Source organism: Otolemur garnettii, unplaced genomic scaffold, assembly GCF_000181295.1.
Source record: "Otolemur garnettii isolate 467f Iridium unplaced genomic scaffold, OtoGar3 scaffold00038, whole genome shotgun sequence".
Classification (NCBI taxonomy): domain Eukaryota; kingdom Metazoa; phylum Chordata; class Mammalia; order Primates; family Galagidae; genus Otolemur; species Otolemur garnettii.
The window spans coordinates 13,341,864-13,410,923 of NW_003852433.1; the positions used below are offsets into that span (position 1 = coordinate 13,341,864).

Sequence of the window (69,060 nt, forward strand, 5' to 3'; positions counted from 1 at the left end):
CCCGCCACCTTAGGTGTACGTGGCTGGCGCCTTAGCCGGTTGAGCTATAGGCGCCGAGCCAAGAGTTATCTTTTCATGTGTCGGCAGATCAGTCAATCTGTACCTCAACTGGAACAATATGAATTCAATTGCTTCATCTCCTAAACTCCCTACATACTGATTTACATTTTCCCAGCAAGGAAAGCAAGACATTTTCATTTGTTTTACAAATGTTATTAATTTCACTCCCAGAAGGTATTTCCCTTGTTGTCCTAATTACCATGATAGCAATAACAGTTTCCGAGCATTCTGAACCCTAACGTTTGCCAAGGATTTTTATCCCAGGTCCCTGAGAGATAGAGCAGGAAGCCTGGGCCCCACTTCATAGGTCCTGAGCATTGGACAGGTTGTCTGGTTGGCTCTGCTCATGATATCAGGAATAGAAGAGTGTGAAGTCAGTTATTTTCCCTCAAACCCATAGCTTACTTTTCTGCCAACTCACCTGTCCTGCTTGATCATGAAATTCTAATCAATAAATCCAGCCAAGGCTATATATCTCGGGCCTTTTGACCAGTGAGAGTAGTGACTATATCCTAAGAGAACATTTCAGAAATGAGTCCACAACCAAGTTCCCTGCTTCCCAGGCTGAACCTCCTTTGCCTGCAAACATTCCTGAGAGTCCCTGGTTTCTCTCAGTCAAGGGAAACATCCATCTTAAGGGGAATCAGCCAGAAAAACCCGTTTGCCAGCAAAATTTTACCATTTTCACAAAGACACAGAAAGAAAGGGGCTGTATGATTTGAATGGCTATCAGCCTAAAAAGCAAGGAATACAATGGGATCTTCTTCACCTTACCACCATGGCACCTACACCTCAGACCCTCAGACTCCATGGCTCAGATCTGCACCTGGCCACCAAGGTGGCCGGGGCAGCAGGTGTATGATGTCTGGTAACATGAGAAATAACGCGGACACAGCAGGACTACAGATTTGCAAGACTGGGCTGAAAACTCAAGCTGCTTCTCTTTTGTCAGCCTTTTTGAATGAAAGGAGAAGATTTACTGCTGGCATCAGCAGACAGCCTTTTTACAGCCATCACAAATGGATTTGAGACAGCAGGGTAGTAGGCTGAACTGACCAGAGAGGGATCATAGAAAGTTTGGTTTTTAAGACTCATCCAACATCATGGGCACAGTAAAGTGGCCCTCTTTGCCAGAGAAGTGGAAGAAGGATTCAGTTGGAAGCTTTGGAAGCCAACGCCATTAAATGTACAGCTAAACTGCTGAGGGTTTCAAGATGTAAATGTTTTCAGTATCACTTGCAGCCTGACAGTTTCAGTCCATTTAGCAAGATCTGCTTGCAGTGTAGGCAAAAGTCCTGAGGTCCAGTTGATGGTGTATCACATTTATTATTGATAAAGGTGGGGGGGAGATGGCTTATCTCTAGGTAACACCTGGCCCGACACTGTTACCATCTGTGTAGCAGATAGTTGGATTTACCCAGAGGTGCTGTGTACTCACATTTCCCCACCAGATCTGAGTCTCTCTTTTTTAATAAAGATGATTCCTTAAGTGTGGAATTAAAGAACGTGAGCTATTAAAAGCCATCCCATGGAAATACATTCAGAATAAGAAGAAAACCTTAAAGAAACACATTCCCTGGCATAAAGAATACACTTCAAAAAACAAAAAAAAAACGTGATGCATTTTCTCTCATAGCTCCCCTAAGGGTTCACCCCTGTCCTACATCACTCTGGAAGCCGGGACAAATGCAAGCTGAGCTGATCCGGGTGGCACAGAGGAGAAGGGGCCTCTGCCTAGTGGGAACCCACCATCCAGCCACACTGTCTTCCTCCTCCTGTTGTTGTTGTATGCCCGTGTGTTTTCCTTCTCATCTATAAACAAGTGATTAATGCCTTGCAAAGAGGTACAGACACGCCTCCCCCGCAGCAAGAAAGCCCCTGCCAGATTCCCCAGCCTTAATTCTGCTGTTAACACTCCTCAGGCAGAGGGGAGAAAGTAAATCCTCTCCTTCACCAAGCAGACCTGCGGGCAATGTGGTTTGTTTAAAGTCTTTTGGCTGAGTGATGGACCTGCCTCCTGTTTGCTCTGAGGGAGTGAGTACTTTAAAAGTAAAAATGAAGGGAAAAAAATCTGCACAGTTCCCTGAAGCAGTTTCCGGTTTGTAAATATCACTGAATTGGATACCCCCAGATGCGCAGAGTCTTTGGCAGGAGAATCTTCCTTTAACTTTTTCAAAATCGGTGGGGATTAGAGGAATGAACCCTCTCCACTCATAGTTTCACAGGCCCCTTTTTCATTTGATTTGCAAGGGAAGTCCTGACCGGGTCTCTAGATTTAAGGAACCCCTAATGACAGGCCAATGGGTACAGAGAGAACTTCTATGTATATTATTTCTAAATGGCATCTATCCTTTCTAATTTCCATCGCAGTGCAGTTTAGTGGATGTAATATGTTAAATCAACGCAAGAGGCACATAATTGAGAATTGCAAAAACACGGAGATGTGGAACAGTGTCCATTCAAACCTTAGTTTTGAATGATGTGATGTCCTCTCAAGAAATCTGGGAGGATTCCACCTAGTAAATGCAGAAGAAATGAAAGTAGTAAAATATCTCCATTTTCAAATCCCTTACTGAACTAATGGATCCATCCAAAAAACGACCACTAATGGCTGGCTGCTAACAAACTAAAGGAAAAAAAAGCAACATTGTGAGGCTCCTGGTAGAGGCATTCTTTAAAGTCGGTAAAGTGGGCTTGCCCAAAGAAATAACAATGCGCCTCATAAGCGTCTCTTTGAATTAATTAATTAACTTAGAACTATTATGAGTACATAGTAGTTGTAAGACCTCTTTCTTATTTGCTAGTTTACAGCAAACACAGGGGCCAGGCAAACAACAAATGACAGGGCAGAGAGACAAATGACAAAGAGCTAGAATAATTCCACTATTTCAATTTTAAATTTTTTCAAAGGAAAAAAGAGAGAAAGGGCTCGGCGCCTGTGGCTCAAGTGGCTAAGGCGCCAGCCACATACACCTAAGGTGGCAGGTTTGAATCCAGCCTGGGCTGGCCAAACAACAATGATGGCTGCAACCGAAAAAAAATAGCCAGGCGTTGTGGTGGGCGCCTGTGGTCCCAGCTACTTGGGAGGCGGAGGCAGGAGACTCGCTTGAGCCCAGGATTTGGAGGTTGCTGTGAGCTATGCCACGGCACTCTACCCGGGGGGACAGCTTGAGGCTCTGTCTCAAAAAAAAAAAAAAAAAGAAAGAAAGAAAAAAGAGAGAAAGCTATATGCAAGAGATACATAATCAAAGACAATGTAGACACCTTCCTTGTCTGTGTCCAGACTGAAGCAAACCAACTGCAATAAAGTCATAATAGTAATAAACGAAGACCATCAGGGAACACTGAATATTACCTTGATAGTTCATAAGATCATGCAATCGTTGTGTTTTGGAGGACCTTTAATTGCACTATGGTGGTTGTGTTATTCATTTTTAAAGTTACTCTCATCTTTTGGAGATATACACTGAAATATTTACAGATAGAATGAAATGGTATCTGGATTTGCATTAAAACAATCCACTGTGGGTATAAATGAAAGAAAATGAGCCATGAGTTGTTAATTATTGATGCTAGTGGTGGGTTATGGGAATTCATTCCACCAGTTTCTCTACTTTTTTATAGTGGGAATGTTGTATTTAAAAAAAAAAAAAGTTTGAACTTGGCCTGTAATCCTAGCACTCTGGGAGGCTGAGGTTGGAGTTCACAAGTTCAAGACCAGCCTGAGAAAGAGTAAGACCTTGTCTCTACTAAAAATAGAAAAACTAGCTGAGTGTCATGGTGGGCACCTGTAGTCCCAAGTACTCGAGAGGTTGAGGCAAAAGGGTCTCTTGAGCCCAAGAGTTTGAGGTCTGTGAGGTATTGTGCCACAACACTCTACCCAGGACAACAGTGTGAGACTCTGTTTCCAAAAAATGTTTGGAGCCCACTAGCATTAATCCCCCCAAATCAGCAGACACTTCACCCTTTATATGAGCAGACTGGCTGGAGAAAAACCAAAAAGTCTAATATTTAGCAGGCACTGGCTCTGCGCCAAGCATTGGAATAAGTTATCTTTTCAGTTTAGCAATAATGGTAGGTAGATTTTTTTCATAGATAAGGAAACAAAGGCCCAGAGGGTTAAAGTGACCCACCATATAGTGCCAACACAGGAAAAGTTCAAGGTAGGGTGGGATGAGCCCTAAACTAAGACACTTAGTCATTATGATTTATTTTTTTCTTTGTGACTTTGGACAATTAGTTTTCCTCTCTGAGCCTCGGTTTCCCCAGCTGTATGGCCAAGCTGAAGGGCCGGCTTCGCCCTTTGCTCTCCCTCTCTGCTCCTCCACCACCTTTTCTTTTCTTCCTTTCTTTGCTTTTCCAAGAAAAGTGTCAGAAAAGGTGTGGAAGAAAGAAAAATTAAACCTGGGGTTCAAATTCTAGTTTTGTCTCATGTTATTTGAGTGACCTTGGGCAAGTCACCCCACCAAACTTCCCCAGCGATAGAATAGGAAAGAAAAGAATAACGGCCTGTTAGCTCTGCTGGGATGATTAAGACAATGGATAGAGCGGGCCGACTCAGAGTCCAGAATACAGCAGCTGTTCAGGTGCAGGTGGGTGGCTTGCATGACCCTCTTGTGTTCCCCATCCCTCAACTCCATCATTGCCTTGGCTCAGCTCCACCCCCTCAGTGCTTAGCTGAAAGACCACCTTCTCAGCAAGACCTTTACTGATCACCCTTTAAAATTAAAGCCCACCATCCTCCATGCCGTAATTCCCTTTTTTGCTTTATTTTTCCTGCTCCTTATCATAATCACAAGTATATTTTACCTGTTTCTTTTGCTTATCATCATTCTCTCCTCCAGTATAATGTTTCCAGGGGGGCAGTAATTTTTGATGTGTTTGGTTCACTGCTCCCTCCTGAACCCCAGACCCACATTAGGCCCTCGGTAAACATCTGTTGAATGGATGAATGAGTTCACGAATTAAGATCAGATCTTTGGCTAAAGCAAGCAAAGAACATGGTGTAGGTCTTGCTTAGAGTGGCTGATCCAGAAATCCCTTTGTTCTTTTGTTTCTGGGACCCCATAATCCAAGGAGATCATCCTTGTTCAACATTAAGCAACGTTAAGATTTACCTCTGGACATTCTGACAGTTTCCAGCCTTCTCATTTCTGGCTATCCTTTACATCAGCCTGCAAATGCCTGTCCCAGTGGCTCAGAGTTCTTTAAGCTGCGTTATACCAAAGAGAAATGAGTGCTCGTACTCTTGTCCTGGGGTCATTTGCAACTTCCCTTCCCTGAGCAGAGAGTTGTTTCACTAAGCGTTCTGTTTAAAGGTGAAAAATGCTTCAGCTCCTGGCTTGATCTTTGTGAAGGGATTACTCATGCTAAGGTAGGACTTGTCTACAGATCCTTCAGGGAGGAAGAGCTGCCAAGGTGTTTAGAGGGTGGTGTTGGGAGAGGAGGGAAGGAAGGGATCCTTTATCTAGGTGGGAAAAACAGACGTTTTAGCGCAGTGGTTCTCAACCTTCCTAATGCCACATCCCTTTAATACAGTTCCTATGGGTCATGACCCACAGGTTGAGAATCACTGTTTTAGAGGATCCCGAACTGCTCAGAACTTTGTCCTAGAGGCAGCATGTGGGTGTGGTGTTGGTGGGCACTTTTAGGAGAAATTTCCTTCTCCAGGCCCTGTCTCTGAGCCAGCAGCAGCCCAACCAGACCTTGTTCTCCCTACTTGGCCCACTGGAAAATATTCCTTGAAATATTTAGAGAGTGATTTTCCTATTCCAAAAACCCATCTCTCTGCCCGAACTCACCAAACCAGCAGTTTACACCAACTTTCAAAACTGTGCTTCCCCCCCCCCCCATGAGAATGTTCCTCATCTCTACAGGGACAAAAAGACCAATCAGTCCCTTTATGATTCTGATGTTCTTTCTTTTCTTTTCTTTTTTTTGAGACAGAGCCTCAAGCTATCCCCCTTGGTAGAGTGCTATGGACTCACAGTTCACAGCAACCTCCAACTCCTGGGCTCAAACGATTCTCCTGCCTCAGCCTCCCAAGTAGCTGGGACCACAGGTCCCAACACCCGGCTATTTTTTGGTTGCAGCCATCATTGTTGTTTCGTGGGCCTGGGCTGGATTTGAACCCACTACCTTTAGGTGTATGTGGCTGGTGCCTTAGCCACTTGAGCCACAGGCACCAAGCCAGATTCTGATGTTCTTATGAGGGTGTGTGAGTCCATGGAGAGAATCCATGGATCTGCAAACTTGGATGGGGGTAAAAAAGAGATCACACCTTGGTTGTCACTGAACTTGCAGAGAAATTAGTATTTCCTTCCCTATGAGCAGAGACCACAAACCACAGAGGGGTTAGCAGTGACTGAAACTCAGGTGTCAGTAGACATCACAGGTGTTTGTATGTTACATTATTTGTATGACTGACATCCTAAAACAGTGTTTTGTTCATCTCAACTTCAAAAGTAAAACATTAGGACCGCCGCTGGGTTTTGTTTAAAGTAATGCATTCAATGAGAGCATATGTGCTACGCTATGCTCAGAGGCAGGTTTCTTTATCATGTCGATAGTGCTTTTATTTAAAATTGTAATCCTGTGCCTTTTAAAATGATGACTTTGAGGCAGTATCCATAGGCATCACCAAACTGCCAACTGCCTTTCTGTGGTACAGAAAAGTGGTGAGGCCCTCTCTGGGTCGGGGAGAGACTGCGGCCCAAGACTTCAGCCAGGATTCTGAGACTGAGAGCAGCAGGTCCTCAAAACTGAAATTTGAACTCTGGATCCATAGTGGTATTAAATATTGTAGGAACACACATTGCCTTGTGCTCCCTCAAAATGTCAGAGGGGTATGAGTAAGAAAGACAAACCTAGAGGACAAACATGATCCCCCTTTCAATTCTTTCTCCAGCCCAGACTCAGTATGATGCCAGCCTGCGTTTAATGCCTTTCTAAAAGTCGCTCACCTGAGTAGCTGGGACTACAGGTGCCCGCTGCAAGGCCTGGCATTTTTTAGAGATGGGGTCTCGTTCTGGCTCAGGCTGGCCTGGAAACTGTGAGCTCAGGCAATCCAGCTGCCTCAGTGTACCAGAGTGCTAGGATTATAGGCATGAGCCATCTCTTACCTCAACCTCCCCAGTAGCTGGGGCTACCAGCACCCACCATGACACCCAGCTAGTTTTCCTATTTTTAGTAGAGACGGGGTCTTGCTCTTGCTCAAGCAATCCACCCTCCGCGGCCTCCCAGAGTACCAGGATTCCAGGTGGGAGCCATGGAGCCCGCCTGGCCTGGTGCTTATTGTTTTGATATCTTCCTTCTCCTTCTGAGAAGCCAGATGAGTTCCATGTACAGCACCTACATCAGTTTTCGTTTCCAGTAAATTAGGTGTTTTGAAAAAGTGAGCCAATTATTAAAGTATATTTTAAGGACATAAAATGTCAACATAGTCTAAATGACAGTGCCTCCCACCCACAGCCCATTTTACCATAAGGGGATGAAGGCCAGACACTTGCCCAGTGAGTTAATTCCTCTCACTATGGCTTTTCTGGCAGCCAGTGTGGCCTCTAATCTGCTCCCTCTCAGCCCTTCTAGACCTTTGCAGGGCCTGAGGTAAAAAGTCAGGGACTCAAAGTTCCCAGCGTGGGTGTCAAACATCTCTTCTGAGTGCCCTGGCTCCAGGGTCCCCAGTCCTGAAGGACCCAGCTGAGTGGGGCTTTCATCAGCCTCTGCAAGGTGGCAACACGTTTCAGGGCAGGGTGCCTGCCGCCTACAGGCCCCTGCTTTGGCAGACCAGGCAGAGTGCTGGGAGGAGAAGCAAGATTCCAGACGCATCTGGATGTTATCAGTCACTCAACTGTCTGGCCAGTGGGGTGGAGTGGGGCCAGTGGCAGGGGGCAGAAACTGGCTGGAGGGCAGAGTAAGGAATCCCATACGGGATTCAGAGGCCAGACCCAGCTCCTGGGGGGAGCAGAGAGTAGGCAGTGGTGATCAGCTGGCTGCAAACTCTGCACCCTGCCCAGTCCTCCATGGGTGGCTCCAAAAGGCAATGATGACATTTGTCAGAGGAAATGGGGAGGGAGCACTGGTGGGCAGAGAGGGAGAGAAGCAGCCAGACTACCCCCCTGGACAGCCCCTGAGGACTGCAGCAGGGAAGGCGGGGGTGGGCAAAGCCACTTGCCCTCTGGTCCACTTGAAGATTCCTGCTTCAAAACTAACCCTGATGGCTTCCAGACAAGTCGGCACCAAGGGTCATTTCTGGAGGCTGTAAGTGTTGCCGATAGTGGCTGTAGGGACAGGTGTAAATCTGTCCATGAATTCCTCCCTGCACCCCCTCCCAGCTTTCTGCACCTGAAGCAGGTTCCATTTATTACTGCAGCCTGTGCGGGGCACACACACACACAGATGTGCATGCTCAAAGTTAACATTTGAAGTGCCCTGTGGGCATTTCTTCTTTTCTTCATTTTTTTTTTGTTGTTGTTGTTTTTAGTGCTCCTTTAAAGCAAACTCTATCAGCTATTTGTTAAAGCAAAGCAAACATCCTGGAGGGAGGGAGGAAGGGAGGGAGGGAGGGAGGAAGGAAGGGAGGGAGGAAGGAAGGAAAGAAGGAAGGAAGGAAGGAAAGAAAAGAAGGAAGGGAGGGAAGAAGGAAGGAAGGGAGGAAGAGAGGGAGGGAGGGAGAGAAGGAAGGAGAAAAGAAATCCTTTTATTTGTAGTCATTAAAATGTCCCTTTTCAAATACCTTTCTTGGCAGACTGGGAGATAAGGGCGGAGGCAGAGTAAGAGGGGAGAGGAGCTGGGTTTATTTGAACTAGTTGGAGAGATGAGCTGGGTGAGGGGACTTCAGCTTAACCAGGTTTCCCTCTGACCTGTTCATTTTCCACCAGACCCCTCTTGAACAAAGTCCAGTTTTCCCAGCAGGGGGGCTGCACCTCCAGATCCCTACTCCTTTTCTCTCTATAACAGGAACACCTAGGAAATTTGCACCCCCTCTTCCTCTGGCTGAACACACTCTGGGAATTTGGGGGACCCTGGGGGACTTCTAACTAGGCCCTGCCTTCCAGACCCTCCAAATGGGTTTGAGCTGTGGCGAGAGGATTCTATGCAAAGCCAATAGCAAAGAGAGAAATGTAGTGTCCTTTCCCCCAAATCTCAGGCACACACTCTTCCCCGCCCTCTACCCCAGGAGGCCATGGGGGAGGGCCTGGAAACCTCTAATGAATGATAATGTATCTCTTGCAAATTGCTGATATCTGGCGTTTTATATGGGTTTGAAAACCATATTCCCCCAGGATTGGAGGTTTTTCAGGAACTGGTTGGTTTGAGGAGCTCATGATTTAATGGAGAGACTTATTCGGTGCTACACAATCTTATAGTATGGTAAATTGTACTTCAGGAGGGTGGGGGCTCACTGAATATCCGTTATTCGTCCCTGAATGGATTTCCGGGCCAATTCTATCCCTGCATTCTCTGCCTCAGTTGCTTACCCTTTCCTCTTTCTCTCATGTCTAGTGCATCTCACCATCTCTCTCTTCTCTTCTCCCCTTCTCTCTCTTTCTCTCCTCTCCCCTTCTTTCCACTCTCTCTCCTTCTTCCTCCCCCTGCCCCTCTCTCTCCACGTCTCTCTCTTTCCCTCTCTCTCCCTCTCCCCACCCCCATCCTTCTCCATCTCTGTTCCCTTCCATGCCTCTCCAGTCTCTCTGGCTCTGGGCTCTTTCCGTCTCTCACTGCCTGCCTCTATCCCTCCTTTGTGCTCTTCTTCCTCCCTTCTCCCCAGGTGCTCACTCCTCTCACTCTTCCTCCTCCACTCCACTGTCATCAACTTTTCCCATCTTTCTCATCTCTCTCCTTCCTGTCACCTTCTTTACCCTTTTCCAAGAGGAAGTGTGGCCAGAGCTTTTGCCCCTGTGGGTCTGCCTATTCTCCAGAGCACTGGGCAGGGGCAGCCACAGTCTGGTCCTGACCATGGGGGTGGCAGCTATATGTAGCTGCCCTGAGAGCTAGAACTCTCCAGGAACAAGCCCTCCCCTCTGGGCCTGGTCATTGACAGCCCCCTCCTTATGTCACTGGGGGCAAGAGGGTCTTCAGGGCTACCCCAAGCACCAACTAATGTTCCTTTATTCTGCACACATTCTTTTTCTTCATCTTAGGAGATAGAGAAGACCTGGGGCAGAGTAGGGAAAGTGGGAAAGACTTGGATTGGATTCACACTCAGGACACGTAGTCTCTGAGCCTGGACATTAAGAGCAGGTGCAAGGGGAGGGGAGACCTTTGTTGCCAAGACTTCTTGTAGCTTTGAGATGCTGGGATTAGGAAAGGGGCCCACAGAGGCTGAGCCTTGAGCAGAAGTCTTAAGGAAGGATCTCACCTTAGTATCAACTTGGGACCCTTACTATCAACTTGGGACTCAGTATCAACAGGACTTCAGGCTGAGATGGAAACAGAACTGGGTGAGAGAATAATAAAAATAATAATAGAGGGCTTAATATATGACTCGACATAGGCAATCTTCTGAAAGTGTGTTTGTGCATTGTGTAATATTACATATAGAAACTCTCTGTGCTTCACTTTCTGTATACAGTAGAACCTCTATAATTGATCACCTCTCTACATTTACCACCTCCTTAAGTTGACCTAATTTAAAAAAAATTTTTTTTAGAGACAGAGTTTCACTTTATCACCCTCGGTAGAGTGCCGTGGCATCATAGCTCACAGCGATCTCCAACTCCTGGGCTTAGGCGATTCTTTTGCCTCAGCCTCCTGAGTAGCTGGGACTACAGGCACCGGCCACAACACCTGGCTAAAGTTGACGTAATTTTTATAGACTGCACATGCACCACATGTACGTATCAGTACAGTAGGCCTAGTTCCTTATGTTCAGCACCTCCATATGTTGACCAGTTTGCTATAGTCCCTTAGGTGGTCAACTTACAGATGTTTCACTGTATATGAACATATATGTGTGCACATACACACACACACATATACATAGGAAGCACAGAGAGTTCAGTGGGTCCAAACCAAACAGCTAATGATTAATGAATACTTACTATGTGCCACAGGTGGGACTGAGAGGTGTACATACATGAGGTCCTCTCAATGACCTTCTGGGGGAGGGCCTAGTAGCTCCATTTTTCAAAGGAAGCAACTGAGGCTTGGTGAGGTCAATGGACTCAGATAAAGGTCCAGGCTCTAACATGCCATCTCCTAAGTTGCAAAGGTTCAGGAGGCAGTGTGCCAACACTTTGCTGGAATCCATGGAGCAGGACAGCAAATGGTACCAATGCCAGCAGCTATCACAATGGGCCAGGCAGGAACACAAGGAACCAGCCCTGCCCACACCTAGGTGTGCACCTGCTGGCAAGGACCTGGCATGTCCTCACCTACATATGCAGCCAGGAACACCTGCTGCCAACTGAGTTCCCCACTTAGGAGACTCTGGGGTCATGGAAGTATGTAGGCTCCATTTCCACTGTGGAAAGTAAGACATTCTCAGGGATTCATCTCCTCTTCTCTTCTGCCCAAGCAGGTAAAAAGTCTCAGGAGGGGGTGAACTGGCAAGTGACTCTACAAATCATATCCATCAACTACGGTCCTGCTACTAACCACATCCATCTGCTGTCCCTCCTTCCCAGCCACTTCTTACATCGTGTGTCTGATCAGAAAGGAGCAGGAAACTGAGGCCCAAAGCAGTTGACTTTAATCACGTCTGGGAAGCTCGCCAGACAGGCTCTTCCATGCGCCCAGTAGGGATGTGGCCAGCGGCAACCACAGTTCCAAGCATCCTGTGAACCATGAGAAGCAAAGCCAAGCATGGCGCGCAGGCACTTCAGGGAGCGAATCCGAAATCAGTCAAGCCATCAAAAGAAGGGGGAAAAAATCCTGCTGTTATGAGCTGCTCTTTGGAGCTCAGGCATCCTCCAAAATCATCCACTGGAAGCTCTTCTTGGACCATGAGGGTGAGGCTTGGGGAAAGGCTGTGGGTTTGGAGGCAGGGAGGGCATGGAATCTGGTCTTCCTGCAGCAGCTCGAGTCCTGTGGACCGCAGATAGATGTCCAAAGATGTCTACACAGCTCCAAATCCCGAGATGTGGGGCCAACTATGTGGATAAGGGGAAGAAAGAGGGGAGGAAGGATACTGACTTCAGCCTTTGAGTCTGAATTCCTTGTGCTTTCAGCGAAAAAGAAACAGAAAGGAGGGGAGTGAGAGGGAATAAAACCAAAGCAGAGACAGAAGGACGAGAGAAAAATAAGAGACCCAGAGAAATTCTGGCCTTAGCACCATGCTGAAGGAGACCAGGCTATTCCAGCGACCTCTTCCTGTCTATAAACACTGGGTGGCAGGCCAGCGGGGCACATAATCTCCTAAGGTCCTCTCGGGCCAAGGGGCTGGCACCAGATCCTTGGGTAGAGAAGGGAACCTCCATCTTGGCTCCCCTTTGCTGTGTGACTCCAGAAAAATGGTCCAGGTTCTCTGATCCCTGAGTTCCAAACCTGAAGGAAAGGAAGAACAGCCAGCATGTGGAGCAAAAAAGACCTTGAAATAAGTGGATTTATGACTTTCACCTTTCCTCCCCTTTCCCCAACAAGAGCTACTTTTGATGGAAAACACCCAGATTTTCGCTGCTTTGGCTGACACGGAGTGACTGAAGGAGGTGCTTAAGGAGAAACGTAAGGATGGGAACACAGTAAGTGCCCAATAATTGCTCATGTGTTGCAGTTCTGCCTTAACTCTAAGTCTTCATGATGTGAGGTCATCAAGCCCTTTCAAAGTCCTGCATTGTCTCAGGGGGTTCTCCTAACTTCCTTCCAGGGACCCAAGGTGAAGGGTCAAATCCACCAACACACAGCAAGCCTCTGGGCTCCAATGCCAGGGCTCGTGTTCATTCTGTCTAAGTCAAGGATACCCGATATCCCCAGCATGATCTTTAAACTACTCAGCCCAGATGCGGCCGAGCTGGTACTTTAGGGAGAGTGCGGGCGTGTAGGAACCCAACAAAGTCCAGGGGTGGCAATGGTGGTGATGATGGAAGGAAGAAAAGAAGAGGAGATACGAAGAGAGGGAAAGAGAAAGAGGGAGAGAAGAAGGAAGGGTAAGGGAGAGAGGGAAGGAGGGAGGAACTGAGGGCGGTAAAGTTACAGCCCGCGAGAGCGCGCGCACGCTGGCCGCTCCCCAGGCGCCGGACAGCCGAGGCGTCCAAGCTGAGTTCCCCGCCGTGCCCCACCCGGCCTAAGGGGAGAGCCCCATCGACCAATTTGCCTTGCACAAAACCGCGCCCCAGGAGCCTTTGCCAGGCCACTGGGGCTTGATTCATTTCTTGACTAATTAACTGGAAGCTACAGCGCCCCTTCTTTCAGGGCCCAATTAATTCACCGCGGGCAGTGGGACGGAGGCTCTACAGTCCAGGCGCCGCCTGGAGCCCCTTTGTGAAGGTCCATATTGATTCACACACACACACACACACACACCCCACACAGAGAGAGAGAGAGAGAGAGAGAGGCACACACGCATACACTTTCCTCTTCTGTCTACCAAAGGGGGGGGGGTCATGAAATATCTGGATTTCCAGAATTTAAGGTTTTGTCAGACTCTCCCACCCACCACCCACCCATCCAACAATCGCATTTGCTTTGGGAAGGAAGAGACGCAAGAACCAGGACAGATTCCAGATCTGTGTTGGAAAAGGTTAAATGGAATTTATCCTCTTTCTAGGGCAAAGAAGTAAGAAAACTGAGGGCTACTGTATCCCTACCATGTGTATACACTCCACTAGCACTGCCTAGTTGTTCAAAACCAGACGAGGAGTTAGGCAAGTCCCAGCTGAATTCCAGCTCCCAAGAGCCTGGCTGCGCACAGGTATCTCCCTCACAGGTATCTCTTTGTCTCTATTTCCTCTTGTGGAAAACGGAGATCGCTCCGAAAGCGACTGTCTCCCCAGGTGTTGTAGATAAACTTGTGGGTGCAAAGCCTCTGAGAACAACATTATCATCCCATATTTTATAAATGTTCATTTCGCAGTGGGTCAGGAGAGTGGACCTGCTTGCCCACTGCGCAATGCTCCAGATGTAGGATTCCACGGTGAGAAGTTAAAAAAAAATACGAAATCTACCAGAGAACTTCAAAGACTTCACAAACTGCTGGTAAAGGCTACACGTGTGGGATGGGAGTGGAGGACCCATGGGCTCACCTGGGTGGGGCTGGATGCTTCTTCCCACTCATGCGCCCTTCACTTTCCCTTTCCAGTTCTGTAATGACAGCCAGGAGGGAGAAACCCTAAATCCGAAACCTTTTGGGTGCAACCCAGCTCGCAGGAACCGGGGAGATTTCTCCGTTTCCCCAGCCGCCGTCCAGGTCCACATCGATTGTATTGACCTCATGGTAGGCCACCTTGTCTCCTTCATCGATCAACCAAACGAAGTCTAGGACAGAAATATAAACCAAAGGAAATCATAGACGTCTTTGCAAAGCTGGTGGGAAGTGGTCCAGATGCTGAAGGAGGACACTGGGGTGACCCAAGACGGTTCCACCCCCTACTCGGTGCGTTCAGAAAACGAGCTTCTCTCTGAACTGCCCCTTATTCGATTATTGGTTAATTTCTTAGTTCTGTTCAATTTTTAAAACAAAAACAAAAAATTTGAAACAAAAATTAGTCAATCTACAAACATTTGATGAACACACTGCATGTGTCAGAGACGGCGCTGTGCATTGGGGGTAATAATGGTGGGGAGGGGTCTTCACAGAAACCAAAAGCCCTGGAGGGGGAGAGGTATAGACACCTCTTTGCTATTACTTTTAAACAATGACACCTTGGGGGATTCTTTCTAATTCACTATCCCAAAGTTTCCTGTTTGTAAGGAGCAGCCACACTGCCTACTTTGTAGGCAAGGTGTGCCTGTGGATTGGAAGAATCCGATCCGACCGGAGGGTCTAGAGGTGAGCTTGGAGTTGGTGAAAGCAGATCTGGGAAAGTCCTTTGCGGGACTGTGACCAGGCGAAGACTCCCCTACCCCACCTATGCCTGACGCCGGTGGTCACATATATCACATTTATGTTTCCAGAGCTCCCAGTGGCTACCTCCTCCCAGGAGCTAAAACCACCCAGCACCACTTCCCTATGGTGTACAGAAGAGCTGAGGCCCATTGAGTTTGGCCTCTCTGTCCTCAGATTTTGTAAGCCTCCCTTGCCCCACTATTCCTGGGCCTTGCTTTACCTAATCTTCAAAATGGGAATAATCTATTTTTACAGCAGTAAACAAAACTCAGGACACTAAGCATCAAGTCAGCTGGAGAGGACCCATTTCTGGTTCACTCCCATGTCTTCAGTACCTGGCAGAATGCCTGGCACCTACAAGCCTCTCAGTGAATATTTGCAGAATGACCCAAGTGGATGTTTCTACCTATTACACCAAATTTCTCTTCTCCCCACCATTTAAGAAGAGATTTGCTTTTAAGTGTCTTGTTTTCACATGTCAGAATCCATTTGAGGAAGCAGCGAATCAGTTTGATACTTTTTTTTCAATTCACTTGGAAAGTGGTCATTTTTTTAAATTCAGGAATAGTGTTCCTGTAGGCTTATTCTCATTCTTTCTTCCATGATTTTTCATTCTTGTATTGGACAATTATTTATTGAGCACCTAACAGTTACCAAGCACTGTAATCAGAGTTGAAGGTAATGAGGAACCTCACCCAGCGTTTGCAAAATAGGACACCCAATTTTTGACACTCCTATCAAGCCCTTGTAGCCTATTAACTTCCTTTGGTTATGGTTGAGAGTCTCCCCGACCCCAGCTCTTTTAAGTAACTTCTGACAAGATCCCTAACGAAGTGTGCCTGGTTGGATGAGTTTATTCTTTGTCATATTGTAGCCCAGAGTTCCTAGAACAGCCAGTCTTTTTTTTTTTTAACTGAACAATCTATAATATTTATTAGGAAGATAATAAGTACTCCTTATTCAAGAGGCTTTGAGAATTACCAAAGTATTTCAAGAAATACATAGAAAGGTATGCAGTAACAATGAGGGCTACCACTATGTTATCATTTAATCAGGTCCCATGAGACATATTACTGGTGAGTCCTGCTTTGCTTTTGAGTCTCAAAGAAAGTTATTTGCTGAAGTCACAGAGTGTTCAATCTTTCTAATGCTTTCTACTCAAATGTGGAAGTTCTTAGGGACGGTGTCCTGGGCACTGTGGGATCGTCTAGTGTTTTATGCCAGAACCACCAGTCTCAATCACTGTGACTGAGACATTTTAAAATAATCACCAAAGTCCCTCTGCTAATGAGCAGTGCTTAGTCCCCAAGAAGCCCTAGATGCCCATGAGGTTGGAGCGCATCCCAGCTCTGTGGTCCCCAATTCCAGGTACAATTCAGATTGGTCCCTGAGTAAGGGCAGTCACTCCAGTTTCCACCAAGCAACTCGATTGGCAGTACTGGAATAGCCTTTGCCAAAAGGGGATCCTTGAAACCTTGTATCCTTTGTATACCTCCACACTTGTCTGGCTGTCCTACACACACACACACACACACACACACACACACACTCTTCTTTCTCTGTAAATGGCGCTAGTGCTGTGCAGGAGAAACCTCAGAAATGAGGCGCTAGTTTGCGCTAAGAACCTTCTTTCCCCACTGCCCGACATTTGTCAGACTCTAGGTGGTCCTTTCCTGCCCGGGGCTCCAGAAACGTCTTTGGCCTCCTCATGAATCCGGAACTGCCACCATGGAGGCTCAAGACTGAGGCTTCACCCCAACACTGCATGTGGACCGAGACTGGCTCACTCCTGGTGGGGCACGGAGGATTGCCTGCCAACCACATCTCTTCTGAGCGCCATCCAGCGGCAAGGCCGCCAGGGCACCTTTCACAAACCGTCCTGGCAAGCTTCTTCCGAAGCCTGGCGCGGAGCTTTTTAAATGGGAAGCGGTCCCTTCCTCCACCCACCCCACCTCCGAAATTAGGGCACCTCCATCTCCCCGCTTCCTCCTCTACTCCCTGCGCTGCTTAAGACTGATTCAGGTTCACTTAGCGTTCAAGTCCTCTCTTTTATTTATGCACAACATGTGTACTAGACAAAAGTTTTAGAAGCGGGGGGGGGGGGGGGGGGCAGTGTTTTCGCCACCACTGCCTGGAAACTTTCCTGGGGCGGCTGGCGGTGGGGGGGTGGGAGTGTGTTCATCCCTGGCTGGGTGACACTTGCAGCTCCCTGCGCTGCGGACATGTTAAGTCCTGCCTTCCTAATTCTACAACTACGACCTTATCCTGGCTGGAGTCAGGCGCCATGACTCCCCGCCCTTGCCTGCAACGCAGGCTGTTAAACTTCCTCCCCGAGGCCCCGTGGGTATCAGTCCCCTGGTAACGGGTCTCCAGAGCAGCAACTTAGCGTGCACTGTGCACCGAATCCTAAATGCAAAGGGAGAGAAATGCCACTCTTCATGCACACGGAATGTTATCGCTAATTTTTTGGAAAAGTGCCTGTGTACACACATATTACATCTATTATTGAGTGGGTTAGAGGGAGACTAAAAACACCGAACAACAGTTGGGGGGGTTGGCATATTCTCCAATTCCGTGGTAATTTGTAACAGACAGACCGTATTGCTTCAAGAAAAAAAAAAGAGTAACTGTGTAGCTGCAAAACAAATTTAATTCTGTCTATATTGATAAAATAGTAGTCTGTCCATGAAGTGGCATTGCAATGCATTTTAAAATCTGAGTTTGAATTTTATATTCTGGACTACTTAGAATGTCTATACGTGCACACTTGTACCCACAAAGAACATTTTTAAAAACACATATACGTAATCTCTTACATGTAAATAATTGAATGGAAGATAGGTTTAATGTTGGACCTATACCTGTCTCAGTAAACTCTAAACATTAGGAAAATCTAAATTGAAGCTCTAGAAACATTGGTAGCTCTGATATCCCTAGCAAGCCAGGCCCACCTCTTCTTTGGATTTGGTGTGTGGCAATCTTCTGATGTTTCAAAGAGAATTTCCTTTGCATTTTACTTCTCCCTTATGGAGTCTCCCTCCCTAACTCAAAAACTTTCTAATTCAATTCAAATATCCCTATTATATAGAAATCTACTCTATTCCCCTGAAAAAGAAAAAAAAATCACACACAGCAGTCAAAAGGCCTTTCACTGACGGCAACAATTCTGGGATTCTAGACGCAAAACGAAATAGAGAAGCCTGCCCCGTTTACTCATGACATTAATACACAGACATAAAAGTGAATGCTATACCATATTTTAACCTGTCTAATAGAAAAATCTTAACTCTGCGCCGTTCTTCCTTCTCCCCGCTTTTCTCAAAAGAACTACAGTCGTAGGAAAGGGGGGGGCGGGAAATGAACTCGCTTAAGAAAGAGGGGGAACCCAAGGCATTATTTACACCTGCAAACTTGGATGGTTGTATTCGGCCCCAATTGGCTTAATTGTAAATCTTTTCCGCATGGCCCCAACTCCTGGACTGAGCGTCTGGGTTTAATAATGCGCCTCAGCACCCCAGCAAGGGCCGGGCTGAAAAGAGAGAATCCCCAGCCCTACCCCCACCTAGCTCAGAGGTAATTAGAGCATCCCCCACCCCCATGCTTGAGGTACCAGAAGACCAGACTCCAGACATGTGGGGAACTCATATTTTACCGTCTGAAGACAAGAGGAGCCATTTCAAAAGCAAATGTACCCTCCAAGTCAGAAGTGGGAGGCTGCTTCCCCTCTCTTCCCGACTCCTGGCCTTGCAGGGGGCAAGTGGGAGAGAGGGGCATCTACTCTAGAAGCCAGAGACAGACTCCAACTCCCTCGGCTGGCAGCCGTGGGGTTGACCTGTTTATAGAACTTGCTGCAAAGAAAACATGTAAAAACACACCCCAAAGGTGAAAGAGGAGAACGCGTCCTCCACCCCACCCTCTCCGTTTCGCAAAAGATTCTCTCCCGCTCAGCTTGGGTCTCTTCTGAGTCCTGGTTTTTCTCCCAGGAGGCTGTCCTTGCATTTGTTTTTTACCACTTTGAGAGAGAGAAAGAGTCCGATACTGCTCTTTCATTTTTGGTACTCCCTCTCCCGCCCCCAGGTATTTACCATCCATCTCCCCTCCCCCACCTGTCCTTTTCAAGGGGAGGGAGGGGGAGGTGGAACCAGAGCTGCAGCAAAAGACAGAACATTGCAGGGCAGGGTTTGGGTGGAGGGGGGGATAGGTGAGAGGCTTCTAACTGAATCCCAGAGATCTTGATCTCAGTTCCCAAAAAGAAAAAGACCTGTGCTTGGCGGCCTGAATCCGCCGAACTCTCTCCGTTCCCATCGCCGAGCCCGCGGAGCCCCGCCCCAGTGGCTGGAGAGGGTAGGCAGGTAACCAGTGCTACCTGCTCGCGGTTCGCTGGTTCCGGGCATGTTGAGACCTTATCGCAACCAAGGGCTGGGGAAGGCCAAGCGGTCCAAGAGCCTTTTGCTCTCTCAGAGGCCACTACGGCGTTTGGGGCAATATCTGAGCCCTGTCCCCATCCCTGCTACCCTCGGATGTGAGTGTAATCCGAGGCAGTGAGCTGCTTCTCCGGTTCCGCTTGGCGAGGCCCGGATCCGCACAGACGCACTTCCAGCTTCTGCATTTGGGACCTGGGTAAGGGGGGAACTGTAGGTGAAGCCCCCTGGGGTGGAACCTACAGGGACGCTCGGGGCTGTCGCTCATTCCCGACTTATTCCTGGAGACCGAGGTCTCTCTTTCCCAAGAAAAAGGAGAGAAAGGCATTGTTGGGGAAGCAGAGGACAGCTTCCCAGTCCGGGAAGGCCAGTCCTTGCTGCCCGCAGAAGGATTTTTAGTATTTGGCTCAGAGATGAAATCAATCAAGGCCTGGTCTCTAGCAAAAGCAACTCTTAGGGAAAGTGCTCTCACAATTCCAAACATTTTCTCCTTCTATGTATGTGTCACTGCCTCCCTCATTCTCTTTCCTGTAAAAGATAAATAAAAATATTTTAAAGAGGAAGAAAAGAGAAACTCCTCCTATCCTCATTATTCAACCCCCAAGCTAAAGACTTTTGGGGACTTCTAGGGTCTCTCAGGCCACGACCTTCACCTAAGCCTTTACTCTGATTGGGAGAAAGAGAACCATCTGGCCAGTTGGCACTGATTACTCGCTGGATATTCTACCAGACTTATGACATTTTAAAACATGCAGGATTTGTTATGTATTATTTGGAGTCAGGGACGATTGCTTTGTAAGAGACACATCAGACTCAAATCAAGTCACCTTGTTGAGGCCTCAGTTGGGGGAGGAGGCTATCCAGATGTCGGTAATTAAGACTAACACTGAGGTGCAGCTACACTGCTCCCCAGTGATCTTGGTGGCCACGGTACTGGGTCACGGAGCATAGAAGGCGCTTAATTCAAGCTGTGAGAATCCAGTTTGGCTGAGAGACAGCTGTTTTCCTCAGTGATAGGACAGGCTGGGAATCAGAATCCAGGACCTATATCTCCACTTTGGCAGGTCCCTATCTGCTAGGCACCCCCAGAGAAGCAATATTACCACCGTTATGTCCTAGAACCTCAAAAGAATACCCGTATGGAAGATCAGATTTTCCATAGGGGTAGGCAAGGCAGGAGGGACGTTACCAGTTTTCAATGCTACAGTAAAACCTGGAACCCTTTAAGTGTTCACACTCCTCAAGTTCCCGTGCCTACCTTTAATCCCTCCCTGAAGTCTCATTGCCCCCGGGATAGCTACATCTGGGTGAGGAGGGGGGCTCATTGGATCTGACAAGATCAAGGAGAATTTTATCACCTTCCCTCTCTCCTCATCCTCACCAGATTTGGGAGACATGGAAACATTACCTTTGGGGACACAGGCAGGCTGGACAGCTGGCCAGGAGTGGAGGTGACACTACCAGAAGGAAATGGAAAAAAGAAAAAGAAAAAAACAACAACATGTGCAGGACTCTGTGCCCTTTTATTTTCATCCTGGTTGGAAATAGTTGAAGCACCAAGCACCAGCGAAGTTTCTGCTCTCATCCTCTTTAATTGAAACCCAGTATGGGAAATAGTAATGGATACTGTGTTCAAATTGAGAAAACGTGTCTGTGGCTCTGAGGGGACAGTTAGTTCAGCCGATCTTTCTTTGGCCTGTCAACCTTCCTGACGGTAGCAGTCATTTAATTTGCCATGCTCTCACTTGTAGATCTCTCTGTGTCCTCTGCCTCATCTGCTCCCATAGGGTGCCTCGCCACTGCCCCTCACAACCCTGGCACCTAACAGTGACACCGGTAACAAAGGAAAGAATCAAACAGAAGCAAGCCACAGAGGTAAATTTCCTGTCCAAATATCACCTTCAGTCTGCACATGGGGATTGAAGAGAGTGTGTTCTTATATTTTTTCCTCCACTCTCTTCCTCTGTCCCTTAGGCACCCACTCCACCAGCAAAATCCCTGGCACAAAACCACTGAGGTTTTGTGGAAAAAGGGGTGCTAAAGGAAGAATGATGTTGGGTGGTAAGAAGTGCCCCAGGGCAAAAGTCAGCTCTGGCCTGTGTCTCCATCACGATTCTGGATCAGATGAGAGGAAAAATTCTCAGTCCCTTCCTTGTGAATTCCCTTCTACTGGGCTAAGTAATGTCCATTGCATTATCTTTCTTTTTTTTTTTTTTAAGTAATTGGGTAAAACATGCATACATACAAAGAAAGCATTGAAGATGTAGATTGGCTTGAAATTAGGAAACCACTATTAGTTCCTTTTCCTGAGAGAGAGGAAGAAAACCTTCACAGATGTATAAAAAGCACCCTCCCCAGACCCACACACTTCCTTTATTCTTACCTCCCTCATTTCCCTTCCCATTTATCTAAATCACTAGCTATGTACAAATTTGCCATTTTGCAGGCTGATCAGCTTTGATGCAAGGTAGGTGCTAATAAGAATAGTACAGAGGGTGAAATCTGTTCATTTCACTTCTTCCAAAGCTGTCTTTACATGAACAGGAGGTATAATGGGCATGGATTAAGTGTGCAACGAATGATGCTCTAGAAACAACATAAACCAACTGGCGCCAAACGGAGCCTCTGTACTAAAAATACCGCTCCCCCAAGCTAGACAACTTTCACAATCCTCTCTCACACATGCTACAGACACTCGCACTGAATTGCCCTGATCAATAATTTAGAGGGATGTCAGAGGACAGGGAAATATGCCTTACAGAGAGCCTCTGTGTTGCTAGGGCAAGAAAGAAGCTGGGAGCTGGGGTTTGGAACTCAATGTGCAGCCCCCTTTCTGCCTTCAGAAAGTCAGGGAGAGACAGAGAGAGAAAAGATGCTCAGAATCTGAGTGCCTGAGGAACAGGGACTGGGATCAACCTTAGTGAGAGGGGTGGTTTGAGAAATGCCAACTGGAAAAGGTGAAACTTCCAGCCTAGACAAATGATCCCAACCCTTTTCCATCTCCCAAGACATTTTATCTTTCTCATCCAGGAAGTGAGGGCAAAGTGTTTGCTCCAGCCTCAGGAAGAGGGATCTCCAGCCTGTCATGGCTCCAGGATGATGAAGGGCAAGAGGGAAAATACAGGGGCACTGAGCCAGAAAGGAGAAAATTCAGAGAGAACCAAGATAACCAGAGAAAATAGAGCGAAAGAAAGGATAGAGAAGATGGGAAAGGCAGAGGAAAGAAAAGAGAGCTACGTGAGAAGTTAAAGCCTGGGGGGACAAAGACAGTCAAGGAGAAATAGACCCCAAGAACAAGATAGATGCAAGGGAAAGAAGAGAAGGTCACGGACAAGGAAAAACACTAAGAAAGCTCTCAGATCTACATTCAAAGACTCCTGAATGAAGATGAACTAGAGAAGGGCAGACGAAAGAAAAAGGAGAGAGAAAGAGAAAGAAAGAAACAAAGAGAAACAAAAAGTAGATGCCCTGCCCAGTCTGGTCCAACCCAGAGCCTTGTTGTCTGCCCTGAAGGGAGAAAAGGTGGGGACGCTAACCCTCTCTCTCAAGGGACTAACCTGCAGCCTGCGGGCAAGAGAGGAGCTCAGCAAAGGGGGTGGGGTGGGGTGAGCAGCGAGTTCCAGGCTCCAAGAAGAACAGGTGGCCTCCACCGGGTTGAGCGCTGCATGACGGAGAGCCAGGGTTAGAGGTGGCACAGGAGGGCTAGCATGTGTGCACGCACAGGCACCAGGGGTGGGAGGTGCTAAGGTGATATTCCGCAGGACCCTTGAACAGTAAACCTGGCACTCGGAGGGAGCTGCTTCCCTGGGATCCTCGATAAGAAAATCATTTTCCCACTTGGGAGAACTGAGCCCCAAAGAGGATGGGAACCCTACAGCAACGGACACCTGGTCTGTTTCAAAGTGTGTTGATACCAAAAGAGGCGGAGATCTGAGGATCCAGTGCACCAGGGCATAGGGTAGGAACCGGGAGCCATTTCTACACTGCCAGGTGTCCAGAAAGACCCTCCCCAGTAAAAGTTTATATACTGACCAACTCCCGTAGAAAACTTCTTAATTAGGCCTCAGACCCCAGGAGAAACCCGGGTGCCTTACATTAACAGAGTTTCCAATTTAGCGACACCTCGGACAGGACTGAAAAAAGCTCCGCGGCAAATCGGGGTGAAAGTTTAAGAGGGAATAAGCGTGTAATAGACCCTCACCAGACCTCACACACGCTGAAAGGAATATTTACAGCGAACTTGCCAAAGTAAACGACCCCGCCTCTCCACCATCCTTTCCCCCTCCTTCTTCCTTTTTTGTAAACTTCAGATAAACACTATTCAATCACAAAAGGGTCGGTTTGTCTCCGTTGTAGTTTGAGGCAGGCAGTAACAGAGGAAAACACGGGACAACACTGAGGCGTCCAGGCCTTTCTTGTGAAAGGCTAGGGAAAGCTTCTCTGCTGCATAGGTGGCCTGAGCTGATGGCTGATTTGTTTGTCTCCCCGCCCCCCCCCAGCTTTATTCTCTGGGTCCTCTGCTCCCCACCCCTCCTGAAGGTTAAAGAAATCACACTCATACACATTACTCTATCCCCTTAAGAGCTGCAGACACATTACACCATGGATAGGATTTTAGAAATTAACTTCTATGCGTATTTTAATTCTAGGTCTACAGATAAGTGAAAAACTTCTTTTGCAACTCGGAGATGCTAGAAGATCCGTGGGTCCTTTCTGACCTGGAATTTGTCTTCCTCCCTTCTCCCACCCTTAAGGTATTCTTTCCCTGGACTCCGATGAGGGCCAGGTTTATTCAACGTCTCCCCTGCGTCTTTTATTGAGCCTGAGACCGAAGGAGAGAAGATCCACGGGTTTGCCAAGAGAAAAAAAAAAAAAAAAAGACTGCGGAGAGCTGGCGGCTGGAGCCCGAAGCTGGGCCCGGGGCCGGGGCCTGGGGCTAGCTAGCCGGGTGGGTCCTCCCGGAGGCCAGGGCCCGCACTAGTCTTCCGAACAAGCTGGCCAATGTTTAACCCGAACGCAGTGGCCACCAGGCTGCTTTTGTTTGTTCGCAAATTAATCACCCAGCGCACGGCCGGCGCCAGAGTGGGTTTATCACCCACCGGGAGGGGGGCGCGGCGGGCACGCAGAGACAAAGAGGAGTTCGCACCTTCCAGCTTTTGATCCCAGAATTACCGCGGCCTCCCTGCATAATACGAGCCTCCTGGGGCCGAGTCTGGGAGGTCAGTCATAATTGGCGGAAGTTTGCAGACCATTAGCAAGACGTGGACATTTTCGATTCAGAACCCCGCAAACTTTCCTCTCCCCCTCTCCTTGGCGTGCTGGAGAGGTGGGACAGGTGGGGGTCAGAAGTAGCAAACTGGGGTGACCTCAAGGTTAATTTAGAGCTTCGGGCAAAAATAGACAATTGAAGGAGGGGGCCTGTGTGAGGGGCAGAACTTGCTCTGGGTCCACGCGAAGCCTGAAGCAAGTCGAGATATTTACAAGTACAAGCAGCAAGCTCCCCTCCCATTTCCAAAACGGACAGGAGGCCAGAACGCAGAGGATCGGGTAGAAACGTCTCTCTGCCCTCCTGTGGATGTTTGCGGACACCGAATGGGTGAAGAGGGGGTCACGCTGTCATTGCAGAACTCCTCTCTTTCCACTCAGAGCGCGAGGAGAGATTGGCCTGCAAGTAGTCAAACCAGATTTTGGAGATTTGGGGACGCTCTTGGGCGCAGCAAAGTGGCCTCAGGCCCCGGAGGCAAGCAATGTGGGGGAGGGGGTGTTTGTCGCCTCTGGAGACTCAGGAAACCCTGCAGTGACCTCCGTGGTCCGCAGAAGAAGGGGGAAGTCCTGGCCTCTGGTACCCTTCACGATGGGGAGAGAGGACGCGGGGAGGGGTCTTCGTGAGCCACCTCTTTGGGCCCCTGCCACTTCTTTTCTCTTTCTCCTTCTCTTCTCTTAACTGAGGGTAGAGAGAGACATAGAGGACACCAGAGAAAAATCCAAAGGTGGAGAAAGGGACGAGATGGCCATACAGACCCGGTTTGCAGAACTATTCTATTCTTTCTGGTGACTTCAGGGAATTCTCAACACTGGTGCCAAGCTCTCTTAACCATGTGCGTCAAAAATGCGAGGCTGGAAAAGCTTGTCCTCTTAAAAGTTCCTCCCCTATCTTGGGGCAGTTGGCCCACAGTGGCACTACACATTCACCCTTCATTTGCCGCCACTTAGGTTCTGGGAGCTGGGGCTGGGGGGGGGGCGCGGTTATGGGGTGCACAGGGAAAATGTGAGAGAGGCCTGTGGTAGCTTACACAGACACACATCAGAAGCGCGGGTTTCTTAACGCCCTAGGCCCTGAAATCAGCCTTTCTCTGCTCCCTTTCCATCCATCAATCTCCGGGTAAGTAAAATAACATTATCGTCAAGAGTTCCCTCCATTTAAGTAAGGACGGGCCACCCCACCCCCTACCCCTTAATGGAGAACTGTGGGTTTGGGGATCCTTTGACCAGGCCTGGGGAGCTGGGTAACAGAGTTACCACCAATGCGGGCAATCCCCAAGTTCCTGCTGTCTCCTTCCTGCCTGAGGCCCCCACCTATACCGAAATCAGTCACCTCGCCTCTGGGTGGGGGCGTTTCACGGTTTGTTTTACAAATTCGCCCCCGACTTCTAGCCAGATAAGTCCCTGGCGTAGAGAAAAAACTGACTGAGGCACCAGGAGATAAGTACAGATGCCTAAAGAAGATATCGGGCTGGCCGGCTTCCCCCAACCAGCTTGCCCATCCCCTTACCCGCAGGCTCCGCACCCAGCCGACCCCAGAGGTGAGGACAGCCCCTTGGAGGGGACAGGCCCAGAAACTAGATCTTTGCTCTGCTCACTTTGTCCAGATCCTCCATTTTCCCCTCTACATCCACACACACATCCAGGTGGAATATGAGGGTCTGCATCCAAATGGAAGACGAGATCAAAAAGGGTTGCTAAATGTTATTTCATAAAAATTAGAGTCCACCTCCCCTGGAGAAAGCAGACGGGGGCAGCCGTGGAGGTGTTTGTGTGTACGTGTTTTTTTGTGCTAGTGTGTTGGGGCGTGTTAGAGTACAGACACACTGGGAGTGTTTGGGTCTCCGCACAGGGCCGCGGGTAGGGCGCGGTGGAGAGGGAGCCCACACATGCGTGTGCTGATATGTGGCTGCATCCGTGTTCTCCTATGTCCGCAAGCCCAGGCGCAAGGCAGTCCAGTACCGAGACACCCGAATTCGAGAGCGTTTAGAGGTGGCCAGGCGGAGATTGGCTCCACGTGGGGCTGGAGAGCGCGCAAGCCTAAAGTCTTGGCGCTGGCCTCTCAGCTGCCGGCGGCTTTTGTTGCGCCGAGCCGCCGAATGGCAGCTCCCAGGAGGTTCAGGCGCCCGCTCGGCTCGCCCGGGAATGGGGAGAGAGGAAGAGCCGGAGAAAGAACCGGCCGCGGCTGTCGGAGAAGCGAGCCGAGCGCGTAAGAGGCGAGCGCCCCTGCCCGGCGCCCGGGCGCGCTCTCCGCCTTCCCCGCCCGGCTCGTTCGCTCGCTCCCTCCCATTCTCCCTCCCCCTTCCTCTCTGGGCCTGCCTCCTCCCTCGATCCCCGGCTGGATGACTGAGGCATTTCAGACGTGGGCTGAACGAGAGCGAGCTAGCTCTGCGGCTGCAGCGATCTCTCGATAAGCCACCTAGAGGCGGCTCTGAGCGCGCGCTCCCCAGTGGCTCCCGCCCTCCCTCTGATCATGTTGACATATTCACAGGACAGGCAGTAGTACCGATGCGGCGCTGCGACGTTACAGTTTCCGACACCTTCTTTTTATAACTCGGCTCTATCCCCCAGCACTGGACCTGTGAAAACCACGCCTATGCAGCAACACAATTGGTCCGAAAGCGTCAAAGAGCCAATCAAGAGGCCTCCGGCTCCCCGCAGCCCACAGCGCAGCCCGACCTTCTAGAGCCGCCGAGCAGACGCCCGGGGAATTCTAGAGGCGGAGGAGGGTGGCGAGGAGCTCTCGCTTTCTCTCGCTCCCTCCCTTACTCCCTCCCTCTCCTATTCGGTCTATCTCTCTCTCCTTTCCATTTTCCCCCTCTAAATCCTCCCTGCCTTGCGCGCCTGGACGCAAGGAAGCGAATTCGCTCACGTTTTAGGACAAGGAAAAGAGGCACGGGAGACGAGCACTGCGAGATTCGGATTGAAACCGAGACACCCTCCGGAGGCTGGGAGCGGAGGAAGGAGGAGGAGGGCGAACGGAAGCCAGTTTGCAGTTCAAGTTTTGATAGCGCCGGTAGTAGGGGATTTTAATCAGATTTTTTTTCTTTTTCTTTCTTTTTTTTTTTTTTTAAGAGAGAGACTTTTCCGCCGTCTCGCTCCCGGTGAAAGCCGGGTCTAGCACAGCTGCAGACGCCTCCAGCGAGAAAGACAAGATAGATAGGGAGGCGGGGGAAGAAGAAAAAGCAAAGGTAAAAAGTCCAGGAGAACCATTCGCATTTTCAACAAAGAATCTAGGGACTGGGGAAAGACTCCCCGGACGAAGGGCTGGAGTGTCTATTTCCAGCTAAGCTGCAGGGCTCAGGCTCCGGTGGAGACCCCGCTAGCTCCTCTCGCTTCTGAAACCGACTTTCAGGAGCGGCTTTTTGAAAACGCCAGGCACAAGAACGGTCACCCGCGCGACTATGTCTCCTGATTTTTCGCCTTGCCCTCTTTAAAACCGGCATTTCTCCTCCCCTTTCCCCTTCCCTTTGAAGTACTTTAGTTGTGCTTTCTTCCTTTTCTTCCCTACTTTTTCTTTTGAACTATGTGCTGCTGATAAACAAACAAACAAAAACCAAAAAGAAACAACAACAACAAAATCAGCAGCGGCGGACTTGTCCCCGGCTGGAGCCCAGCGCCCCGCCTGAAGTGGATGAGCCTCTCCATGAGAGATCCGGTCATTCCTGGGACAAGCATGGCCTACCATCCGTTCCTACCTCACCGGGCGCCGGACTTCGCCATGAGCGCGGTGCTGGGTCACCAGCCGCCCTTCTTCCCTGCGCTGACGCTGCCTCCCAACGGCGCAGCGGCGCTCTCGCTGCCCGGCGCCCTGGCCAAGCCGATCATGGATCAATTGGTGGGGGCGGCGGAAACTGGTATCCCGTTCTCGTCCCTGGGGCCCCAGGCGCATCTGAGGCCTCTCAAGACCATGGAGCCCGAAGAAGAAGTGGAGGATGACCCCAAGGTGCACCTGGAGGCTAAAGAACTTTGGGATCAGTTTCACAAGCGGGGTACGGAGATGGTCATTACCAAGTCGGGAAGGTAAGCAAGGGACTGGGGCCTCCTTCCCCCAACTATTGGAAGAATTTTCCTCCCTGTATCTCTCTCTTCCCAGAACAGTCGTTGGCCGGTTCTTACGGCTAGAACGAAAACTTAGTTTCCCTAGAAATGTGTAGAGACTCTCTCAGGCCCTGCCCCAGTGGCAGAAAATTTCAGCTTACCTGGGCATCTGCATAAGCCTTCCATAGGACTGCGTCCTGGGTTCCCTACAGAACAGACAGAATTTTTCAGAGGAGCACAGACATCCCTGCAGGAAGCAAGGAGTTCCCTCTTCAGACCTTTCTAGAATATCCTCATTTTTTGGTTGATGTTGTGGTTTTGTCTGTTTTATTTTGTACTCAGAAAAAGTTAAAGCTCTTTTCTTTGTGATGGTGGTGGGAGGCCTTTTCTGCCCTTCAGCCTAGTCTCCGGGTCTGAAGGGGCCTGAACTTAGGCTGGCAGGGGGCAGAGAGAAACCGAAGGACATTTTGGTTTGTTTGCCCACACCACTTCACGTGTGTCTGTAACCCGAGGAAGAGTTCAGCAGGCAATTTTGGATAATTAAGATTATGTTTGCAGACCTCAGGAGGTGGTGTGGAGACATAACAACACAGCTATTTTGTTTGTAATGTGTGAATATTATAAACCATGTTTTACATAATGACTAAAGATGCTTGCCTAACCGAAATCTGTCTGGAAGAGAGAACCCTATAGCAAAATCACTGATTTTAAAAAAAGAAAGAAAAATAGCTCTGAAGTCTATGAAGGCATAAAGTTAAACAGATAATAATAAAACCCTCCTGTTGATGTCTTCAGCTTTCTGTCTCTTTCCCAGCTAAATGGGGCCAAAGTTTGGCATAAAATCCGGCTCCAACCCACAAGACATTTAGTTAGTTTCCCAGTGAAGTGTTTGCTTTTAAGTCTAGAGTACAGAATGCCAACACTTCTGCGAAATTAACAGCAATTTGGCCGCACAGTCTTGCAGTTTTGGACTGGCCTGAAAAGTAGGGGAATGCAGCTCCATGGGCAGATAGGTTATAAGGCCTGGTAGTCCACCCCATTCTGCAAAATTCATTCTGAGAACTCCCCAAAGTCCAGTTTCATTTCACTAACTGAGGGATTGCTGTTCTGCAGCAGGGAGAGCTTGCACGCAACTTGATATTAATTTCCTTGATAAGTTTAACATTTTCTCATCAATGGGTGGTGGAAAATTCTAGTTTCCACTGATGGTACTTTTACTACAATCCTACCCCAAGTTATTTAGAACTAGAGTGTCACAGGGAAAGACATGGGCATGGATTTTCTATAAAGAGAGTGATCTGTAGAGTCAGAGAGAGGAAAACAAATTTTTTAAAGATATGATTAGACAATGTAGAGAGATGCAGTGCCACAATTTATTTGTCTTGAATCTTGGGGCATCTAAACATAGAAAAATCGAGCGTATGTAATACCTTAGTGGTGGAAGAAAAATTTGCAACCAGTTGCTTCTCTGAAAAATAGACGCTTGTCAGTCACAATGGAAAGTCTTCGACTTAAATATTTGGGGGATAAATAGGAAATTAAACCCAAGCTTCTGGGTGTTTTATCTTTCTTTTTTCCTTTCTATTCTCCCCTATTGTAGACGAATGTTTCCTCCATTTAAAGTGAGATGTTCTGGGCTGGATAAAAAAGCCAAATATATTTTATTGATGGACATTATAGCTGCTGATGACTGTCGATATAAGTTTCACAATTCTCGGTGGATGGTAGCAGGTAAAGCTGACCCTGAAATGCCAAAGAGAATGTACATTCACCCAGACAGCCCCGCTACCGGGGAACAGTGGATGTCCAAAGTCGTCACGTTCCACAAACTGAAACTCACCAACAACATTTCGGATAAACATGGATTTGTAAGTTTCTGCTCCTTTCAAGTAAAATTTTCTCTTCTTGCTATCAAAGGCAGTGCTTCCCCATTTCTCCAGTTTCGGCCCAGACCTCTCCCTTGCTTCACCCTCAGCATAGCAAACTTCTCTGAACTACAGCAGAGCCGGAGAAAGGAGAGAATTCCAGGGTGTTTCTCTCAGAATAATGGAAGGCCTGGCAGTTCTAAAAGAAATAGGGGTTGGAAAACTTACGGCTCGTGTTCTCTAGCGATTCCAGCTCCTTGGTAGATTCCTGGCCTGACAGTGAAATGAAAACCCAATCACAAAGATCTAAAATCAATTTCAAAGATATGTGTTTGTAAAGGATTTGTTTGGGTTTAAAATATCACACTTCTATTTTGAAATCAGCCATATTATTTCCTGGGAGAGTTTAAGATTCTCGGAGCCTTGACTGTGTTGGGTAAACAGTGTGAATGGATTTTTTTTTAAACTTATTTTCTTTTACTAAAATAAGAATTGGTTTGGCTTAGGTGATAGTCGGGTTTGGTAAAAATGATCTCTAGTTAATAAATAATATGTGTGTGTATGTGTGTGTGTGGGGGGGAGTGTATATATGGATTTAGGAAGTGAGGGCTTAGAAACTTTTAGGAGATTTGAATTACTTGTACAAGTCAGGCAAGGGACCTTTTGCCCCTTTCTCTACCCCTCCTCAACATTTCGATAAAATAAACAGTGATAAGCGAGGAATAAGCAGAAAGATTAGGCCCAGGAAGACATGAATAGCGAGGAAACATCTTCAGCCGGCAGGAATTGCATTTGAAGCCCTTGATTTGATTAAGGCATAAATATTCCTCTCTAGAGTTCAGCCTTTCAGGGCTTTAAGTGGATTGGGCTCAGCAATTAGTGGGCGCTTAAAGTACTGAATCATTTTGTAAATTAAAATGCATGTTTTTCTCTATCTTTTAAGACTTTGGCCTTCCCAAGTGATCACGCAACGTGGCAGGGGAATTATAGTTTTGGTACTCAGGTAGGCTAGGGTTCAAGGTACGAATGATCTTTAGATGGTGAGGGTGGGGGGGACCCTTTTGGAAATTGAGGAGCAATTTGGATTCTCCAGAAGATAACATCTGTGGAGCAAAATGTACCCAGGAGGTACTCCAAGGAGGTGGGCTCGGTAAAAGTGGTACAAGCGTGGTACCCTGCGGGGGGAAGATGTCAGCTTGGCAGGGGTCCTAAGATCCCATTTGTCCTGCTAAATCCTCTTTTTTCTTTTCTTTTTTTTTTTTTTTTTCTGTGTCTCCTCTTCCCTGCCCCTGCAGACTATATTAAACTCCATGCACAAATACCAGCCGCGGTTCCACATTGTAAGGGCCAATGACATCTTGAAACTCCCTTACAGTACATTTCGGACGTACTTATTCCCTGAAACTGAATTCATTGCTGTGACTGCATACCAGAATGATAAGGTAACCAAGGGGGCTTTTCTTTTTAATGGTAATATTTCCCCTCCCCTTTAAGCTGCTTTGGGTCAGGGTGGGAAAGTTACTGGAGAATTGGGATAAGAGTCTTGAATTTTCTTTTGTGGTTTGTGGAGCATTGGGGTGGAGGTAAAGAGCACCAGCACCTTGAGGAGACAAGAAAAAACCTGTTAACCAGCAAGGACTTAAATGCTAAGTTAAAAAAAAAAAAAGCCCAACTAATTTTGTCACCAAGAAGCTCCTATAACTGCTGTCGCTGATGGTACCCACTCTCCACTCCCCGGCTCAGCTTTGCTCTGTTTGTTTAAGGTTCATCCTCTTCCCCCTTGGGAAGAAGGATCAAGAAATCAGGTTTAAAAGGAACTAGCTAAAAATTTAAAGCAAGAGCCATTCGGGATCATGAGAGGAGAATCCTAGTGAAGACCGGCTTTTCACCCCTAGCCAGAAATCCTGAGTAGCTGGTCTGGTTTATATTACCTTTTATGCTGCTGTGTTTTTTATGATGTGTATGTGTTTGTGTGTGTGTGTGTGTGCCTGCACACACACATGTATGTGGTTGGAAAAACCTACCCTGATCACAGGGTCATACTGATGGAGTTGTCTGAGGCTTTTGAGTTAAAGTGGCTGAAGTCACCATTACATTTGAACATTTTTTTCTCTTAGGCCTGAAGCTGAGTATTAGAAAGATCCCCAAATAGGGAAGTACCTGATATCTACAGTTAGATGGCCTGAAGGTCATGGGCACAGAGAAAGTGACCCTTGTTGCTGATTCACCAGTTCCCAAATTGGCTGTTAGCAGGCAGTTCTGGAGGTGGGAAGAGGACTGGTACCAGCCCTTCAACTTCTAAATCCTGGACTCAGTGGGAGTCCAGTTCACCTGATAACACTCAGCATTTTCAACTCATTGTCACTGTCTGTGGGTCCTTTGTGGACCTATGATAGGGATGTTCCAGATAAATTTCTTTATTTGGGGGACTAAGATATCATGACCTCTTCTCCCTGCCAAGTATGAAACCTGAAGTCTTGCTACAGCATTTTATTCCAAGAACAAGACTTCCACTGAGGGACCCTTTTGTCACCTCTGAGTAACCCTATATATATAAATTTGTCCCCCCAAGGGGAAGGGACTTGAAAGATTACATACTATGGCATTTTTCTTCAGTGTGCAAAATGCATGTTCCCTCTTAACCCAGAAACCAGTGAAACAAAGTTGTTAATGTAATAATAAAATGTAGCATTTTTGCTCAGACAAAGAAGCCAGGGGCCTTTTCCACCTAATGGCGGTGGCAGAGCATGTAAATGAAAACAAATGTTTCCAGTGGTCATTCGGTCCTTTTACATCTGTAATTGTCAGTATTGTAATTCCTCAAACCACCCCTCCCAGCAAAAAAATCAAACTCACTCCAACACGAGGGGAGCAAGGCCCCATAAATCATTTATTAGATTCATGGAAAAGGTTGGTACGTGTGGGGGTGTGTGTGTGTGTGTGTGTGTGTGTGCATTTGGAGGCAGGGGAGTATGCCATAACATATTTTATGATTAATTGCATTGTGTAAAAAACTCAAAATGAAAGAATAATTTTAAGATCTACAGGTTGCTCCGCCTGACAACTTTGACAACATTTCTATTTCTAAACCCAAGCTTTTGGCTGCCCTAAGAAAAGAATTCCCTTGGGTGATTTCAGCTGGAATCCCTGGTTTGGCTTCCTATGGGAGATGCAAGCTCTGGTGCAAGTGCCTTTGATTTCACTCCCCGTTTTCTCCCAATCTGCACCATTATCTCCTTTCCCTGACATCCATAGGGCTTCTGTTGCCAGTCACATTTCTAGGAGACTATTAATAAAGTTGGGGAAAACACTCCCAAAACACTCTGGAAAATGAAGCCAAAGTCTCTGTCTTGTTTGTTTCTCCTCTTATAGATAACTCAGTTAAAAATAGACAACAACCCTTTTGCAAAAGGTTTCCGAGACACTGGAAATGGCAGGAGAGAAAAACGGTGAGTTGGAACAATTATTTATTTCTCAGATAATTTAGAAAAATCACTTGTTTATGCTCCAACTCTCCAAGTGATAGAAGTGGGATGCAGGCACTTTCACTGAAAAGGGTGGGTGGAAATAATTTGCTTCCCCAACTCCTTAAATAGACTAGACTTTTTCTACCTCCTACTTGTTACCTTTAAGGAAATTAACTAGGCTATAACTATAGTTGTCTCTGGAAGAAAAAGATTGTGGAACACACATTATATAAGAATGCCTGTTAATTACTAATTTTAAGTTTCTCCTAGGCAGGTCCCAGGAAGGGACAAAATCATTCACACAATGCTTTGGAATTTTTGCAGTCTTGCCTTTCAGATACCTTCAGACAGAGCTGGGGCCCCTTGAGAGATCTAAGACTTACCCCCTTCATAGGGTTGTGTATCATTTTGCATTAAGTAGACAGCTAAAGAGGATATGAAAGAGCTCCCCTCCCCCACCCCTTTCCAAGGAATTTCTAAAATCCAGAAAATCACCCCCAATTTTTGACCTATATCCCCTTGGGGTGGCCCTTAAAAAATAATCTCTAACATCCAAATAGAATTTTATTCCAATTAATGTGTTGGTGAAACAATTACAGTAGAGTGCACCATGAAATAACTATTTCCTCCCAATGTAGCAACCTTCCAGGAGTTTGGTAGGCTGGGGACAGACCACATTGTGTTTGCAGGGTTGGGCACCCAGATTGCCCTCTGTAAGGCCCCCAGGTCAGCTGTCTGTGGCTAGCTCCACCCTCTCCTCTTTCTCTGAAATAAGATGTCACAGCCCAAGCAAATGCCTTTTTCTAAGGAAACTCCCATACTGAATAAATGCAACTGAAGCCTTCTTCCTTCCTCCCTGCCCCCATGCCACACTCTTCAGCTCAGTTAGAGGGTCAGAACAAAGCGTAGGTTTGTGTGACTGCCCTGGGGCAGGCAGGTTTCAGAGAATTAAGGTTGTCCGTGGGCGGCAGTCGGGTGAGGTATGTATATGCCCCTTTGGAAATAGTTAAGGAAAACAAAGGGGGGAAATGTACGTTGCATTCAATAACGCTGGGTGTGGGCTTCTGCCACAGAAAACAGCTCACCCTGCAGTCCATGAGAGTGTTTGATGAAAGACACAAAAAGGAGAATGGGACCTCGGATGAGTCCTCCAGCGAACAGGCAGCTTTCAACTGCTTCGCTCAGGCTTCTTCTCCAGCAGTCTCTACTGTAGGGACATCGAACCTCAAAGGTAGGGCTGGTCACCTCTGTGATGAGTGGACTGAAGCTCTTGGTGACCTGGAAGTGTTAGGAGGATGGGTACTTACCCTTTAAAAGCTGCAGACCCTTCTAGATGAGACCAAAGTTCAAACAGGGCCATCAGGTGTGTCCCCACCACCACCACTTTCCTAAGGTGGCAGAGCTCAGAACCCCCTTTTCAGCAAACAAACCTTATTTGGCTGGGACGTGTCTTTGTAGATTACCTCTCTGCTGAAGCAGCTTTGAAAATGTGCCTGAGGCACTTCTCTTTCTCTCCTCTCTGCCCCTATATCTCTCCAATCAAGAAAGTCTCCAATTGATGATGACTTTTCACCATCTTTGAACTTTGGGGAGGGGGAAAAGCAAGGGATTCTGCTACCTGTAACAGAAGGTGGCTGAGAAAACATCCACCTATGGACAAAACAGTTGACCTGGGAGAGGAGGGTGGCGCATTGGGGATCTGCCCTACAGGTGGAGTTTGAGGGTGGGAAGAGTGAACAAGAGGGTTCAAATCCCCAGTCAGCTCTCTGTGTTTAAAGAACAAGCACTATGTATTTGGAAAGACACATGGTCTCTCACAACTGGAAGAAACCTATTTTTTTGTGAAATAAAATGAAAGTCCTTTATGTCTTCAATCCATTTAAACTTGAAACCAAATAGGATCCCTTTTCCTTTCTTTTCCTTTCTTTCCCTTCTTTTTTCTAGGACACCCACAGAGGGCATGGTGAAAGCAAAAATGAATCTAGAATTGTCCCCAGGCTGTGAGCAGGCTGCCCTGCACCCATGTCTGTCTGCAGAGACTGGGGAAGGCTTAGTTGTAGTGTGGGTATTAAGGAAGGAGTATCGTATTATGCCCTTACCAATTCGGATGCCAGGGCTCTCTCCAAACAAATCCTTCCAACATAATTCACAAATTTATGGAAGGTCCTGATCTCTGTCACTCACTGAGCAGACTCTGGTAGTAATTGGAATGTTCCACCAGTGACTTTTACAGTCAGTTTTTAAAAAACACACACACACACACACACACACACACACACACACACACCTAATTTGCAATGGAAAGGAAAATGCATTGTCAAGGCTTTGTTTGACACAACAGGTGGTCAAAGGTGCTTGAAAAAATAAGCAAAATCAATTATAATAACAAGAGCTACTGATTTGGGGGTGTATCCTTCTGAGGCAGGGTTAAACTCTCTCTTTGGGGGTGTATCCTTCTGAGGCAGGGTTAAACTCTCTCTTTGGGGGTGTATCCTTCTGAGGCGGTGTTAAACTCTAGTATCTAAATATTTTTAGTTCATTAACAGCTTGTTGAATCTCAGCCAGTTATCCCCATTTTGCAGATGAGAAGACTGAGGTGCAGAGAGGTTAAGGGGTTTGCCCAGGATTACGCAGTCAGTAAGCGACAAGCTGGAATTCAGATTTGGGAATTGGAATTCCACCGGCCCAGACTGGGGCTAACGCCTTTGTGTCTCGCTTTTTGTCTTCTCCTATGATCAGATTTATGTCCCAGCGAGGGTGAGAGCGACGCTGAAGCGGAGAGCAAAGAGGAGCACGGCCCGGAGGCCTGTGACGCGGCCAAGATCACCACCACCACGTCGGAGGAGCCTTGTCGTGACAAGAGCAGCCCGGCGGTCAAGGGGCACCTCTTCGCTGCAGAGCCAGGTGGTCGGCCTCGAGACACGGGGCGGCTGGACAAGGCATCGCCGGACTCGCGCCACAGCCCGGCCACCATCTCGTCCAGCACCCGTGGCCTGGGCGCGGAGGAGCGAAGGAGCCCGGGCCGCGAGGGCGCGGCGACGTCCAAGGTGGAGGAGGCACGCGCGCTGCCTGGCAAGGAGGCCTTCGCGCCGCTCACCGTGCAGACAGACGCGGCTGCCGCGCACCTGGCCCAGGGCCCCCTGCCTGGCCTCGGCTTTGCCCCGGGCCTGGCGGGCCAGCAGTTCTTCAACGGGCACCCTCTCTTCCTGCACCCTGGTCAGTTTGCCATGGGGGGTGCCTTTTCCAGCATGGCGGCTGGCATGGGGCCCCTACTGGCCACTGTGTCCGGGGCCTCCACCGGTGTCTCGGGCCTGGATTCCACTGCCATGGCCTCTGCTGCCGCGGCGCAGGGACTGTCCGGGGCATCTGCGGCCACCCTGCCCTTCCACCTGCAGCAGCACGTCCTGGCCTCTCAGGTATTTATCCTGCTTCCTCCTAGCTCCTCCCCTGCTCCCTCTAGTTTCTCTGCTCCTTGATACCAGATCCTCACCCAGCCTCTTGGCTAGCAGCTTTAAATAGTAGAGACAATTAATAAGAATTTTTATTAAGCCATTACTAGGTTCAAGGCTTATCTCACTGACCCCTCCTCAAAAAAAAAAAACCCTTAAAAATATTTTTCTAAGTTAAAGGATGTTTCCAGCAGAGTAGGTAGGTAGATAGAGTGACTAGGTTATGCACACCACTTAACTTTGTACCAGGTGCTCTTCTGAGTGCTTGATCTACTCTGCTTCATTTGATGGAACCCTTTAGTGGCATGATTATGATTATCACTCCCACTTTACAAATGAAGCAGAAGAGGTCCAGAGATGTTGAGTAACTTGTCCAAGATCACACAGTGTTTACACCATAGAGCTGGGGTTCTGTCTGTCCTGCTGTCTGACTCCAGGGCCTCTTATAAGGTTTTTGAGTTTAGCTTCAGAGTAACTTCTTAAGTATCACATGGCCAACCCTCCCCACAGGAATTGGACCAGGGAGAAAGGAAGGCCTGGGAAGGGGAAGTAACTTTTGGAATTCAGTCTTGAGTCTCCCGGCCTTTTCTCCCCATCCCCCACCTGAGAGCAGGCCAGCCTACTCCTCACAGGGTAAATGGTTTGTGCACACATGGGAAATGTCAGAGGAGCTGGACCAGAGGAGACTGGGGGCAGGCCTGGTGGTCTGTGTATGGTTCAGACAGCACAGGGTGGTTGGGGAGAAGTCTCAGGCTGCTCAGAACCCTCTGAACCCAGTGAAAAGGTTCTATGCCGTTTCCTGCGTGCTGTTGCCTTTTGTTTTGTCTAAGCACATTTGTCTCCCTTCTCTGAGCCAAGAGGCAGGATTGCCCTCCCCCTCTCTGGGAAAGAGGGAGCTGAGAAAAAGACTTCTGGCACTTCTCAATTCCCCTCAGCTCTTCTGCTGGCTTCTCCGGAGATGGTGTCATAGGTGGGCAGGTGATAGGTGGACTAGGGGCTGCCTGTGTGCACAAACACTGATGGTACCTCAAGGCATGGCACAGAGAGAAGTGGCCCAGTCCCAGGTCCCCACATTTTCAATGCTGTTTCTGTCAGTTCCTAGCTCAGTGAGTTCCTGAACTCCTGGGGCCTACCTTAGCTTCCCACCTGTAATGTGGAGCTGGCTGATTTCTTTGTCTCTGTTTATAAAAGATGCCCTTTTATTTCCTCCCCTCACTTTGATTTCCTTTTGCTTAAGATCTTCCCTGGGGGGGGTTCATTTGAATAATTTCTAAGATTGCTGTGTGAGGATTTGAGGAGGAGGGGGGACAAGAATGTCAAAATAAATTATGCCTAAGAATTTATGCCCTTTTGTTCTCCCTCAGCCAGCTTGTGGGGTAGACTGAATCTGTAGCCCCATTTAGCAGGTGCAACAACTAACCCTTGGGGGGATTGCTACAGTCTCTGTGTACATAGTGGTTCATTTCATATGCAACAAGTCCCAAACGGTATATGAATTCTTACAGTTTCTGTTTTTTTTTCATATAAAGAAGCTGAGGTACAGGGAGTTAAGTCCCTCTGCCTAGGGTGACACTACTAAGATTTGAACCTGGAGAAGCCCGAGTGTTGTCCCCACACACACACACTTCTCAAAGGAAAAGGATTAATGACTTGCCCTTGGAGGGAGGAGATGGAAGAGGTTGGCTCCTCCTCACTCTGCCGCCCCTACTCGGCTGACGGTCCTGTGCATTTCTTTTGCTTCCCCAGAGCCTGGCCATGTCGCCTTTCGGAAGCCTGTTCCCTTACCCCTACACGTACATGGCGGCGGCAGCGGCCGCCTCCTCTGCAGCGGCCTCCAGCTCGGTGCACCGCCACCCCTTCCTCAATCTGAACACCATGCGCCCGCGGCTGCGTTACAGCCCCTACTCCATCCCGGTGCCCGTCCCCGACAGCAGCAGCCTGCTCACCACCGCCCTGCCTTCCATGGCAGCGGCCGCGGGGCCCCTGGACGGCAAAGCCGCTGCCCTGGCGGCTAGCCCCGCCTCGGTGGCCGTGGACTCGGGCTCGGAACTCAACAGCCGCTCCTCCACGCTCTCCTCCAGCTCCGTGTCCTTGTCGCCCAAACTCTGCTCCGAGAAAGAGGCGGCCACCAGTGAACTTCAGAGTATCCAGCGGTTGGTCAGCGGCTTGGAAGCCAAGCCGGACAGATCCCGCAGCACGTCCCCATAAACCCCTCCCAGAAAAAGTCTCTTCATTCCAGTCCAGTCAAGTCTGCAGTGCACTTTGTCGGATGTAAAATAAACCACGGGCCTGCCGTGGCGTAAGCCCTTTCCTTTGCAGTCCTGTCCAGGAAGGGGTGCTGGACTCTCTTGAGAGAATGTACTAGAGACAGGCCCTGTCTTCTTGGCGTGGTTTATATATCCGGGATCTGGCTCTGATTCCGTTTGTTGCATTGAGCTATCGGGGGTGGAAGTTAAAACAGTATGTGGAGAACAACTTCCAGCCAGGCTGGTCTGGGAGCTGTGGCTGAAGAAAACGGTAGCCAAGCCCACCAGGAGGGGAGGTGTTCAAAGGCACCACCTCAGTGTGGATTTATATATATATATATTTTTTCCTTCACTGTGTCAAGTGGAAACAAAAACAAATAAAATTAAAAAAAATTGGGACAAATGCATACATTAACTTGATTCTGTTTGTGAAGATTAAAAACTTTATAGTGACTTGCATTATCAGTTCTCAATAAATTACTGAGCAGCATTGTTTGGGCAGGGAAACCCTGCCATCCTTGTTTAGTCTATATTAAGAATTAAATCTGTGTCTTTTTAATATTCTCGTGATGTTTTAAGAGCCGCTGTAGGTCTCTTTTTGCATGTTCCACAGTAATGTATTTGTGGGTTTTATTTTGAAGGCTTGCTTTTAGAAAGAAAACAACATACCCCATGCCCCTCTCCCAATCCTGTGTCCTCAAATTGGCAACCCCCAGGGGAAGGGGATTTAGAGGGGAGAGGGTGGAAAACACACAAAATGAATTTATTTTATCTAAGCTGTGTAGCAGGATTCGTGTTCTCTTCGGCAGTTCTTTCTCTTTCCTGTATATGCAATAACAAGGTTTAAAAAAAAATAATAAAGAAGAAGCGAGACTATTAGACAAAGTATTTATGTAATTATTTGATAACTCTTGTAAATAGGTGGAATATGAATGCTCAGAAAATTAAACTTTAATTTATTGACATTGTATATAGCTCTATGTAAATAGGATTGGCGACTGTCAGATTTTGTCCTTGTGTTTTCCTTTAGTTGATTTTTATTTCCAGGTCACACACTTTCTGCACCAACACGAACACACTTTCAAAAGAGTTGTTAGCCATTTTTCTCAAAGTGGGTGAAAGTGCTATTTCTTATGTTAGCCAAAATTGGGGAGGGGGTGCCACTTTCCCGTCTAGTTTAAATTCCTTAAAACACAGCTGAGATTGCTGTGGAAGGGGGCAGAGGCCCGTGGTTTGACTTTTTATTTTTTTCTTTTGTATTTGTATTTGCTAGTCTCTAATTTCCCCAAACGAAGTGGAATTAATTTACTACTGTGTTCAACATGGATGGTGTTTTGAATTGGTGCCCGTAGGGACATACTTACAGTTCTAAAGTCAGGTGCTGAGAGATCGTTTAAAGACAAAAATTCATGAAGGTATATTTTGTGTTATAGTTGTTGATGAGTTCTTTGGTTTTCTGTATTATTTTTCCCCCTCTCTTTAAAACGTCACTGAAATTTCAATAAATTTTTATTGAAATGGCTTTGGACCTCGTGTTAAATGCTTTCTTTAGTAACCTTTGCTGAAGGTGGAGGGTCAGGGAAGGATTCAACCCCTTCTTTCTCGTCTACCCACTTCCATTCGCCTTTAAATAATTAAGACCGCCCCCAGCGAACCAAAATAAGTCACTCAAGTTACAAAGCTAAAAACAAAAGTCCCTTACTCGGGCGAAGGGAGCTGCTCAGAAATCTGAAATTACTTTTCCTTTAACTTAGGAAGCAAAACGGAAGGCGGAAAGGGGCCTGATTAGAATTCGGGAAGAATAGTAATTTTAGGATACTTAAGTTTTAATGGGAAAAGACAGCCTTGCTCTCTAAGTCAGCTTTTCCCACACGGATCAGACCAAAAAGAAGTTTGAGCACTACGAATGTTTTTCGTTTTCAGCTCGTTCTCCCCCTTGACAGAGACCTGGGGAATCCGAATCAAAAAATGCCTTCTTGCACCCGTCTATTCGGCGCGGGAAAGGGCTAGCAGAATCCCCTTTCCACCGGACTGGGCTTGGCGAGGCAGCAACTCTCCAGGTTAAAGAAGGCAGGACTGAACGCCTCCAGCCAGGCACACACTTCTGCCTGTCCCTAGTGCCTCAAATTGAACCAGGCTGGCCCAAGGCGCCCCTACGAGGCCTCATCTATCCCGAGTTGTGCGTGCGAAGCACGGCCAGCCCCGCGCAGACTTAGCTGTGTCACGCGAGGGAGGAGGGAAGTTTTCCTTGCGAGGGAAAGGTAAACGCACAGCGCATGTTTAACCCCCTCCAAAGGAAAAGTCACCCTGGAGGTTGACATCCTCTCCTAGTTCTCTCCAGCAACCAGGCTCCAGGCAGTTTGGGGAGTTGCCTTTTGAAGTTCAATTTATCTTTGAAACATTCAATAAAAAATGGTGAGGCGGTGTCATTCTTTTGGTCTCCCCACCTCCAGGCTTGCCTCCGAGGTGCGTGTGTGTCGGGGGGAGGGGGCGGCCTGGGAAGGTTCTTCAGGGTTAGTCCTTACGCCTTTTCTTGCCTTGGGGGCCTTGACGTGAAGACCAAGCCGGAGCCTGCCTGGCGGCTGCCTACCTCCCCACCCCCAACCCCTGGAGCCCGCCTGCCCGGCCCCACGTCCCTGTCACCTTTGGGGCTGTTGAATGGCCGGCTAGGAGAACGCCTCCACCCCTCCTTCATCCTGTACTTGGAAGGGGACCCAGGTCGAGACCTTTTGGAGAGGAAGGCAAAGTCCTTTCCATCTCCAGCCAGCACGTGGGGAGCCCTACGGCCTCCCCTGCGCTGTCTCTTAGGGTGGGAGGGAAGACAACCCGGAGGAGGGTGAATTTGGAGGCCCGGGGGACCTCGGGCGGTAGCTTCTTGAGGGCCTGGAGATGTCCAGGGCCCGCGTCTCACGCACGGCCGCTGCTGCCCAAAAGGGGACGATTTTCGGCCCAAAGATAACTGGGTGCTGCACCCTTGACAAAGTGGTAGCTGGCTGTTGCGCCTCAAAGAGGCAAGAAATGCGTTTCTTTCTCAGTTCAGATGTGCTCACCTCTTACCTAACCCCTAGATTCGGGGACAGTGCTCAGGCGCGTGTCCAGCCTGTCCTACAAGCTTGGCTTTTTTCTTTTAATCTCCTGTGCATCTTATTTGTATATAGTGACGTTAATGAGTAACTCTTGTGGCGCTGATGGACAGGGGGTGAACCGCTCGCAATCTCTCTGGATTTCGCTGCCTATTACTCACCTGGCGCCGGTCGCAATCTCGCCGCGGGCTTTATGGTGGCGGCGGCGGCCGCCGCTGAGGCCACTGCGGGCCGGCGCCTTCGCCCTTTTCCCGGGCTTCGAGTGCCACCTATCTGTCTGGCCTACAAATGCGCCCTGGACACCGCCGCTTGCTCAGCACCCCAGCGCCTCCTCGGTTCCAGAACTTGGGCGTTTCACCTTTACCCTTTCTCGGGCCGCCCTTTTGCCCCCAGCCCGCACTCCCCTCCTCTTCCATCTCCACTGCCATCCTCCACATCGGAAGGAGCAGCGATCCTCTTTTTCCTGGGTATCTCTTTCACTCCTGTTTGGGCCTCAGAGGAGAAAAATAGTCCTTTCCTCCTCTGGATTTTCAAAGAACGTTGGAAATTCAGCGAGAGAACCCTCGTGCATAGTTCTCTCGCCAAGTACCGTGCGGCTCCGTGTAGAAATCTCCTAGAGACCCCTGTTCTAGACCCCTCCCGGCAAGGAATAACCTGAATTCACGATGGGTAGAGAAAGGATACTCCTTTTCCTAACATACACACCTCTCATTCTACCCTGGGTACGACTTTTCTTGCCTGGACGATCTCTTGCTTACTTTGCAACACTGGAAGTTTTCGTTTTTTAACCTGGCGTGGTCTACAGGGACAAAGGCCACGGCTCGTGGGAGCGGCAAACCATACGGTCCCTGGCGGGGGTCAGCTACTGCAGCCTGCAGGGCCCAGCGACTTCATGATTTGTAGATTTAAGGTGACAAATGCGAGTGCGGGCTGGAGGCCTCCGGCCCCTGCCTGTCGGGAGAGTCGGCTCCAAGCCTGGCTGAGCCCTGGCGTCTGAGACCTGTGGAGGGGAGGGGGTGGGGTCGCCTTTTGCTGTGCTTTGAGCCGGGTAAAGGCGTCCGGGTTCCTGCTGACCTCCCGGCGCTAATTGCAGGGGCCGAAGGGCGCGCTCGGGCAGAGGCAGGGGTCACGACCCAGCACTCCCTCCTCCCGAGGTCTGGGCAACCCCCAAGGAGCCGGGTGTGTGCAGGAGGGTGTGTGCGCGCGCCTGAGGCCTCTCTCTGATCTGCGCTGTCCTGAGACCCACCCTTTCTTTGAGAGGACAGTTCTCGACCTGCAGGCCCTCTAAAAATTTCCAACCACGAGGGAAAACCCGGGTCCTGAACTTTCCCTTAAGCCAGCAGACGGCTCCAAGAGGCTTGAAATGCTTCACTTCTGCGTGCTTTCTGCCCCGCTGATTTCCAAATTTGACCTCACCACAACAGACCAAGAGAGTGGCTGTCTGGGTGTAGCTACCAGGTTTGGAGAGGCTACCTGGGCTCTTATACATGCAGCCATCTATGTTCCTACCTATGGGTAGCCCTTTGGGGTGTTTGCACTCTGGGGCCAGGAACTGCAGGTGTTAGAACGATATGTGTATGTGTTTGTGTGGACTTCTGCGCGCTCCATCTGTAGACGTCTCTTCCAATTTAGAAAGTTCATGTCCAAGACAGTTCCGGATGTAGATGCATTTGGTTGTTTTATAATCAAGATGCGTATAATCAAGAAGTATATGTTGCAGATGTCCGTGTTCAAAGTACATGTAGCAACAACAATAAAAATAGCTGGTTTGCAGGGGCCAGGAGCACGTGCCAGGTCTGTTAAGCAGCCCACAGAAGTGACCTACTTTAGCCCTCACAATTAACCCTTTCAGTTGTTTATAATTTTTAATCTGTGTTTTACAAAGGAAAATACTGAGGTTCAAAAGAGTTATTTACCTTAGGCCACCCCCGCCCCGGAAAATTATGGAGCCAGGAGTTTGAATAGAAGGGGGCTCCAGAATCTTTTTTTATTCCCATTCCTAACTCAGGTGGAGGTGTAAGTATTTGGGGTGAATTTGTCCTGGAGCTAGAGTAGTCTATGAGTCTGTTCTGGAATTGGGAGTATGTCTCCCACGGTTTCATCTGAGAATATTTTAGTTGCTGCATGAATCTGTCATGCAAAGTCTCTGTTTTCTGTGTCCGAAACACTCACAGGAGCTAAGACCGAGGGTATGGGACATTTCTCCCCAGGCAGATGAAGAGCGAGATTGACTGGGACAGACACCCAATTTCAAAATGTCTGGAGCAGGGCACTGAATCAAATACAGGGTTCTCCATACCTAAGCAGGGAGAGAAGCTGAGTGCAAAAGAGGGAATTGCCAGGGCTGGCAGGGGCAGGGTGACCACTCCAAGGTTTCTCTTTCCATGGGGGTGGGGGAAGAAGACTCTAGCTGGGTGTCTCAGACTTCCCTCCACTGGCCTCAGATCCTCCGGGTGTTTCCAGCATTTGCTGTGCTCTATCTACCCCTGGGGCAAAGGCCACACAGTCTGGGGGCTGCAGGTAAGGAGTCCGTAGGCACAAAGTTCGTTTGTTTTTTCCTAGTTCCACATTGCCTAGATTCCAGGAACCTACTCAAATTTAGCTTTTTTTCCTGCTCTCTAATCTCTAACTTTTTGGCCCCAGCTGAAGCTGAGGGCTCAGCTAATGGAAGGATTAATTCTAATGAGAAGTCAGCCAAGAGGTGCTAAGGGCCCCTGGAAGGAAGAGCAGAGCCAGGTTATGGGGCAGGGAGATCCAAGTCCCCACAGCCTGGGCAACTGTAGGCCCCGGGCATCTGGAGTGTCAGGGCCTGAGTCTGGCTGCATACCCGGCAGAGGTGAAGTTAGAAGTGCCTTGCGCCTCCAAAACAAGGCGCTTTTTGCTAAGGGGATGAAGTCTCGGGGGAGGCCTTTGCATCCCGCATCTCACAGATCTTGTGCAGTCTGGGGAATGAGGGGCAATAATGAGGTGGGTGGGGAGGGAAAGGCAACCAGTCGGAGGAACCTGGATGGGCCCTGTCCAAGCCTGCCCCCACGGTAAGTCCAAAGCTCCCAGTCCACCAGACTATTTGAGCTTTTGAAATGCGATCTCAGGGAACCACTTCAGTTTCCAGCTAATGACACGGGCTCTGGTTTCGGGCTGGGGAGTTGCTTCCCCTGGCCAGTACAGCCAACTCTCACCTAGGTGCTCTTAATGCCGTGTTGGGTCCAGGAAGGTGAGCCCCTTACCCCTTCTCCCCCATGTTCTCTGAGAGTCAAGGCCACCACAGGCACGAAACTGACACAGGGGTAAGAAACATTTTCCTGCCACTTTTGCCTGTTGTCCACACCAGTCCCCAGCGTGTGCAACTTTGACATAACTTTTTGTTTTGTTTTGCATTTTGCAGGGACCAAAAGCCCCTTCTCTAACACTATAGCACCAGCTGTCCCTAAGGCGTTACTTTAGTCACCCTTGCTCCTTCCAACCCAGGTACAGAGCTGCAATATGAGCTTGTTCAAAGGATGGGCACTGACAGTGTGTCTGCCAAATGGTGCACTCACGACCCCGACCAGCACCTGGCCTTCCTCTGGTGCCCACATGCCAAAGACTGGCCTTATTTATCGAATGGGGCATTCCCAAGATTCCTCACAGGGCTCATGGTTTTCAGTGATTCCCCAGAAATTGTATACAAATGTTTGTTAGTGTGCATACGTCCATATATATTTTTTAGGGGACCCTACAGTTGTCCCAGGTTCTCAGAAGTGTGTGAGCCCAGCCAAATTAACACCCACTGACTGGTCTGGGAACTATAAGAAATGGGGATGGGGGAACATTAGGGTGGCCCCTGAGGGATTCTTTTGGCAAGGTAGCATTTCACTTTAGTGACTTTGCCTCCCCCACTTCAGGGAAGAACACTATTTGTTTGCTTACTTTTTTTTCTTTTTGAGACAGAGCCTCAAGCTGTCACTCTGGGTAGAGAGCTGTGGCATCTCAGCTCACAGCAACCTCCAACTCTTGGGCTTAAGCAGTTCTCTTGCCTCAGCCTCCTAAGTAGCTGGGAGTACGAGTGCCTGCCACAACGCCCAGCTACTTTTTGGTTGTAGTTGTCATTGTTGTTTGACAGGCCTTGGCTGGATTTGGACCCTTCAGCTCTGGTGTATTGTAGCTGGCGCCTTAGCTGCTTGAGCTATAGACATCAAGCTTTGTTTGCTTATTTTTAAGCTAAGCCTACAGACCTCCCCCAGGGCTCAGGCATTATTTAATTTGTTGATTAATTAATGATATTCACTTATCAATTCAATGATTATGAACAGTCATTATTACCTCCAAGGGATTCTGTGCCCATTTTCTATTGCTATGGTCACCCCCATTCAGCTATCACAGATAAAAAAGAAAACTCCTGGGCGGCACCTGTGGCTCAAAGGAGTAGGGCGCTGGCCCCATATACCGGAGGTGGTAGGTTCAAACCTGGCCCCAGCCAAAAACTGCCAAAAAAAAGAAAAAAAGAAAAAGAAAACTCCTTTCAGAAATCAAAATGACTTTTTTTCTAGATGTCTCTCACAAGATCAAGGATAAAAAGATCTGCAGGGAGGGTCCTCTTTCTGGAGAGACTATTTGGGTCCATGTTGAGGGTTCTCTAACCTCTACATCCCTCACCTTCCACCTTCAAATCCATCATTGGATGTGATGATACAGGCAGGTTTCGTCTTTGTTTGGATTTTTTTTTTACAGTTTTTGGTCAGGCCTGGTTTGAACCCACCACCTCCTATGGGGCCGGCCCCTACGCCTTGGAGCCACAGGCGCCACCCTCTTTGTTTGCATTTTTAGAAAGACTTTGTTCTTTCCTTAAAGCCACACCTGGTGAAACAGGGGCTTGCACTTTGGAAGACAGGTGTGTGTGGGTTGGGGGGAATAGGTTGAGGCCTGAGGATCACCTGAGCCTTTTCCTGAAAGCAAACATTAACAAGGGAAAGGCTGGGACCGCTTTCAGTGCAGAGAAGTCCCTTTATTTCCTGACAAAGCCTAGAACAAAGTAGGCACCTACCCAAAACATGTGTGTAGGAGAGTCTAAACACATCCAAGGATCCCACTAATTTGGAAGGCAGAGGTTATAGTGGTTACAGTGGATATAGTTTCTCCCTGTCATTTCCCTCTCTTGAGTCTCTTTCTCTTTTGATTCAGGCAGACATGCCAATAGCAAAATTCACAAACATAAAAGAACATTATGAACGGTGCAGAATGGTCAAGGCAAAAGGGGGTGGATCCCGGGGAAGCCCCTCGTTACCTCTATTGGCCGTTTAGGATGGGTTTGTTCCTGGCATCAATGCAAGATCGATTTCAGATGAGATAACATTGTGAGCTGAGGGTACCTACATGTCTCCACTGCCCCCATTCTGCCCCCCAACACTCCATTTCAGCCACCACCAACAAATTCCCTGTGAACCTCTACTTCATTCCAAACCCCCACCCTTTCCAAAAAACCTTTCTAGGAGACAAAACCCAAAACAAGTACAAATGTCTATGCCAGTGTTGGGTGACAGCCCTGTGTCTGCCTCCCTGGGAACTGGGGACATGGTGCCTTTTCTCTTTTTGTTGATAAACAGGCCCTTTCTACTCTGGTTTTTATTTGACATGAAAGTTTTCGTGGTGTTCTTTCCCCAATTTCTTGAAACATCCTGGTCTCTGAGGTAGGGTAGAGGGTCAAAACAGGAAGGGGGAACTGAAGTCACTCAGCATATTTTCCCCTGGGAAGAGGAAATCCCAGGGGAAAGATTCAAGCTACCTGTTTTGCAAGCTCGAGGAAGGGAGGATACATAAATAAATAAAAAACTTCCACTGCTCGCCCCTGCTGTTGGTAGGCCGTTCATTTGCCGCCATCTGCTGGTTTCATGGGGAAGTGCATGAGGCGTTTCCAACCCTTCTGGAAGGTTGAGTCCCACGTTCAACAAATCATTGAGGCATGGTCTCTGTTCTCCTGGAACTTGCATTCCAGTGAAGCAAGCCTCATGGGCATTTCCTGAAAGTAAGATACAGAGGGAATATAGTGGCAAGGGAAAGAACTGGAATTTAGAGGCAAAAAAAACCCGGGACTGAGCCCAGCTCAAGTGGCTCACGCCTGTAAATCCTAGCACTTTGGGAGGCTGAGGTAGAAGGATCACTTGAGCTTAGGAGTTCAAGACAAGCTTGGGCAGCATAGTAAGTCAACCTCTGCCCCTTATCTCTTTAAAAAATAACAAAAAATTAGTGTCACACACCTGTAGTCCCAGCTTCTTGGGATTTTGAGGCAGGAAGATGACTTAAGTGCACGTGTTAGAGGCTACAGTCAGCTAGGACTGCACTCCAGGCTGGGCAGTAGATCATAACCCTGTTTCAAGAAAAGGAAAAGGGGGCCACATGAGGTAGCTCAAGCCTGTAATTCTAGTACTGTGAGAGGCTGAGGCAGGAGGATCCCTTGAGCTCAGAAGTTCAAGACCAGTCTGAGCAAGAGCAAGACCCTGTCTCCACTAAAAATAGAAAAATTAGCTAGGCATAGTGGTGGGTGCCTGTATTTCCAGCTTTTGGGGAGGCTGAAGCAGGATGATTGCTTGAGCCCAAGACTTTGAGATTACTGTGAGTGAGGCTGATGCCACAGGCACTCTAGCCTGGGCAATAGAAGGAGACTCTGTCTCGAAAAGAAAAAAAGAAAGAAAGAAAGAAAAGACAAAGAAAATGGGCCTGATGTCCTGGCTTTGCCATCTCCTTGCTAAGTGTCCCTTAGCTAGCCAAATGACTTGCTTTTTTAGATCTCAATTCCTCATACAATAATGGTAGAATAATGATTCTTCCATGCCTACAGGCAGGTGTGCTGGGAAGAGCAAAGGACGAATACCCTTGTAAACCACCTGCTGCATCAACAGTTCCTATTCCTTTCCCTGGACTGATGTGACTAAATTAAAACACAGGCAGTTCATTTAGGGAGCTTTTCTTTCCTCGTGAGTATTCTGGAAAATTGCTTCCTCACCCCTGCCCCAATGGTACGGCTCTCCAGCAATTTAATTTAACCAATTATTCAGCAGGGATCCTGGGTAAAGATTACTCCAAAATGAAGGCGACCAGGTCAGCCTTCTGGCCAGCTAGCTGCCCTCTTTTAGGAGTCTTCTTCCTTGCCACATACTTGCTGAGAGCAGTCCCAAATGATTATGTCAACGCCAGATGCTGCTACTCTCTTTCTCACCTGTGGTCATCCTGGTTTAAAGGGGCTCCCCAAATCCCCTCCTGCCTCCCCTCAAATCCAGTGGTCCTGCTGCTACGAACTGACCCTCATCAGCTTCACCTGTCAGTGACTCCAGTGGCCCACAGATGCCCATCAAGCCTTGCCCTCTCTGGCTTCTAGAACACGTCTGACCCAGTCCTCCATTTCTCTCTCCAAACTGCCTTTGCCAAATCACCATATTTCTTCTCTCCACCTCACCATCTTCACCCAGGTTGTTCCCTCAGCTCGGGGTTTTTCAAACCAGATAATTCTCTGTTGTGTGGGGACCGTCCTGTGCATTGTGGGGTCTTAGCAGGGCCTCTGGCCCCCACCTACCAGATTGTAGCAGCATCCTCTCCTCTAGAGGGGACAATAAGAAATGTCTCCAGGCACTGCCAAGGACTAACAGGTGGGGAACACATCACCCCTGGTTGAAAACCACTGCCTTAGTCTGATCCCTTCCTCACCTTTTTCTCTTTGGTTCACTTCCACATGGACATCAATGCCACATTTTCCCTAGGTCCTTTTCTAACCTCCCAGATCAATCTCCTAACACCTTCCACTGAGCAGATAGTAATTTTAATTAGGCAACAAATGGTGTAATGAAATACTTAGTGAATCTTCCCCCTAAGGGAGTAGAAGCCACCAGAGGGCAGGGGCTTGGAGTAGTGAGTCTTATTCATTGTAGTGTTGTCAAGAGGCCTTGTAAATGACAGTTGATGAAGCTCATTGCACAACTGCGTGCTAGTGATCAAGGTTGCCCTCAAGGTCTCTTTAACTGAGTTTCCTCTGTTTAAAGCTCTTAGGTCATCTGGGACTTTTCCGCTTGTCACTCCAGCTATCCCGAGGCCTGGCTGCTAAAGGAAGACATCCATCCCATCACCAAATGGTGGCCTGGAGGCCAAGCACAGCCTGCCACCTGTTTTCAGAGGGCCTATGAAACAAGAAAGGTTTTTACTTTTTTGAATGGTTGGGCAAAAAAGAAAAAAATCAAAAAAAGAATAATAAGCGCAGTGTCCGTAGTTCAGTGGTTAAGGAGCCGGCCACATACACCGGGGCTGGCAGGTTCTATCTCGGCCTGGGCCTGCCAAACAACAACAGCCACAACAACAAAAAATAGCTGGGCGTTATGGCATGCCCCTGTAAACCCAGCTACTTGGGAGGCTGAGGCAAGAGAATCTCTTGAGCCCAAGAGTTTGAGGTTGCTGTGAGCTATGACACCGCTGCACTCTACTGAGAGCAACATAGTGAGACTGTCTCAAACAAAGAAGAAGGAGGAGGAGGAGAAAGAGGAGGAGGAGGAGAATAATTCTTAATAATGTGTGAAAATTACATGATATGCAAATTTTAGTTTTCATAAATAAAGCTTTCTTGAATCCCAATCACGCTAGCTTATTTATTAATACGTATGGTCTTATTTCAGCAGGCACCGTATTATTCAAAAAATTGTATGTACTTATTGTCCTTTTGCAGACAAAGCATGCCCACCCCTGAACAAAAGGAAGGGGTAGTTATTATACCTGTTTTTCAAAACAGAAAACTGCAACAAACCACAAAGATACCTGGAGCCAGTTACTGTTACAATGTAAGGGAATCCCACCTCCCCCAAATGCAGTTGCTTGAAGACTAGGTCCCCAAGGTGCTGAATGAGATTAAGAATAAGAATTTAAAAGTTGGGGCTTGGTGCCTATAGCTCAGCAGCTAGGACGCCAGCCACATACACCAGAGCTGGTGGGTTTGAACCCAGCCTGGACCTGCCAAACAATGACAACTACAAAAAAAAAAAATAGTCGGGCATTGTGGCGGGCACCTGAACCCCAGCTACTTGGGGGGCTGAGGCAAGAGAATCCCTTAAGCCCAAGAGTTGGAGGTTGCTGTGAGCTGTGATTTCCCAGCTCTCTACCGAGAGCAACATAGTGAGACTCTGTCTCAAAAAAAATAGAATTTAAAAGTGGTCTGGGAGTGGTGGTTCATGCCTATAATTCTAGCACTTTGGGAGGCCTGAAGCTGAAGAATCCCTTGAGCCCAGGACTTTGAGGCCAGCCAGGGCAACAGAATGAGACCCTATCTCTACAAAAATAATAAAATTTAAGACCAGGTGCAGTGGCTCACACCTGTAATCCTAGCACTCTGGGAGGCCAATGCATGTGGATGGCCTGAGCACACAGGTTGGAGACCAGCCTGAGCCAGGAATAGAACTTGTCTCTCAAAAAAAGAAAAAAAAGCTGGGTGTTATGATGGGTGCCTGTAGTCCCAACTGCTTGGGAGGCTGAGGCAAGAGAATTGCTTGAGCCCAAGAGTGTGAGTTTGATGTGAGCTGTGACACCATGGCAGTCTACCCAGGGCAACAAAGTGAGACTCTATCTTAAAAAAAAGAAAAGAAAATTTAGCCGGGTATGGTGGTGTTCACCTACAGTCCCAGCTACTCAGGAGGCTGAGGCAGGAGGATCCTGGAATCCCAGGAGTTTGAGGTTGCAGCAAGCTACCATCAGACCACTGGGCAACAGAATGAGACCTTGTCTCTAAAATAAAGTAAAATAAGAATCTGAAATTTGCTTTGGAAAAGACAGTGGCTATGACACCCAGCACTTAGTAAGTTCTCAATAAAACAGCCTGTTTATTCACAAAAGGTCACTGCAGCCCCAGGGCAGGGAACGAACACTGCATCTTGGAGAAAAGGCACTGGTTGCTCAATGTCTAGGTTCTAAAACAACTGGGCCAAAGGTTAAAAATAACAGATTGTGGGAATCAAAAGACAGTGAATGGTGGTGGTTGCTGTAGGCTCAAGGTGAAGTCAGCTTTGTTTTAGATTCCACTCCCAGTGAAGTGAAGGCAGAGTGACTGGAGCTGAAAGACAAAAGCAGAGGCTCCCATGAATGGCTTTTTCTGTGATTTGCTTTCCTTTGGGTTGAATGGAGGAGACTTAAGGTCACCTCGACTTCTCTCTAATGCTCGGAGCAATTCAGTGCGCACAAAAGAAGCTACAATAATTTTCTCTCCTCTCTCTCTCTTTCCCTTTCCTTCCTCCCTTCTTTCATCTTTTCCAATTCCAGATAACAGCTTTCACCCTGAGGGTCGGTTCTGCAACTGAGGCTTGGGAGAATGTAAGTGATTTGCCCCAGGTTGCCCTTCCAAAAGGACTTGATCACAAAATTTGAGCCTCCCCCTCTGAACCCCTCCTACCCCTATGTCCTAGTGCCCCCCGCTTCCCTCTCCGCTTTGGCCTAAATGACAATCTTGTTATTTATCATTTTGAAGTCCCAGGATTTGCAGAGCCCTAATCCAAGCTGAAAATGGACGCAATTACCCAGATAATTTAGGTAAATGTTGGGGCTGTGCTGTGAGTGTTTTAACATCCACGTCTGAATTATTGGAGTAATTGGCTTCTCATTGTGTTGTTGAAGAGGCCAATTCTCCCCGACAGCCCCTGTTTGTTTTGTCCCCATGGAACAAGGCCTGGTAGCTAAGGAGAGCGGCAGGAACAAAACCCCAGGGAGAGAGAGGCAGTCTGGGCCGGCTCTAGAGGGGCAGCCAATTTGTGTTTGAGGTCAGTAACCTTTATAAAAATACACCCAACACACAAATACCAAGGTAGCAATGAGGGCTGGGTGTGCTCAAAAATAAATTAACCCCCCAAAGCACATACTTTTGGGAAAGAAACCCCCCAAAAGATCTTATACAATTTCTTATAAAAAGAGAGGGGAATTTGGAGGCAGATAGTTCTGTCCCAGTCACCCCATTCACCCCGTGTTTCCCATTTGCTTAGGAACTGTGTGACCCAGAAAAGAGCTGAAGCTTCTTGGAGCCACCACATCCCTCCTCTAAAACATAGCTGGTAGTGATCCTTGCTTTAAAGGGTTGCTGGGGGATAATGCAGGTCAAATGCTGAACCGGGGGACTCAACAGTTAGTTCAATGCTTGCCTGCTATTATCGTTATTGTTATTATTATTATTATTATTATTCTTTATGGGGTCTGAGATCCCATCTGCTAAAGTGAACACAATCACATGCCTATCCAGAAACAAGGCAGCTGCCCCCAGACCTCCCAGCCAGCTTCTTTCCTGGTCGGCACACCATGTCATAACAGGAAGGCTGGTGCCCCCACGGACACCCGAACAATGGGAAATCCATGCATTAAAATTTTATAGACTGCGGCAGCCCAGTTCAAAAGAAACAGACTTTAAAGAAAAGCAAACCGGTGTCCAATGACATCAAGTAGAACCAGGAGCCCCAAAGTACATAAGCTTCTTGTCTCTGTTCTTATTTATTTATTGCTGGTGCTCGCGACAGTTCAGGCGGCAGGAGGCTGGCAGGCTAACCCACGGGCAGGGAGGAGGAAATGGAGCCTCGGAAGGGTTAAGCCCTGATGTCAGGACTCAATGCCATTTCAAGGCCAGAGAAGTCCACGTTCCATAAACACAAGGCCAACCCGGTAAACAAAAAGGAGTATGAAAATTTTGACAGTGAATCAAAACACATGTAATGAGGCTAAAAATCAAACAGGTGTACCGTCTCCCACTGCCATCCCATGTCCACGGCAACCTTTCATTTGGAACTGGTATTCTTAACCAGACTGCACATTAGACTCACCTGGGGAGCCTGAACATGTCCCCCGAGTCAGTGCTACACCTCTGACTGGTTGAATTAGAGTTTGAAGCCTAACTTAGTATTTTTAAAAATCTCTCAACATGATTCCAAACAGCGTCTACACCATTGGCAGATATTGGTAGTCCCCACAGGAGATTCATAATACCGTTGGTAAGTCGTTTTAAGGAGGAAAAAAGAAAACGAAAACTAATATTTTCTACTTTTTGAGTCAGAAGAGGTTTTAAAAAGAGTAAAAAAGAAGAAATTGGAACTCCTGGCCTAAAATTTGGGTGATTAGTTTTCTTATCTGGACTCTCTAGCTTCAGGGGATACATGGTCCGCTGAAATTTTACAGTTTGCTGATGTGCAGATGTGCGTTTGTCTGAAGAGATGGTCCATGGCTTTCATCACATTTTCAAAGTACCTGAGTGGCTGTGCCTCTCCCCTAAAAAATGTCAAAGTTGTGGCTTGGTGAGAGGCTGGTGGGTTTGAGCCTGGCCTGGGCCTGCTAAACGACAATGACAACTGCAACAACAAAAAAACCCCTGGGCATTGTGGTGGGCACCTGTAGTCCCAGCTACTTGGGAGGCTCAGGCAAGAGAATCGCTTGAGCCCAAGATTTAGAGGTTGCTGTGAGCTGTGACAGTACAGCACTCTACCAAGGGTGACATAGTGAGATTCTGTCTTAAAAAAAAAATGTTCAAGTTGCTCCAAGATCAAATCCAATTAAGCATTTTCCAAGAGATCGTAGAGAGTGGAGGATGAATTTCTTATTAGTATATCTACTGCTGTTGTCTCCAACAGTAGGCTGAAATTGCACAAGATTGTGACCTTATCTTCTTGGATTCTCCAGGCCTCGTTGATCATGTGTTCTTGAAACTGCTTTCTTTCCCAAGTTCCCATGACCCCATGGCCCTCTGTTTCTCTACCTACATCTCTGGCCAGCTCCCTACTCAATGCACTTGCGGGTTTTCTCTTATTTTGCTCATCCTTAAATCCACACCATTTCTGAGTCCCTCTTTCTTCTAAGTACACGTTCCCCATACACCATATTGCCTTCATAATCAAATTATTGGCTTTAAAATTGGTCCCTATTTGGGCAGACCTTTGTTTGGAGCTCCAGCCTGCAGACCTACTAGGTGTGTCTACTTAGACATAGCAATCAGGCCTTCAAAGGCAGTATACGCCACCTGAATCCATCGTTCCTTCTCTGTGTGCCCCTTCTACATTCCCTGAATCATTAACTAGTATCGGTCCATCTACCCACCCGGCCATTCATCCAGCACCTGTCTACTGAACCCCTCCCTCCCTGTGCCGAGCATTATGCTAAGTTTATTTTTTGAGCCTTCAACCTGTTTGATAGAAAAACAGAGATGCCCTGAAAAAATACATTTCTGCCTTGATGGGGTTTCTAGTCTGTAGACAAAGATAGTCTTTTTTTTTTTTTTTTGGAGACAGAGCCTCAAGCTGTCCCCCTGGGTAGAGTGCCATGGCATCACAGCTCACAGCAACCTCCAACTCTTGGGCTCAAGCGAGTCTCCTGCCTTCGCCTCCTGCCTCAAATAGCTGGGACCACAGGTGCCTGCCACAACGCCTGGCTATTTTTTTTGGTTGCAGCCATCATTGTTGTTTGGCAGGCCCGGGCTGGATTCAAACCCGCCACCTTAAATGTATGTGGCTGGCGCCTTAGCCACTTGAGCCACAGGCGCTGAGCCGACAAAGATAGTCTTTAAACCAGAAAACATGTACATATTGTGAGAACTTCTCTCAAAGGAAAGACTGGCATTCCAGGTAAAAGAAAAACCCGGACTCATTCACCATCTCACTGGAGCCTGATGTAGCCATGAGAATTTAAAGACTAACCTGGATATTTGGATGGTCTGGGAAGGTCGCCTTGAAGAGGTGTCATTAGAGCTGAGACACAGATGACAACTTGGGGTTTACCAGGTTACCAGTAGAGGGATGTTTGGGGGATTAAGCATAAGTGTTCAGCCAAACCTCAGAAAAAATAAAGCAGCAGTCTCTCTCTCTCTCTCATTAGTGTATCCCGGAGGAAAGCACATTGATTAAAGGAGAAACTTGAGAAATTAAATGTTTGCCTGGCACAAGATGCAGAGGGAGAATTGGGCCGCACCTAAGGACATGACATTCCAATAGCTACAGAAAGATTGGGCTAAGTTCATTTATTTATTCCGTAAGTGTCTACTAAGCATCTATTGTAAGCCTTGCTCTGTTTACTGATGTGTGTGGCAGTGATCAGACCCCACGCTCATAGAGTTCATTGCTTATTAGTTTCTGTTTAGGGCAGTGGTTCTCAAACTTCCTAATGCCACAACCCTTTAATACAGTTCCTGTGGGTTGTGACCCACAGGGTGAGAACCACTGGTTTAAGGGAAGAAATGTTCATTTAATACCTTGGAACTCCGTAACATTTTTTGAGCCTTCAACCTGTTTGATAGTGTTTTTGTTTGTTTGTTTGTTTTTGAGACAGAGTCTCATCTTGTCACCCTTGATAGAGCGCCATGGCGTCACAGCTCATAGCAACCTCAAACTACTTTTCTCTTGCCTCCTGAGTAAATGGGATTACAGGCACCTGCCACAACACCCAGCTATTTTTTAGACACGAGGTCTAGCTCTGGTCTTGAACCCTAAAGTCAATGGACCCCTTTTCAGATGAATTTTTATTTTTAAGTCAGAGTCTTGCTCTGTTGCTTGGGCTGGAATGTGGTGGCATCATCACAGCTCACTGCAACCTCAAACTCCTGGGCTTAAGCCTGTCCTAGGCTCCTCCCAAGTAGCTTGGACCACAAGTGTCCACCACCAAGCCCAGCTAAGTTTTAAAAAATATTTCGTAGAGGTTCAGTCTCACTGTGTTGTCCAGACTGGTCTTGAACTCCTGGTCTCAAGTGGTTCTTCTGCCTTAAACACCCAAAGTGGTGGAATTATAGGCATGAGCCAGTGCACTAGGCCAGAGGAATGTTTTTAAATGAATAAAAGAAAATAACATAAGGTTTCAGAGGAAGCCAATTATATTTAAATATACTTCTTAGGAACTTTTTCTTGGACTTAAGGCCATCTCCAAAGTGAAGATGATGACTCAAGCTATCATTCAGAAACTGTGACTCTTTTAAACATCCACTCCAATCCTTGGCCTGAGGGTGTGGTTACTGGACAACTTCAACTTGCTAAATGGATTCTAATTCCCCATTAGGTTTTTCTAAAGAAGAAGGTTCCTTGGTCAGGGGACTCAAGAAATTGCCTTTGCAATTGTAGGATTCCTCTTGGATTCATAAATTAGATTTCTGATGGATACATCTGACTCCTGCGGGACTGTGAAACAGTCCCTTCTAAATAGGAATGTTGCCCAGTAAAAGCCTTAATTCCAGACCTCAACGCAAAGCTCCTAAATCAGAATGTCTTCCTAGGGATCTTAAAGATATGCATTTTCAATTAGTGCCTGTGGTGATTCTCTAAAGTAGGGGTCTGTAGACTTTCTGCAGAAGGCCAGACGGTCAGTATTTTAGGCTTTGTGGGGCCGCGTAGTCTGACGTGGCTACTTCCCACAGCAAAACCAACCACAGATAAAGCGTAAACTAATGGATATGACTGTGCTGCAACAGAAATTTACTTATAGATGCTAACACTTAAATTTCATGTCATTTTTACATTTCACGAAGTATTATTCTTCTTTTGATTTGTTTCCAACCCTTTAAAAAATATGAAAACTATTCTCAGCTCACAGGTCATAAAAAAGGAGGCCGCAGGCCAGCTTGGGCCAAGTGGCCAGTTTGCCAGTTCTTGCTCTGGACGGATCCCTCCTATTGAGGATGGAATTAGCTCATTTCGGATAATGTTTCAGAAGGGTGATTACACTTTGGAAAGACAGCTTTCTGTTAATGTGATTTGGGGGTGTCTCAAGGATAATTTAAATGAAGGTATTGCTAGAGCTGGATTGTGTCTTCACAAAATTCATATGATGAAACTTGAAACCCTGGTACCTCACAATATGAAAGTATTTAGAGACAAGGCCTTTGAAAAGGTTATTATGTTGACCTTGATAATTAATTTGGCATATAATAGCATTCTTTTCTTTGAAGTGGACAGGAAGTAGGATTTATTGGTAGGTGCAAAGGAGGATGCAGCACAGTGGAAGTCCCCATAAGTGCAGAGCTCACCCCTTATCCAAGAGGCCACAATTAGGAATGTATTTGACCCAACAGCCATCAGGGATAAGCCACTTCTCAGACACCATGTCTTCAAATTCATCTGCGTTAAACTTGGTAAAGCCCCACTTCTTGAAGATGTGAATCTTCTCGTGGCCAGAGAACTTGAACTTGGCTCTGCATTGGACCTCAGTCACTTCTTCCTTGTTCTGTAGTTTGGTGTGGATGGACGTGATGACTTGGCCAATGTGAACCCTGGCCACAGTGCCCTGGGGCATTCCAAAGGTGCCACGCATACCTGTCTGGAGCCTAGACTGGGGACAGGACAAGGTCTAGCTCATGAACATATATCAGAAGGGAATGTCTCCAAGGTCCCTGGGAGCAACTTGTATAAGCCACAGATTGCATACACTACCAAGCAAGTGCCGTTTGCAGCCTTACAATAACATTGTTAATCTCCCCCAATGACCCCGGGAGGTAGGTGACCCTCCTTCCGAAGTGGGAAGACAGGAAATTTGAAGAGCTAGATTGATTGTCCAAACTCACACAGTTACTAGGTGGATTTAAGGAACTGTTACTCCATTCTGTAGCCCTGTCCACCACCACAGGACAGAACCCTCTCTTTCTTCCTCATAGGAAATGTGAAATGCAACGAGAAGCTCTGAGCAGAAGAAACTTGTCGTGGGAGCAGGTGTTGTGCCTTAGGAGCCAGAATATACCATGGGTAGGGCTGTGGAAGCTTCGCGGAGGTTCCTTTCTTTCCCTGGGTCTTCGGTTTTCACGACTGTGAAATGGGCACATTGAATCAGGGAAATTCCCAAGGCTCTTGGCAATAGAATCACAGTAAGACTCAAGGCCGAAGGCCTCATGCACTTCATTTAGCTTTTCTTTCTGGAAGATTCCCATGTTTAGCACCAAACTCTTAAAACACAATGTTTAGTTGGCTGAAACCCGTGAGATCTCCAAAAAAAGATAGAGGGAAAAAAAGGCACATATTTATAGCCAAGGAATGCCATAACCATCATCTGTCTTTCCTCTGTACTTCAAAACACACCCGAGTTCCATTTCCTTTCTATGGCAGGATTCATTTTACGAGTTCAGAAGGGACTACAAGGGTCCCCTTCCCTCATCAGAAATGCCAGGATTCACTTTCTTGTTGAATAGCAGGATCAGCGCCCATGGTGGTGGGGGGTCTCTGGCAGGAGATTTAATGAGTTTTTCCGTCTCCAGGGTGGTGGGTGATTCACACCCTCCTTCTCCCAGGCTTGGACCACGCATGTGCTCTGCTACCGGACAGCCTGGGAGAACAATCCGTCCTTTCTGGAACTGACATCAGTTAATGGGAGTGGGACGGAAGTGCCCAAGAGTGGAGGCTGGAGCAGGGGGGTGGGAAGCAGATTCTGCCAACACTGGGGAGACCACAAAAGCTGGCAGTACAATGTCAGGGCCCTTCAATAAGAAGCTTGTTGTCGGTTCCCTTTTCTGAGGGTCAGAAAAGGGCCCTGGCTGGGCGGAAACCAGGTAAGAATGCAGGACCATTGTCCCCTGCTGGGGAGGCTCAAGTAGGCCCCTGCCAGGCCCCAGAGGAAGCTCTTGACAACCACTTCAGACAGACCCCTGAGTCTTCAGGGATTAATTAAGGGCCAGTGGGAAGTGGGGAACAGCATACACCAGCTCCCAGCTCCTGGGGGGGGGGGGGGCCTTGAGATTTTGACTTAGAATCAAGAAGAACCACACTGTTTACTCTTTTTAAAAAACATCATCTTTGTTTTGGAAGGCAACCCCTCCTCTCCACACTTGATAATCTGAAGACATGAGGCACTGCAGTCAAGGAGACAGACTCTGAAATGACGAAAGGCTGGCATTAGGGACAAATTTAATTGTCTAAACAGAAACATTTAGTACATTATTCCAGATGGCACCTTTAGATAGCCCCAGACATCTCCTCACCCCAAGCCATTAGCAACGAAGAGAATGGAGAGTTTGCATTCTCAACAGGCATGAAAATTGACTCTTGGAGCTGGTAGTGCCAGAAATCACACTCTTCATATATAAAGCACAGATATACGTCAAGTACCCAGACATATGCAGTGTGTCTGTGATATTCAAATTTCACAAGGTTGGGCCTTTAGGGAAAAAAGGTCTAAAAAGGCCCCTTGGAGGCTGCAATAATGAAAAGGTTCAGAGACTGGCCCAGAGTATATAAATTCTGGTTCATTCAAAATCCAGCTTTGAGGCCAGGCACAGTGGCTCACTCCTGTAATCTCTGCATTTGGGAGGCTGAGGCAGGTGGCTTGCCTGAGCTCACAGGTTGGAGAACAGCTTGAGCAAGAGCAAGACCCTGTCTCTAAAAAATAGTGGGCATTGTGTCAGGTGCCTGTAGTCCCAGCTGCTTGGGAGGCTGAGGCAAGAGGATCACTTGAACCCAAGAGTTTGAGGTTGCTGTGAGCTGAGACACCATGGCACTCTACTAGGGATGACCTGAATCAGAAACAAACAAACAAACAAATAGCTTTGGTTGGGCACAGTGGCTCACACCTGTAATCCTTACACTCTGGGAAGCTGAGGTGGTGGATCACTTGAGACCAGAAGTTCAAGACCAGCCTGAACAAGAGCAAGATCTCATCTCTAATAAAAACAGAAAAATTAGACATGTGTGGTGGCGGGCACCTGGAGTCCCAGCTACTCGAGAGGCTGAGGCAGGAGGATTCCTTGAGCCCAGGAATTTGAGGTTGTTGTGAGCTATGCTGACACCATGGTACTCTAGCCTGGGCAACAGAAAAAAAAAAAAGAAAGAAAGAACATGTGTTTAGAGAAGTTGTGTGACGTCTCCATGGCCACAGCTAGTCACAGCAAATGAGATGCATTCCCTATTTCCAAAACTCCCTGTATAATTTGGTCTTCAAAGGACAGCTTCCAACTTAAATAAAAATGAAAATAACCAATTTTTACTGACTATAGGGATCTACTGTCATACAGCACCGATAAGCATTATCGTATTTAATTGTCACAGCCAATCTTTTATTCCCGTTTTTCGGATAGGGAAGATGAAGCGTGGACAAATTTAAGTCAGTTGCCTACAATCACACAACAGGGAAATGGGAAAGATGGAGTTTGAATCCAGGCCTAGACCTGCGCGAGTGTATGCTTCTGACCACTCTGCTGTGTCCCTCTCATTCATTCATTTTTTTTATTCAAGTACATCTGAAATGAGAATTTAACAGGCTGTGGCTGCTGAGTTCTCATCCCACGGCTCCTTCTCCAGTGATTCTCTGTCTTGACTCCTCATTGCTTGTCGTCCTTCCCCCAAACGCCTACGTATGGTCAGAGAGTGAACCTAAAGTGAGGATTAGATTAGATGGAGGTTGTCAAAATGCTGTTCCTCCCTCCCTCTGTCTGGGTTTCAGTTTTCTCATCAGTTAAAACAGGGACAATAATACTGGTCCCAAAGTACTGTTGTGAAGGCAAAAGAATATCATTTGAACAAACACCCGTGAGAAAATTGTTACAATATTCCAGAGGCCCCTTCGGGGGAAATGAGATCCAGTCTCATCTACATGGCTGGGACCTTAAGCGGGGTCAGAGGTCAGAGGTGAAAGGGCTGGGCTTTGTGGCTAGACTTCCGGGAAACCCATTTATCTGTCACATTCTGTCCCTAACTCAGTCATTCGTATACTCATTCATTCATTCATCTATTCTATAATATTTAATCAATAGCTCTTTATCATACGACACCTTTCACAGGGTTGCTGAGGACTTGGAGTCATGAACAAAGACGGTCAAGTTACTGTTTGAACTGGAGGGGACAGGTGCCGGAAGAGTGAAAATCAAATCCAAAATGCACAGAAGAAATAGATTATGACGATACGTGCTATGCAGAAAGTAAGAAGATAAACAGGCTGAGAGAGTGTCAGGAAGGGACAAATGTAGATGGAAGGGCCCAGCAAAGGGGTCTGGAAAATGACTTTGGAGGAGAATTCTGAGAGAAGTAGACAGCTGGGGGAAGGGGCAGGGGAGGGGTTGTTGGAGGGAGACCCCAAATCAAAACTTTCTAATCCCCTTCCCAATTAGCTTTGCTGCTGATGACATTAAAATGTAATTAGAGGCTCAGCACCTGTGGCTCAAGCGGCTAAGGCACCAGCCATATACATCTGAGCTGGTGGGTTGAAATCCAGCCCGGGGCCGCCAAACCATGACAGCTGCAACCAAAAAATAGCTGGGCCTTGTGGCGGGCACCGGTGTCCCAGCTACTTGGGAGGTGTAGGTGGGAGAATCACTTGAGCCCAAGAGTTGGAGGTTGCTGTGAGCTGTGATGCCACAGCACTCCACCCAGGGCAACAGCTTGAGGCTCTGTCTCAAAAAAAAAAAATGTAATTAGAAAAAAAAGACGTAATTAGGGCTCATTTTTAAAAAAAAATCTAAAAGAAACGAATTTTAAATAAAATAATGTACAAAAAAATGCTTAGTACAGGCCTGGTATATTTTATTTTTAATGCAAATATTATTATTTTGCAACTGAATTGTTTCTTCATAATATTAGGGATATCTTTTTTTCACATCCATGCCATCACACTTTTAAAACTAAGTCTGGCAAAATATCGCACCATGACGGTTCATTCAAATACGTAGTCCCTGGCAACTGAGTTGCCAAATGTTTGCTCTTTAAAACCCTGTCCATTCACCTCAGTCCTCCCCTCTTACGGATTCCCTCAGGAGAAATTCCAAGAGATAGAGACCCAGGAGGCATTTTAAAGGTTGATGATACATTTCACCAAACTGACCTTCACAGATTCACGCTGTCACCCACCCTGAAGGGGAATGTCCAAAGAGACCTTTCTACTTTCCTTCCCTTTTTCCTACTAAGGAGGAAAGAAGGAATGAAGACTTGCCTCAGCATCCTGGGCAGCCTGCAGGGGAGGACTTAATTAGGGCTAATGATTTCTTGTCTTTGTGAGGACAGCTAGACGCCACTGGGTCGGGGAATCCCAGCCTGGGGATTGAGAATCTCAGGCGACATTGAAATGCAACCACCACTTTTTGAAAACAGGAGGGATGGCTTTTCATCCAACTGGGGACCACAGCACCAGAGTCTTAGAAAAACAAAGGCGGGAGCCAGCCCCAGCTGCTGGGACCAGCGCTGCCAGAGGAGGGCTAATTTATTCATTTACTGCCTCGTGCCTTAAGGAATTTTAAAAGAGGAGAAAACAAACATTTGTTTACTCATTCCTCTCTTGTCTCCAAAGGGCTCAAGCCACCTCCAGATCTAGTGATCTAAGGAATGGAGTCAATGGAATTCTGCAAGCTCCACTTAAGCCAAAGGTGTATTAGAGGGATGAATTAGTGAAGAAATGAAATTTGGATGGGGGTGTAAGGGTCTTTTAAAACATATGTCTTGAAAAATCAGAAATGTGTCCAAATCCATAGAACCCCACCCCCATTCCATCATTCCGTTTCAGTATTTATCTTAAGATTTTCTTAAGGTCTTGAGGGTCCCAAACATTCTGATTTGGGGGGCCCTTCACCCCACATCTTAAAATTCACTCACATTATATGATAAATCGAATGTTATATAGCTAGAGGAAGAGTTGAGCTGTTGGTCACTTGACAGAAAGTTACATTTTGTTGACCTTTAAACGTTCCTTAATTTTAATTTTGGCAAGCACCCTCCCTTGAGTCGTCCGAGGAAAGGTTTAACGAGCCTTTGTTTCACAAATGCAAAATGACACCTAAGGCAATAAAGAGCCATCCACTAGTTGCAAACTGCTTAAAACAATAGGGTTTTAGGTCCAGGGGAATCAAAGGAAAGTCATAGATTCGGCCCACACGTTCCCTTCTAATGAAAAACAATTAAAGATGTGAGATTAATTTTCTCCTATATTTTTGCTATCCCAGCGTGGGCGCTCCCTTTGTGCCATGGCTCGTGCTAACGTTCGTGCCATGGACATTTCACAAAGGCGGATGACTGTTGTGCCACATCACAGAGCCGCTGGGACACGAGACGAGATCCCTGCCAGTTGCAGAGCCACAGAAACGCACCCAGTAGTGGTTGGTGGCCGTTAATATTCGTCCCCCTGTTGTTTCTGCTCCATTTATTATCAAACCCACGTTATTCCTACTGCTGATTTTCAGAGGCAATGCGGGCTCAGAGAGTTATAGTAGCTCTTTTAAGATCACACAGCACCCACAAGAGTCTGAGTTCAGACTCTGGTCTTGTCCATCAGATGATACGTTCCCGTGATCTCTGCCCTCAGAGATTCTGGGTTCAGAATTTTGCCTCCATCACTCTCAGGTAATCCTGCCATTTATTCCACCTTCTCTGAGGGTTCACGCCCGTTTTCAAACCATTACACCGTTATCTAGTGGTAGGTATCTATTTACACAGCAGGCTACTCTCAAGTAGTGAAATCCTTTATAATCAGCAACATCTCCCCTGGTCGTTAGTTATTTTTCTACCCTTCTTGCTAGCTTCACAAAGGAAAACCAGAACTAGAGTAAGAGGAGGAGTAACCTGGGATCCCACAGTATGTTGGTGTTGGCAGATGACATGTTAATATCTCAGGATTCCACCCTCAGTACTCGGTACACGAGTGTCTAGCACATAGGAGGTGCTCAGTCAATAGTTACAGAAGGCAAGACAAGAAAATAAGAGGGAAGGAGGGAGAGAGAAAGGGAGGACAGGAGGGAAGGGAAGGTGGGAAAGGGAGGGAGAGAAAAGGATTCTTCTTCTTTTTTATTTTTTGTTATTTATTTATTTATTTATTGTTGAGACAGTCTCACTCGGTCGCCCTGGGGAGAGTGCCGTAGCATCACACAGTTCATAGCAACCTCAAACTCCTGGGCTTGAGCTGTCTTTTTGCCTCAGCTTCCCAAGTATCTGGGACTATAGATGTCAGCCACCACGTCCAGCTAATTTTTTTTTTTTTTTAGTAGAGATAGAGTCCTGCTTTTTTCAGGCTAGTCATGCATCTGAGCCTCCCAGAGTGCTAGAATTACAGGGACACCCTGCCTGGAGATATATATATATATATATATATATTTTTTTTTTTTTTTTTCCTTCACTTTTTTGGCTGGGGCTGGGTTTGAACCCACCATGTCTGGGGGCCAGTGCCCTACTCCTTTGCACCACAGGCGCTGCCCAGCCTGGATATATTTTTAAATGAAATCATGGTTCCTAACTTGTAGGTCCCAGGGGATATATGGAGCCCCTCCCTCAAGTCTAGGAATTCCAGATAGTGAAAGGCCCCCTACCATCTGGGTGTAAGTATTTTTCTGGGAGCAATAGGGGAGAAATTAGCTTTCCTATCAGACCCTATTCAACTACTCTTAAATATTTGTATATAATATACATACATTTTATTTCATCTTCTTATTTTGGAAACATAGTCTCACTTTGTCACCCTCGGTAGAGTGCTATTCCATCATAGCTCACAGCAACCTCAAACTCCTGGGCTCAAGTGATCCTCTTGTCTCACCCTTCCAAGTAGCTGGGACTACAGGCACCCGCCACAATGCCAGGCTATTTTTAAAGACCAGCTCTCACTCTGGCTCAGGCTGGTCTCGAACCTGCGAGCTCAGGCAATCCACCCGCCTTGGCCTCCCAAGTGCTGGGATTACAGGCATGAGCCATGCACTCAGCCCTTACATTTTATTTCTTGCCTAAACAATTTTATAATAGCCACTAAAGACATATTGGACCCAGCACAATTCCACCAATAATTTGGGGTTTACTTTTCCACCTTTTCTTTCTGTCCTTGTATTCAGGAATTTAAATAGAGTCCTCGTCCTAGAGTGGATAGTATTTTTAAGTTCATTTATTGTTTTTATTGTTGTTACTCAATATAATGTGTTTCCTCTGGCACTAGATAGCTCTCATCGCCATAATTTAATCATCATATAATAGTTCACTACTTCCTTAGCTAAAATAACCCATTTAATACATAAGTGGTTCTGAGCATTCAGTTAGTGTCACAAACTTGGAATAGTGTTTGGCACATAGTAAGTGCTCAATAAATGTTAATATTACTTTTCTCTTCACCACAGGTTCATAAGGTAGGTATTATAAATACACCCATTTTGTAGATGAGGAAGCAAAGGCACAGAACGATTAGATAACTTGTTCTGGATCACAGATAGGAAGGAGTGAAGCCCAAGAAATCAGTGATTTCTGAATTCCTGCATCTTTCGCCTGGCCCACCTCCCACCTTGGGGCAGGACTACTTACAATACACAGAGCCCAGCCTTTGATGTGTGCCGCTCACGGGTTTACATAGAGATCAGAGAAGGATACCTGGATTTATTTCATGTAGTTCCTGACTCCAAAAGCCCCCATCAGGCCTTTTGAGATTAAATAGATTAGCTACTTAATTTCATTGTTAGATTCTTGTTCCCAAGGTCAAAAACTTCCCTACTCTTAATGAGTTTATGGCCTGAGGCAACATCTTTAAGCATTTTGCTTGAATGTCAGTTTCTTCATCTCTAAAATGGGCACTTTATTCCCACAACAATAAAAACATTTTAGAGATGGGAACAGAGGTGGCTTGCGCTGGCATCACCAGGGCACAATCTGCCCAGCCTTTGCCTCCTGACCCTCCTAGGTCTAAATTCATATCACAGAAACTCTATTCCAAATTCCCTCTCTTTTCCTTTCTCTCTCCCCCCTGTTTAATAATGTACAATGATTACCCCTCATCCCCAAGTGCCAATACACTTCCCTCATCTCTAAAATGAGATGTGGTCAGACAGAAGTTTGATGATTAAATGATAGAACAAATTTAAAGTGCAGTGTGTTACACATCTTAAGCTTTGTGACTACTCAGAATAAAGGTATTGATACTCTATTATTTTTGTTGTTAGAAAATAAGTAACATTGGGCAGTGCCTGGGGCTCAGTGAGCTAGGGCACTGGTCCCATGTACAGAGGGTGGCGGGTTCAAACCTGACCCCAGCCAAACAGCAACAAAAAATAGCCAGGCATGGTGGTGGCCCCCCCTATAGTCCCAGCTACTCGAAAGGCTGAGCAAGGGAATCCCTTGAGCCCAAGAGTTGGAGGTTGCTGTGAGCTGTGACGTTACAGCACTCTACAGAGGGTGATAAAGTGAGACTCTGTCTCTACAAAAAGAAAGAAAGAAAAAGAAAATAAATAACATGGCTAACTAGTTAGAGAACTAGCATTAACTCAATCAGTTTGGTAGGAGTTACAATTTGGTAACTCTTTTCTTTTTTTTTTGAGATAGAGACTCACTTTGCAACCCTTCATAGAGTGCTACGGTGTCATAGCTCACAGCAACCTCAAACTCTTGGGCTCAAGTGATTCTCTTGCCTCAGCCTCGCCAGTAGCTGGGACTACAGGTGCCCGCCACAACACCTGTCTAACAACTCTCTTTGACAATTTTGAAAATACCTATGACCTACACAACAATAATCACAACCAATCCCATTTCATTTGGGGAAGAATACTATCTTTGGGAAAGAAAAAATTGGAGCTGAACAGACCACTAAAAAGTCAAATACTCAAGTAATGGAGCTGGACACTATGGTTCACACCGGCAATCTTAGCACTTTGAGAACCTGAGGTGGGAGCATCACTTGAGCCTAGGAGTTGGAGACCAGCCTGGGCAACACAGAAGGGCCAAGTCTCAACAAAAATAATTTAAAAATTAGCTGAGCATGTGGTGAGCATTTGTAGTCTTAGCTACTTGGGAGGCTAAGACAGAAGTAGGGCTTAAACTCAGGAATTCAAGGCTTTGGTGAGCTATGATGATCCCACTGCACTCCATCCAGGCATCAGAGTGATACCTGACTCTTTTTTTTTAAGAGACGGAGTCTCACTTTGTCACTCTCGGTAGAGTGCTGTGATGTCACAGCTCACAGCAATCTCCAACTCCAGGGCTTAGGTGATTCTCTTGCCTCAGCCTCCTGAGTAGGTGAGACTACAAGCACCCGCCACAATGCCCAGCTATTTTTTTCTGTTGCAGTTTGGCTGGGGCCAGGTTCAAACCCGCCACCCTCGGTATATGGGGTCAGCAGTCTACCCACTGAGCCACAGGTGCTGCCTGATATCTTACTCTTACTAATATTAATAATAAAAAGTAACCATAAATGGTTCTTTTGGGTAAAGTCTCAGCATTACTTCATCAACATCTTTCTGTCCCTAAGAAAAGACATCCTAGTCTCAGTGCCCGTAGTGCAGTGGTTAGGGCGCTGGCCACATACACTGAGGCTGG

The 69,060-nt window shown here is 47.4% G+C and overlaps 1 protein-coding gene and 1 pseudogene across 2 annotated transcripts; one reads left to right on the forward strand and one right to left on the reverse strand.

Annotated features, from left to right (window-relative positions):
- Positions 1-27,180: 27,180 nt before the first annotated feature.
- Positions 27,181-41,316, forward strand: TBX3 (T-box 3). 2 transcript variants are annotated; one of them, XM_003789946.3, is made up of 8 exons: positions 27,181-28,749; positions 30,368-30,635; positions 31,576-31,635; positions 31,928-32,074; positions 34,005-34,081; positions 35,173-35,330; positions 36,839-37,515; positions 39,295-41,316. In XM_003789946.3, exons 1-8 carry the CDS (start codon positions 28,361-28,363, stop codon positions 39,754-39,756), a joined length of 2,238 nt encoding a protein of 745 aa, XP_003789994.1. In that variant the 5' UTR covers positions 27,181-28,360; the 3' UTR covers positions 39,757-41,316. The 2 variants fall into 2 exon arrangements, with proteins under 2 accessions (XP_003789994.1, XP_003789993.1); XM_003789945.3 differs by lacking the exon at positions 31,576-31,635 and having other exon boundaries at positions 27,435-28,749.
- A 17,880-nt stretch (positions 41,317-59,196) lies between these two features.
- Positions 59,197-59,291, reverse strand: LOC111725378 (annotated as a pseudogene).
- Positions 59,292-69,060: the final 9,769 nt, after the last annotated feature.

What these genes read in the sequence shown, in the direction of transcription:
- TBX3 (XM_003789946.3), top strand. Translation starts at nt 28,361, where the DNA reads ATGAGCCTCTCCATGAGAGATCCGGTCATTCCTGGGACAAGCATGGCC. An exon ending in CTGCATACCAGAATGATAAG is followed by an intron (nt 32,075 to 34,004) that starts GTAACCAAGGGG and finishes CTCCTCTTATAG; the next exon opens with ATAACTCAGTTAAAAATAGA. An exon ending in AGGGACATCGAACCTCAAAG is followed by an intron (nt 35,331 to 36,838) that starts GTAGGGCTGGTC and finishes TCCTATGATCAG; the next exon opens with ATTTATGTCCCAGCGAGGGT.